Source organism: Lygodium microphyllum, chromosome 8, assembly GCF_053477565.2.
Source record: "Lygodium microphyllum isolate KBCC chromosome 8, Lygodium_microphyllum_v1.1.10, whole genome shotgun sequence".
Lineage (NCBI taxonomy): Eukaryota > Viridiplantae > Streptophyta > Polypodiopsida > Schizaeales > Lygodiaceae > Lygodium > Lygodium microphyllum.
The window spans coordinates 67,952,245-68,024,333 of NC_141142.1; the positions used below are offsets into that span (position 1 = coordinate 67,952,245).

Genomic DNA, 72,089 nt, shown 5'->3' on the forward strand with positions numbered 1-72,089 from the left:
CCATGCGTGAACCCAAGAGAGGCGCCCAAGCCTATCAACCCACGCGACAGCCACCGTCAAAAGAGGCATCACCAGCCAGAGTCGATCCGACTTTCACAATCCATCCCGAAAGCAGCAGGCCGTCACTCGAGGTTGCTGCTAACCCAGCCATAGTGCCAGCAACCCAATCGCAAGCTCAAGAACACTCACAACCGCAACTTTTCGTTGCCAAAGGCTCGAGTCCTACCAAACCCCAACCACCCGCAGGTCTTAGACCCTCTTACGAGAGGAAATCGTTTCTCACACTAGCAGCTGATTTAGCTGAAGAAACAGGGGATGACGTGGTGGATTGCATTAAGCGACTGGATGCCGCTTTTGTGTCGCTAGCTCTGAGCTACGATCGCCTAGACTTAGGCCTATTAGACGAATCCTTCGCAATCGAAGTTCAAATTATGCCTTGTTCTTGGAAAATGTTTGAATTCGCGTTTGCAAAAGCCACTACCTCCGCTGCTAAATTGCTCAGCACTGAGATCTCCACAGAGCAAGCAATCAAACAACGCCTCATCATGTCGTATGATTAGCGAACCACTTCTGCCATCATTGACCAAGAAGTTGCAGAGCTGTCAAGACTTGCTGAGACAGAATCCTAGTTCTTAAGGCATTGGTACACTCTTAGGTTGCAATGGGAAGTTGAAGGATGTCGAATAATGACCAACGCTGAGCAACACCGCGCTATCAAAACAGCAGAGTATGACCCCACGTATGTCGCACCAACCTCATATCGAGTATTAACCACTCTTCGGGGCCGTCCCATAGAAGAACACATCAAAGGGCACCCCTACCTCGACCACTTGTTGACCAAGGAGGAGTTACACATTGCTAGCTGGGTCAACTCTGGTGACTTTCTAACAGATGTTCTCACATACATCACACAAGTGGAGATTAAACCCTCTAATCTGGACCGCGACGCTCACATAGAGTACAACCCCCAATTCTATAATTGGCTCCTCCACAAGTAAATACTACGCCACCATGCCAAACGCCCTCACCTTTCTAACTCTAAATCCTAAGAAGGATTCTTCTTAAGTTGGAAGGGGAGGGGGAATTAATGAAATACATAAGCGTATATTATGAAGTAAAGGGTAGAAAGTCAAAGTCTGAAAAGGAGAACCTACATTGGATCTTAACGAATTCATTCAAAAGCATAGAGTTTTTCTTTTTCAGCAAATTGTTATGTCGCAAGCACATTGAATCTTAACAAATTCATTCAAAAGCATAGAGTTTTTCTTTTTCAGTAAATTATTATGTCGCAAGTACTAATGAAAATTACTATTTATGACAGGGACAAAGGATGTCGCAGCAAGACCGCGTGCACCGGCTCTCGTTCACAGACGAGGAAAGAGAGCAATATCGCATCCACTTAGAAAATCGTGCCTTTGGCCAGCTTAAGTTTCGAACCGTCCACAACATAGAAGTTGTGGTGGCTAGGGAGAAAGCGGCTAGGAGGGTGGCCGAGCAATGTAACCTCAGTAAGTACCTTGAAAAATTCTCACAGGAGCCGGACCACCTGAAGTGCATAGAGTTCCTCAAATCGTATGACCCAGACCAAGAATGCGGCACAGTGATGGTGGGTAGAGGAGAAAGTGCCAAGCAGGTGCAGGTCCGTCTAGAACCAGCCTTGGTAGAGAAGGCGTTGGGGTTGGAGCCAAAGACGGAGAGAAAACAGAAGAGGGATGTCTATGCGATGCTGAAAATGAAAAAGGAGGAGGTGCTCACCAACGATGACATCAGCATCCTAGACATCCCCGATGCAGAAGCTAGGTTGCAAGCAAAACTAGTATATGTCCTCTTCTCCAACCAACGCTACAACTCCCTGATGCATCGAATCAGCATACCCGTGCTGGAGAACATAGCGGCCCACACTCTAGATGAAATTGACTGGAATGGGTATGTATGAAAAACTATCGACCAGGCAGCCAAAGCATTAGCTTTAGGAAGTGTGCCAGCAAGTGGAGGGTCTCCAGCCTCCAAGGTTACAGAGAGGAAGAAAGCTTCATCCAAGGCCTCTTACATTCGGTATGGAGGTGTCTTAACGGCGCTTATCCAGGAGACCGTGAAGGAGGCGCAGGAGGCAGAAGAGGGGGAGGGGGAAACACCTGATAGATCACCTCCTCATCAACACCAGGAGAGGTCCAGTGATAGGACTGAGACCGAGGAAGAAGGAGAAGAGCAGAAAAGCAAAAAGCAAGTCAAGGAGACCAAGAAAAAGGCAGTGCAAAAGAAAAAGAAAAAAGATGACGAGGGCCGCAGGAAAGAGAAAGAAGACTTAGAGAAGGCCAAGAGAGAGTCCCTTACGGAGGCCAAAGAGAGGGAGAAGAAGAAAAAATAGGAAGAAGAAAAGGAGAGGGAGCAATTACAGAAGGCTAACAAGGCATCGAAGCAGGAGGCGGAGGAGAGAAAAAGAAAGGAAAAGGAAGAAAGAGAGAAGAAGAAGGAAGAGCAGAGAAAAGCAGAAGAGGAAAGGCGAAGAAAGGCCGATGAAGAAGAGGAAGAACTAAGAAGAAAGGAGGAAGAGGACCAAGCGGAAGCTACACGCCGGTCCATAGAACAACAATGCAGAGCTGATGAACTGGGGAGTTTGAGCCCACATAGAGAAGAAAGGCCTGGGTCAAGCACACAGGTGCCAGAGATTGTGCCGTCCACCGTCACTGAGGGCAAGGGCAAGGCCCCGATCCACCCAATTCCTACTCTATTGGTGCCTCCCACCGAGCCAACCACTATCACTCCTAGCATCCCCACCAGTACAGACGTATCAAATCTTGTGGCATGGATGCAGTATTTCATTAACAAGGAGATAGCCCAGGGGACGAGCACTAAAACCACGGCTACAGGACAAAAGCGGCCGGCCACAGACGCAGAGTCTAGGCAAGATCCCAAGCGACAAAAGGTGGAGGCCTCAACAACACCCATCCAAACAATGATGACGCCGCCAGCTAATTACGACGAATATGTCGCCGAGCTACTCTCGCAGTTGGAGAGAGCTAAGGAGGAACGAAAGGTAGCGGTGGCTGAGTTGGCAGGCTGAGAAGGAATCAATAGCCACCTTCCAGCTTGACAAAACAAGGATGATAGCCATGCAACAAAGGGAGATCGCAGATCTCAAGCAGGAAATAAAGGCTAAGGATGACAAAGAATAGCACTGGAGGCAGCAACTCGAGAATGAAACACAAGAGCTGGTAAAGATGCAAAGAGAGCATAAGCTCCTGATAATGCAATATCAAGAGCTCTTCGCAAAAACTGCTAAAGTTGGAGAGCTCGTGGCTGAGCTCAACGCCAGGGAGGAGAAAAGGAAGTAGGACATGGAGGAGCAGTAAGAAGAGATTGAGCGCCTAACCGGTCAGTTGAATGCGAAAAAAGAAGAACAGGAGAGGCTGATCAGAGAATTGGAGGACCAAGAGCAAAGGCTCATGATACTGACCCTGAAGCAAGGGGAGAGCATGGAGGACATGAACAAGAAGGTAGAGGAGTGGGCGGTGCATAATGAAAAAAGGGTGAAGACACCAGCGCGACATCTGGCTCTGGTAGAAAAGGAAAAGATCATTGTAGAGAGCAAGGCAGAAGCCGTCCAAGTGGCCTTCAATGCCCAACAAAAAGCCTTCCTCGACACCATCAGGGATACTACCCTCTCAGAGGAGGGAGAGCCATTGGAGATGGCACAAAGGAAGCTTAGCATTGCACACAGAGCTCTACATGCAGGACTGCAAATGCCACCCCAACCTGCGAAGGTTAGGCTGAGCCTGGACGAGCAACGGAAGTACCTACTGCTAGCCGGCCTAACCCCCCAGGAAGCGGATGCCCTAGGATTTGAAGAAAGAGCACCACAGGGAAACCGGCAGGGGGAGGAAGCCGAACTCGAAGTCGATGTGAACAAATTCGCAGAAGATGTGATCCCACAACCCCCCTCGCCGCACATTCAGGAACATCAACCACTTGACCCGCCCTTGGATAGACAAGCCACGCTCAAGGAACGACGGAAAAAAATGGTGGAAGAAGCAAGGAAAAGGCTGCAAGCCAAGCCAGTCGTGCGGCCATCCGCATCCCTCCCACCATGCCCTGATGACCTCCCAACGCAATTCCACGCAGAGCTGGTGGTCTGGGAACGACAGGAAATCGAAAAGGACCCTTTCTCTTTCAGCTTCCTTATGCCTAACAGCCTGAGAAGGGTCCTGTCGATCAAAGTAATGGAGGAGGTGATCACGGCTGGCAGCCGACTAGGCCAAAAATGGCTGGATGACAGGGCAAAGACCCCCACTCTATGGGGCACGGAGGAAGCTGAATTTTGGCAAGACAAAGTGTACGAAGTGCCACACACTGTAAGGGGCTACGATTGCCAACCCCTCTGGAGAAGGCGAATATGCAATACTAACATGCTCTCCTAGATGGCATTTTGCAACACCCTACCCTACGAGAGGAACGACCCCCACATTCATGGCGTATCCTCGTAGGGTAGGCGTGGATTTTGTCGTCACCCTCCATGGGAGGCATGACTTCCCCGTCATCTACAATTCCAATGCCACCTCCTTCGAGGATGCTCTACTTTTTAATTTAGGAAGCCTAACCGACTCCATGACGCGCTTCCTCGCGGAATTCTCCTCCTGTCCCCCGATCCCGCTTTCATAACTACGTGTAATTACCTTAGGCTTCTTAAGCTCCTACTCAAGCAAGATCCGGCACCGCAGGAAAATGGCTTGCCTCCCCTCTTTTTTGATCCCAATGCTATTGATAGCTGCGCTATGGCCCGCTTAATGATGAGAGCTAGCCTACTACCTTCCTTTTGCCTAGCTCTCCTAGAGGATATGAGTGACAGCCAATTCACTAGATGTAATCACCCCTTCCTTTCCACCACCTCTCTCCACGTCCACATGAACCTGAAAGAGTACATGCAAAGCCACCAATTTTTGCACAAATCCATTCGTCCTCCTTCCCCCCCTCATTCAAACGATGAGAATTAGACTTGGCTGTCATACTCCTGATGTAATACTATCCCTAAATGTACCCGAAGAAGAAGAAGAAGAAGAAGAAGAAGAAGAAGAAGAAGAAGAAGAAGAAGAAGAAGAAGAAGAAGAAGAAGAAGAAGAAAAAAAAGAAAAAGAAAAAGAAAAAGAACAGAAGAAAAGAAAAGCACAAACGCCATTCCACACTGAAGGGACGGAAAAACTCACTTGCAGAACCACTTAGCACCACAAAAGCACGATCACTGCACCTAGGGGTCCTTAAGTTAGGCGTGTCTGGTGACTTCGGTCGGTCGGCTCCACTCCCAACCTCCTAGCCCTTTTTCCTCCCCCACTCCACGCTTAGGGCATATCAAGGGAAGGACACATCTAGGGAGGTAACACTCACCTATGGTTAGACCTGTCACCTTAAGCCACTGGCACCAGACCCCCTTGGCACAAATGGGGTCCTCAAGTGTGGGACATCACCCAGGCTTGCCTGTGGTTAGACACACCTCCCCATTCCACTAGCATGAGCACAATGCACCAACACGCTGAGGAAGCACCCCCCTTAGGTAGAGCACCGCACCTTCTCCTTCAGGCACTCCAAAAGTGCCCAACCACCAACTTCGGAGGCCCTCGTCAACCCATGACATCCAGTTGGCTACTCCGACAAACATCATTCTTAAGTTTCCACAAGCATCTGAATTTACATATGGCCCTCACCCTTACACCAACCCAATGCCGAAGTGCCATAGGACTGGCACCCGTCTAGGAGGGGGGTAATGTTAACCCCAAGTCAAGACAATGGAAAAATAACGAAAAATAAAGGGAAAAGCAAAAGGAAGGTGGAAAAAGAGCAAAGACACGCATGCGGCCTCTAAAGATGAACCGGGGCAAAAAGCGCAACTTTAAATGAAAAGGCGCCTCAAAAAACTCGGAAAACTCTTGTAAAAGAGCACCACGCTCCCTCCTATGCCAATTGTAAAATATTAGATGGGTGTAGGCTAGAGGCACAAGGCTAGAAGAGGGAAATGGAAAAAGGACCTTGCCACAATGGCCGGTCATGTTAAAAAGGGATGGGTGCCCATGGAATTTTAGGGTTTGTATATGTAAAGTTCAAAAAGTGAATAAGAGATCATTCTTTGGTGTGTGGCAACAAGAGTCTTCTTCTCCTCCTCTCCTTCTCATCTTCTTGCTTGTGTGTGCTCTTGAGAGAGGGAGTGTGAGAGTGTGAGGGAGTGAGTGTGTGAGAGTGAGGGATCAAGAGGGTGAAGCTCTTCACCATCTCCTCTTCTCTTCTTCTCTTCTCTTCTCTCTTCTTGTGCGCGCGGCTATGGAGGATGGAGCTTAGAGGTGGAGGAGGCTTGAGGATGCTTGAGCTTGCATCTAGGATCGTGGAGCTACCAGTGTGTGTGAGAGAGGAGGCAACTCATATCGGCACTAAGGTAAGCTCACTACACTCGTAGGATCGACGGCGCGTCGGCTAGGTGAGAGATAGCCATTAAAGCTCGCTTGGAATGCTTGAAACAATAAGTGGTCCGTGGGTCTTGGCGGTTGAGTGAAAGCTCCCACAGATGGTTTTTCTCAAACTAAAGATGATGATGAAGATGCTAAAAATATTAATGCTCTAATCACACTAGTGAATGCACATTCGATTCTCCCACATTAGTCTTCCAAAGGGAAAGAGAAGTACATGCCTACCCAATTTACTCAGTTTTCTCTCTCTTCTTCTAAGCATTCAAGAGGCAAAAGCAAAGCAAGAAAATCTAGTTCTAATGAAGAAACTCGCCATTAAACAATTAGCAAAAGCTCAAGTTCCAAGACAAAATCCTTGATAAGAAAAAAGAAAGGCAATAACAAAGTTAGAAAAGAATTCTTTGGCAATCCTCATGACATACCCAAACAAGGTGTGCTTGGTGTTGATGCTCTAAAGAAAGCTAATTTGTTTGTTCCACACAAATGAGATCAAATCCATACTTCTAGGAGAGTCACTCAATTTGTTAATGATCTGTCTAAAGTTTTTGATGATGTGTCTCAGTCAAGTCAAGAAATGGTTCAAGCATTTCAACTGATGCAAATTGAATTGCATTCCTTATATAAAGTGCTTAGGAGAACTTTGAGAGCCTAGAAGCAAATTGCTCTCAGTACCCACAGAAGTACTCAACTTATTCTTTACAATCTCCAAAGGAATGCCAAAAACAATTAATCAAATCCATCTTTCTCTTTCTCCTAGGCATAAGGTAAATGCACTCAAGAATGGTGGACCGATCCCAACTATCTGTGTAGAACTCAAGAATACATGCAAGTTCAATTTCCTTTTGGATACTCTCATTAACATAGGTTCAAGCCTGACCATTGCCCCATATGAACTATTTGCTTCTGAGTATGTATCGTCAAGTAGCCCTATTGTTGTGGAATTATCAAAACAACAAGCGCATCACATTGACTCATATTACACTGACATACTTGCATGTTGGTCAAATAAAAGTGCCCATTGAGATTCAATTGATGAAGCAAATGTGCTATGATTTACTGCTTGGTACTAATGTATTGCAACATTTGGTCCCTTATACCTTTGGGTCAGATCATTTCACTATTTCTTATATTGGTGAAAAGACTGACATTCCTTTGTTGGATAGAGTTGGTCGCAATGTCTATTCTTTGTCTGAATTACCCCCAAACGAGAGAATTTAGGAAATAAAACATTGGCTTCAACAAGAAATGTCTCATCCTACCAAAGAAATAGAGGAAGTGAAAGCTACACTCCAATAGTGTATACATGAAGACCCATCGATGTTCAAAGAGAAAAGAAAACACTTTGCTATTGGTTTTCCTTTGAAAGGTATTCACAAAATGTATGAAAGAAGAAGATTTGGAACTTTGAAAATAGGAAATACACACACTGCTGGAAAAAGGATTGATTGATCCCACAATCTCTCCATGATCATGTCACATGTTTTATGTCGACAAACATTTAGAGCAACTATAAACCTCTAAATAAATACATTCTTGGTGTGAAACAAAAACACAGAATAGAAGTGAAACACAAAAGCCCAAATAGAAATACACAAGTAGACAGAATGTGTGGTGCTTGTGTAGATTACAAGGAGGAGCATACCATATTTTACTTCTTTCTAAATGAGCTCTCGTCATAGGTATTTATAGAATTACATGCCCAAAGGGGTTGACTGGAATGAATAATTGGACTAAATGGGCATGGAATAACTTTTGGGAGTGCATGAGTGTACATTTGGTACAATGGTTGAGTGCACATCTTATTGTACAAAATGGCTACAATGCAATAGTGGCTATAGTACAATAGTGGCTACAGTGCTCAAGGAGGCCTACAGGAAAGTAGGTCAACAAGAACATTCTCCTTTCCAGAAATATGTTTGAAGGCGGTGTCCAACTCATTAAAGAAGAGGGACCACCATAAGAGCCTTTTGTTACCAATCTCACTTGGGGCTTTTTTAGTGAGGTAACCTTTTACATGCTAGAGATCTGTTCGAACTGTGAAGGGAACAATTTCCACAAAAATGTGAAATGCCTTGATTGCTTTAATGATGACTAAAATCTCGCATTGGTAAGATGGATAATTTTGTTGAGTATTGGAAAAAACACTAGAAGCAAATCTACAAATTTGAAGTGTATTTCCTTTTCCTTTTTCTTCACACAAGAGGGCTCCCCATCCAGTGTCCTATGCATTAGTGAGTAGGACCAAGGTAATCCTATTGGAAAGTGTAACTATCGTAAATGCTGAACCAGTTTTTTAATCTATTGCAAAGCCAAAGTGTGTATGGGCTTCCATTGGAATTAACCTTATTGAAGAAGAGGATACAAGTCCTATGTATACAATGCCAAATTTGGCGTTGAAGGATTTTTTGAGTTTAAACAGCCTAGTAGCTATTGCAGCATTTTAACAAAAGTGAGGTCAAATGGAAAATCTAAATCTTTTTCAATACATGATCTTGCAGCTCAACCATGCCATGATGAATCTTCAAACCTAGAAATTCCACATCAAAAGAAATATGCTTCAAATGTGTAGATATGCTTCTATGTTTTTTCCCATACTCAAAAAAATTATCCATCTTACCAATGTGAGATTTTAGCTATCATTAAAGCAATCAAGGCATTTTGCATTTTTGTGGAATTTGTTCCCTTCAGTCTGAATGGATCTCCAACATGTAAAAGGTTACCTTACTAAAGAGCCCCAAGTTGGATCAGTTACAGGCTCTTACAGTGGCCCCTCTTCTTTGATGAGATGGACATCACCTTTGAATGTATTCCTAGAAAGAAGAATGTTCTTGCTAACCTACTTTCTTGTAAGCCTCCTTGAGCACTATAGCCACTATTGTACTATACCCACTATTGTAATGTAGCCACTAATGACACTATAGCCATTCTGAACAATGAGATGTGCACTCAAGCATTGTACCAAATGTGCACTCATGCACTCCCAAAAGTTATTCCATGCCCATTTACTCCAATTATTCATTCCACTCAACCCCTTTCGGTCTATAATTCTATAAATACCTATGACGAGAGCTCATTTAGAAAAGAAACAAAATATGGTATGCTCCTCCTTGTAATCTACACAAGCACCACATCTTTTGTATCCTGTTTTCTCAAGCAATCTAGTTTTTGCTTCAAGCATTTCTTTGAATTTTGCCCACATATTATGTCTACTTGTGTGTTTTTGTTTCACCTTTTGCATTTTGTCGTTGTGTGTTTCTGTTTCACCTTCTGTGTTTTGCCACCAAGAAGGTATTTATTTAGAGGTTTATAGTTGACTACAAGTCACTTTTTACCTCTTTTTTGCTCTGAATGTTTGTTGGCAACATGTGACATGACCATGGAGAGATCGTGGGCTCAATCAATCTTTTTCCAGCAAAGTGTGTACTTCCTGTTTTCCAGTAATGTGTGTATTCCCTATTTTCAAAGTTTCAAATCTTCTTCTTTTATACCTTTGGTGAACAACTTTTGTGGGCTTTGCATCTTCTTTTAGAGGAAGACCAATAGCAAAGTGTTTTCTTTTCTCTTTGAACATCGATGGGTCTTCATGTATACACTATTGGAGTGTAGCTTTCACTTCCTCTATTTCTTTGGTATGACGAGATATTTCTTTTTGAAGCCAATGTTTTATTTCCTAAATTCTCTCTTTTGGGGGTAATTCAGACAAAGAATAGACATTGCAACCAACTCTATCCAACAAGGGAATGTCAACCTTTTCACCAAGATAAGAAATAGTGAAATGATTTGACCCAAAGGTATAAGGGGCCAAATGTTGCAATACATCAATACCAAGCAATAAATCATAGCACATTTGCTTCATCAATTGAATCTCAATGGGCACTTTTATTTGACCAACATGCAAGTATGCCAGTGTAATATAAGTCAATGTGATGTGCTTGTTGTTTGATAATTCAACAGCAATAGGGCTACTTGACTATACATACTCAAAAGCAAATAGTTCATATGGGGCAATGGTCAGGCTTGAACCTATGTCAATGAGAGTATCCAAAAGGAAATTAAACTTGCATGTATTCTTGAGTTCTACACAGATAGTTGGGATCGGTCCACCATTCTTGAGTGCATTTACCTTATGCCTAGGAGAAAGAGAAAGATGGATTTGATTAATTGGTTTTGGCATTCCTTTGGAGATCGTAAAGAATAAGTTAATTCAGTGAGTACTTCTGTGGGTATTGAGAGCAATTTGCTTCTAGGCTCTCAAAGTTCTCCTGAGCACTTTATATAAGGAATGCAATTCAATTTGCATCAGTTGAAATGCTTGAACCATTTCTTGACTTGACTGAGATACATCATCAAAAACTTTAGATAGATCATTAACAAATTGAGTGACTCTCCTAGAAGTATGGATTTGATCTCGTTTGTGTGGAACAAACAGATTAGCTTTCTTTAGAGCATCAACACCAAGCACACCTTGTTTGGGTAGGTCACGAGGATTGTTGAAGAATTCTTTTCTAACTTTGTTCTTGCCTTTCTTTTTTCTTGTCAAGGATTTTGTCTTGGAACTTGAGCTTTTGCTAGTTGTATGATGGCGAGTTTCTTCATTAGAACTAGATTTTCTTGCTTTGCTTTTGCCTCTTGAATGCTTAGAAGAAGAGGGGGAAAACTGAGTAAACTGGGTAGGCATGTTCTTCTCTTCCCTTTGGAAGACTAATGTGGGAGAATTGAATGTGCATTCACTAGTGTGATTAGAGCATTAGTATTTTTAGCATCTTCATCATCATCTTCAGTTTGAGAAAAACCATCGTTGCCAAAACTTTGATCATCAGATGTATAGGATTGGTCCCATTCAGATAAGGGATCGTTATTGTCACTGTTAGATGAACTAGAACCAAAAGTAGTAGAGATAGACTTAGAAGTATATATAGTGTAAGCAACTTTAGAAACTTCAGAAGTAGAATCATATGAGTCATAAGAGGAAAAAGAAGAAGAAATTTCACTCTCAGTATCAAAAGTAGAGAGAATATAGTGAGCATTGGTTTTTGGCTTAGTATTTACATTTGTATTGTCTTTACCATTCTCCTCGGATTTCTTGGGACACTTATTTGCTAATTGACTAGGACTGCCACAAATATAGCATTTATGTACTCTTTGTGCTTACCATCAAAGCTGTTGTTGGGTTTCTCATGATACTTGTTCCTAGGTCTTCTGTTGTCTTCTTGATCTTTTGTGATCTCTTTCAGAAAATCCATGGTAAGATAAATGAGAAGAATGATGAGATCTTCTTCACTTGGGCCAAGAAGGGGTACAACCACTGGAGGCCCACCATTGTCGCAATCCTCCAACAAAACCATGGGTCATTGCATTGAGGACATTCGGACGATTGGCGATTGGCTTTTCCAATAGTTTCTATCCCACGTATGCATACATCATGTAGATCAATAGCTTGACCTCTTTTGGGGGCTTTCCATTTATTGACCATATTGGTGTTATAGATAGATAGATATATTATATTAATGTCTCTAAAGAGGCTAAGGTGGCCTATGAGACCCAATAGATACAATGTTATGATTCCAATACAAACATCACTACACAAAAGAAAAGAAAGTTGCCTAAGCTAAAGCTAAAATGCTACAACTAAAAGAAGCATGCTACACTAATCTAAATTTGTACACATGTATATAACTCATGAGAGAGCAAAACAATGCCAAGGGGGAGCAAGAATTGAGAGAGAGAGAGACAGAGAGAGAGAGAGAGAGAGAGAGAGAGAGAGAGAGAGAGAGAGAGAGAGAGAGAGAGAGAGAGAGAGAGAGAGAGAGAGAGAGAGAGAGAGAGCATGTGTGGTGTGTATATGTGCATGTGTGTGCATGTGTCCATGAGTGTGGGGTGAGAGTTCTTTGAGTGGAAGGAAGTAGGGATGTTCAAGGTGGCACACGGTTGACGCGATTTGAGTACATGTATGGGTGCCACATGTAGGTATCTTTAAATCATTTATATGCATTGTGTATCTATGTCTCACATGTTTTAAATACGAAAATAATAGCTTAAATTTTATTAAGAATAGTTACAACACCTTGACATGGAAAAAGAATTAGGACATTACCTCATCCCTTTGAAGTTTTTGGTAGAGCAGCTTATGGGCAACCTTATAACCATGGCCAGAATTATGCAAGGCCTCAAATAAAGCTAGATATCTAAGATATATGACCTAGACATAGTAGTTATAGATAACTTGGGGTTTTTCTTTTTGAAATGTGTTGCCATATGGCTTTTTTTGTAGGACGTCACTCGAAGACTTCGAAGGGCACCATCCTGAGGGATAGCAAGTGCCGTAGAGCCATGTAGCAATCAGGAGGAATTGATCCTTGGACTGGTTGAAGTACACATGCACGTGTGTGCGTGTGTCCGTGAGTGTGGGGTGATAGTTCTTTGAGTGGAGTCAAGTAGGAATGTTCAAGGGGCTACAATGTGGCACACAGTTGAAGTGTTTTGAGTACATGTATGGGTGCCATATAGGTATCTTTAAATAATTTATATGCATCGTGTATCTACGTCTTGCCTTTTTAAATGTGAAATAATCACTCAAATTATATTAAGAATAGTTACAACACCTAGACATGGAAAAAGGGTTAGAATACTACCTTATCCCTTCAAGATTTTTGATACAGGAGCTTGTGGGCAACCTTATATTCATGCTAAGAATTATGCAAGGCCTCGAATAAAGCTAGAATATTAGAGATATATGACCTAGACATAATAGTTTTAGATAACTTGGGGTTTTCCTTTTTGGAATGGATTGCCATATGGCTTTTATTGCAGGACATCGCTCGGAGACCTCGAAGGGCACAATCTCGAGGAATGGCAAGTGTTGCAGAGCCACGCAGCGATTGGGAGGAATTGATCCTTGGACTAGTTGAAACACACACGTCCCCACCTCTGCCAAAAATGAGCTACGGCACCTTAACTTGGGGTTTTTCTGAATAAGGACCTAAAAGATTACAATTTACGATGTGTCGTGCCTTTTTGGGAGGACAAAAAAGATAAATAAGACATACTAGCAAAGCGTCTGTGGACTTGGAAAGCTAAGCTCGCGAGGCTGCGTATTTAGAGCTTAATCAGATTGCTCTAAGATTCAATTGCGTTAAGATTGCACGTTAATCATTGCAACACGCCGTTCATGATCGAGGCTTGCAACAAGTTAACGCAGAAGAGCCGCGCGAAGACAAGCTGTTAACGTTAACTCCGGGCTGCTGCCTGCAGGATCTATGGAGTCATTCTTACAGCGAGAGCCTTAATCCCGACAGGGGCATCGATTTTTAGACTCCTGGCACCCTCAAGGTCGAGAACATGGATAGGCACTCTCTTATGATGGCCACTCAGGAAGGAAGCCTCTCTCTGGTAAGGCTGAGACATCCTCAGAAGATCAAAAGACTCTTGCCTTGAAAAAAATCTCATGTCGGTGTTTGTTGTTCATGATCAGACTGGCAATAAGAGGGAGAAATGCGGCATTTGCTGTACCCCATTCTTGTCAAGAGGAGTTCTTGATTGCTGTAGCCACATGTGCATTATATATTCTCTTTTCCCCTTTCACTATTTGCCTCAGACAGCATGTTTAGCTAGATTGGGACCTGAATCAGTCTTGGATGTTGCAGATTTTGTTACAGTTGTATCGACACCTGGTCAGCATTCACAAGTCTCTGCCCTCTTTGCAAACGGCAGTTCAAATCCATCACTTTGGTTTCAGTAAGCATCAGTATTTTGTTACCCTGTGCACAGATTGACAGCTTCTTCGTTGTGTTTTGGCTAATTGAATTACCTTCAGAGATAGTGCTTGCAAGTCTTTGAGATGCAGTGGACATTGCTCTGTTTAATGGCTCTAAGTGTCGGTGAAGTGTACCTGTAAAGCTCTCTTGCGTCACCTCTATGCGCTACAAACATAGTGGTCAGGAGGTGGTTCCTAATGCCTCAGTCTAACGATAAATCTATCTAGCTGCTCACTCCCTCTCTCAGCAATCTCCTTCACAGGCATCAATATGGTGACTGCATTCCTGAAGTCCTTAATATAAACCTTAAAGGAGTTAATAATTCCAGTTCAGCTTAGAGTTAAGAACCCCGGTTCAGGTTATGTTGTTTCTTCGTAACTCACTGTTCTTCAAAGATAAGAATTCTGGACAAACATGCCTTTTTCCTTTAATAGCAATCCTTATGACGATTCCAAACTTGCTTGATATAAGACTAAATCACAAAATCCTCAATATATAGCCCTATTATGATAATGGATCAAAGGGCAGTAATATGCAATGCTGAATAATGTCCATAGACTCTAGTCTCTATTACAAGTCAGAAAACAAATGGAGCAATCTGTCTAGCAGTGTATTTGTAGGAGATTAGACCGAGCAGGCAGGGGTTGTATGACATATTAAAAATTTTAAATCACAATCAATGACATACAACAAGGCAGTAAGGTTGAAAAGGCCCACCCTTGACATGAAAGAGACAAACTTAAATCAAACTCAGATTGACGGCATGCATTGTTTGGTCACCTCAACTATGGTCAGTTGGTGCATGAATTGCCAAAGATTGGGGTGAGCCACCTGCCATGTGTATCTTGCATTTGTGGCAAGTAGCATCTAGATGCTATTCCTAGCAAGGCTTCACGTAGAGCTAAGGAACACTTGGAACTTGTTTTGACGGATCAAGGAGGATGGAGTTCCTTAAGTTGAGCTTATTCTTTATGCTAATTGTTGTTGATTTGAATAGGATGACTTGGGTGTATTTCTTGGAGCTGAAGCCAAAAGCATTCTCACAGTTTAAGGACTAGTTGATTTTCGAAGAGAACAGGTCTGGTAAGAAACTCAAGTCCTTGTGTTCCGACATGGGAAGTGGAGTTTGTCTCCCATGAGCTAGCTCGGTTTTGTGCAAATTGTAGCATACACTAGGAGTTTGCAAACATGAATACACCATAGGAGAATGGCATAGTGTAGCGGAAGAATTGCAGTGTGATTGAGATGGTGCGGACTATGATGGAGCATTGGCAAACATCTCAATGTCTATGGGCCAAAGCAATGGCTACCACTGTCCACATTCTTAATCGGTCCCCTATATCCGCCGTGATTTGTATGACACCTTGTGAGGCTTATTTTGGATGTGTCTTATTTTAGGGTGTTCGGGTGTGATGCTTATATTCACATCACGAAGTAAAAGAGGAATAAGTTTGAGCCGGCTTCCAAAAGATAGGTATTCATGGGTTATAGCTCGCAGTCCCAGGGATACAGGCTTTATGATTCCATTTTATGAGAGGTACACATGAGTTGAGATGTTTGATTCGTGGAGTTTCTAGCTGCAGAGGGGGGTGCTAGGCATCTTGTACTCGAAGTTCCAGGTGACAATTGGGTACTTGCTCCAGTGTCTTGGGAGCCTTTGCCTCTTGAGATTCCACCCTTAGTAGAGGAGGAAATTGCTTCATCAACGGAATCATCCATTTCGCCAGTATTGGTGGACATTTCAAAGACTTTGGCAGTGGAAGAGTGATGAAGGCACTTTTGGCCTCCTCCTCATTGGGCACATGATACACTTCGTGATCTAGGGATTGAGGGAGTTGTTGAGGAGTGGTAGCCGTAGGATGGCCCACGGTGCTCTGAGAGGAATCGGGCACACTCCATCAAGCTTGTTTGTACCAACGATTGTTGATGTCTTGTGGCATGCAGGATTGCGAGTCCATCTCCGTAAAGGAGGCTATATTGTCACAACATTGGAAGAAGGCTATGGAGCAAGAGTTGGATGTGATTGAGTGAAAGATACTTGGAATCTTGTGCCTTGGCCTGCTCATAGGAAGGTGATTACATTGGAAGAAGGCTATGGAGTAGGAGTTGGATGTGATTGAGCGGAATGGCACTTGGGATCTTGTGTCTCGGCCCAATCGTAGGAAGGTGATTGGAGTCAAATGGGTCTTTGAGACCAAGTATCATAGTGATGGCACTGTGGATAAGGACAAGGAGTGGCTCCTTGCAAAGGGCTTCGCACAATGGCCAGGGATGGATTTTCATGACACCTTTGCATCTATAACTCGGATGGCTACCATTAGGGCTGTTCTTGGCTTAGGTAGCTATAGGAGATGGCCGGTTTATTAACTTGATGTGAAGTCTGCTTTCCTTAATGGAGATTTGAAGAAGGAGATCTATGTTGAGTATCTTCTTGGGGTTTCCTCATTCAATGGCAAGGTGTATAGGTTGAAGAAGGCTCTTTATGGCCTCAAACATGCTCCACGCGCTTGGAACGAGAAGATCGACTCGTTCCTCCAAGGGAAATTAGGATATCGATGTTCCTCTTCCGATCTAGTTGTATGTCCGCATCTCCATTGGAGGGCATGCGCTTGTAATGTGTCCACCTGTTCCCTTTAGGACACGTCTTAGCAGTCCTTCGGAAAGGAGGTCTAGAAAGCTCCGCCCGGGACTCCCATGGAATGTCATGGGGTTCGCGATCTAGGACTTTCCGTGTCTGCCACGTAGCAGAAGTATTCTGGCTGTTTCCCACTTAGGACCGACCTGAATCAGGATTTTCCCTAATGGTCATTTCCTAAATGGCAACTAGCGTCGAACCCCGGGCGAACTACTTTACGTAGAAATGCCAGGGCCGAAGTGGATTCATGCTGCACTTGGTTCAAGGAGAATGGGAAACGAGAGGGATGCAAAGCTCAACCTCTCTGCCATAAGGCATAGCCCCATTCCGTTCCCCTAAAACAACGTAAATCGGGATTATTATAACTTAGACTCTAGGTCAGTGCCCTTGCTGTTCATGTCCTCTGAAACGATCTTCTCGCTGTCCATTATGATTGAGAAAAGTTCCCGGCCAACCGGGACCACCCATCCGTAGGACGGACCCATGGCCACATCCACCGCAGTTTCCTCAAGTTGTTTTAGTTGTCTAATTACCTACCACATTTAGTTGGACATGCATCAAACAGCTTCCTTAATTAGTCCGTTAGGCACCGGTTCCTTCACGTAATCATAGCACTTGACATAGAAAAGCAATGTCAAACAAGTTCCTTTTCAACAGCTTATCATATTTATCTTTGGAATACATTTATAAAGTCCAGCCCGTAGGCTTATCCATAATCCGCCCGAGGGCTATCCAGCAATCCATAGGGATTACTAATCCAAGATTCCGCCCGTAAACTAGTATGCGGGCCTCGAGATTCAATCCCGAGTCACGTTGGCCTCTTGTGCAGGGCTCGGAAGGCAAGGGATTTACGGCGAGAGCCCCCCCCCCCCCCCCCCCCCCCCCTGGTACCCAAGCGTTCTCCTGCTTCAAGTAGCGCTCAACGGAGAGACCTCACGCGGCAGGTTCGGTCCACCTTCCCGACGCGGTTAAACAACCCCCTTGGTTAGGGTGAGGCAGACAGTCGGGGGTAACTGAGGCTGCCTCTCCCTTCAGGCCTTCAACCTGAAGCATTAAATATCTTTTCATCCTTTAATTCCTTGAGCAAACAAAGCAAACAGTGCTCTTTAAACTGTTACAAGCACAATCATTTCCAGTGGTCGTTATTTGGCCAACTGCTAAGGAGTGAATCCTTCTCTCCGAATGCGTCCAGCACTCGATCCGGGATTAATTGCGACTTGGCAAGATCCCTAAGGGTTTGTTTGTTAACCCGTATGTCCTTGGGTTAGGGCCGTACCCTATTAACCCAACTTTAACCAATACCTTAAGTTCTATTAACAGTGAATATGTTGCTCCAAATTATTGATTGGTCCTTTGCTTCCAAGCAAATATCTAATTCCCTTATCTTGGTCACTTTTCCCAAGAAAGGTGCTATATCAGGATGACTACTCATCCTCTTGCAAGATAAACTTGCGCAAGAATCTGCCAATCTCATTCCGAGGAATTTGGCCATTCCCTTGTGATCAAATCACAAGATTATGCGACTCTGCAACATGTTGCACAAGTGTCGCATTTAATCCATGGGACTATTTTACCCATCCAACGGCATCTTCTAATCACGGAATCATGATTAGATAGGAAATAGGGTTAGGGTGTCTTCATAACAATCCGTTCCTGATTGCACTAGGCCGACATCGTCGGTCCTAGGATTTCAATTTAAACCGAGTTTCATCTTTTTAGCGAGCGATCCTTAGGGTAGAAACCCTAGATCGTTTCTCGCAAGTATGTCCTATTGTCCCTACATTCCGTGAATGTGGACATGTCTTTAGGGTATGAGAGTTTCAGCTTGGCAATAAGAGCGATTAGGTTACGTCCTCAATGTGCTAAACCCTAGTTAGCACTTTGGGATATGTTGCATCGATTTAACCCTTCCTAAGCGATTCCTTCTCGGTTTTAGGTGTTTAGGGTAAACCAATTTACTTGTCTATTCATGAAGATATTGTCTTGATCAAATAGAGAAAAAATTAGTTGCATTACGATACCATTTTCGTAAGCACACAATTTATTGCTTACGTATGATTAGATTTACAATCCCTAACTTTTCTGGTTAAGATCAAAGCGTATGTTAAGTTATGGCCTAATTCCTATTGATCCTTCTATAACATGCAATCAAGATTCATGCTACTAAGCTTTAGGGTTTTATGTTTAAAACGAACCATGCAGCCTTTTCCTAGTTTCATTTCTGAATGAATTATTCGCATGCTGAATTTACACAACCTTTTGTAACTAGTTACGTAATTGATTGAGATTTATGTCAATTTCCTAGAGATTAATCTACTTCATGCAGCCCTAGAATCATTTCCATGCCTTGCAAATTCCTATGGTTATTAGCAACCTTCTTTAATGAATCATTGCGAAGAAAAGATGTCTAATAATGCGACATGCGATTTATTCTTTCCATGCATAATCGAAGTGTACTACAATAATTTCGACTTGTAAAGATGGTCATTAATTGATCTAAATTCGTTACTTTACAATGCATAAAAACCACTTGCTAAGAATGCATAGAGATCTTATGCTCTTTTTTGACCGAATTCTTCAATCGTGAGCTATTTCCTTTAAATTAGCCAAAGTATTTCAATCGAAAAAGTGCATCCTAATTCCATATATGATCCATGCACAATTGTAATATTACGACGTAAATCAAAATTTAGGAAGAAAACTTGGACTTGTGGATTTGGTGAAATGTCCACATGAATGCTAGGAGATGATCCTCCTGTGGTTGCGCCTTATGCCTTTTTAGGAGCCATCGAGGCTTCGACCTTCTTGCCTTTGGCCGCAGACTTATGTTCTTGGCCCGTCTCCCTTGTACGCGAAAATCCCTTTGAGATTCGGCTTTCTTGACCGATTCACCGTCTTGTGGAATTGGGCTTTAGAAGACCTTATAGGCTTCCTCCTCGAAGCTTGGAGGAAAGAGAAGTTATCTTTAGGAGGGTTCAATGGGAAAGCCCTTAACCCCGGCAAGGATATTGGCCTTGTGACGGATGAAATGAAATAACCTGTAAATTCCGGGTTGCAATGGACTTTAATAGGGACACCACGGGTAGGAGTTTGCAATCGGAAAAATGACTTTTTGGGAGACTCAAGGGAAAGGGAACTTGAAAATTCCGGATATAAATGGCCTCCACGGGAAGGGATAAAATGGCTATAAGAGGACTTGTGTGGGAAGGATTTAAAAGGAAACCGGGGGTGTAAAAAGGCTTTGTGGAAATGCTAGGGAAAGGCCTTTAAAACCCCAGCTAGTGTGGCTCTTGTTTCTTGGGGGTGCAAGGGGAAAAAAGGTTTCATTTCCGGGGGATGCAAGGGAAAAGGGTGCTTAAGTCCCCGGTTTGAAAAAAGTGCTTTGTAGGGCCAATGGAAAAGGTTCTACGGGAAGGGGTTTAAAACCCGGGCTAATGTGAGCTTATGGGGGATGCAAGGGGGAAAAATCCACGGGAAGGGGGTTTAAGTTGACTTGGATGGAACCCCACGGAAAGGGGGCTTAAATCCCGGGGGGGGGGGGGGGGGGGGTTTATAAAAAACCACTTGAGAAGGGCTTATGAAAGCCCACAGGAAGGGGGGCTTTCTAAGGGGCCTTTAGAAGCTTCCTTAGAAGCTTCTGAGAAGCTTCTGGGGGTCGTGGAAAAACCACGTGGACGAAAATGAAGGCGGTAGCTGGCGGCGACTTTACGGCCTAGTTCCTCGAGCTCAGGCGGCGTCTTCCTCCTCCTCACAACTACCACACGGCGACGATGCTCTGCACTCTCTCTCGACACGGCCTGGCGACTGCTTCTTTCTCCTCACGCCTGATTGCTTTCAATCAGCCTCCCGATTCTATTTTCCTCCCTCCTTCACCCCTTAGAGAGGGGAGGTATTTATAGGAAGAGGGGGGGTAAGGGCTTCCTTCCATGTAATGCCTTGCTTGGCTATTCCCCCCCTTGCCACCTCTCTCCTTCCCATTTCAGTCATCCCCTTCCCTCAGCCACGCTTCGGCTGGGGGAAAGAAATAAAAAAAATTTGCACTAAATAACATTATCTCTTGACCTCCTCCCAAGAGGAGGTTCTTATGAAGATATGCGGGATTCTTAGTTCTTAGACTCGATTGGCCATTGGAAAGTGTACTACATAAAGATCGCACAGTCCGTATCTTCAATGCCGGGACTGTTATTTTCCCGAGACTCACACGGCCCCGTAATATTTTTCAGCAGAAATATTACATTCTCTCCCCCTTGGAGGAATCGAGATGTCCTCATCTCGAGATAAACTGGGGATATTGATGGTTGAGAGTGCTTTCATCTATCCAAGTGGCATCCTCCTCAGGATAATCTTTCCACTGGACGAGGCATTCTCTCAAGGTTCTGGATCTCAGTTGTCTCTCCCTAACATCTAAGATCCTGTCGGGCCGTAGTTCAAGGACTCCTTGACTAGGCATTACAACTTGTTGGTCATCAAGTACATGACTAGGATTTGGTACATATTTCTTCAATAGGCTGATATGGAATACATTATGAACCTTTAGGTTCTTAGAGAGTTGTAGTCTATAAGCATTAAGTCCTAGGCACTTGGATCTTGTATGGCCCACAATACCTTGGACTTAGCTTCTTGCAGTCTCCTAAGGATAGGGAACTCTTCTTTGGGCATATGCGAATGAAGACCATGTCTCCTTTCTCGAAGATTCTATCTTGACGCTTCAAATCCGCGTATGCCTTCTGTCTATCCTTGGCGATTTGGATGTCCTGTCTTATTGACTTTATTTGGTCATCCATCTCTTCCAACATCTGCCTTAAAGCTTCAACCCTCAAGGTTGAATCTGAGAAGTTTAGGAGACTTCGACAGTCATGACCATACAATGCTTGAAAAGGGGTCATCTGAATGCTTTGTTGGTAAGAAGCATTGTAGGCAAATTCAACCAAAGGCAAGTATTGAATCCACCTTTTTGGTTCACGACAGCAGTGTGCCCTTAGCATACCCTCGATAACTTGATTGACTCGCTCCATTTGGCCATCAGTTTGGGGATGGTAAGCTGTACTAAAACAGAGTTGAGTACCAATGGCTTCAAAGATAGCTCTCCAGAAGTGTGATGTGAAGAGAGAATCACGATCACTAATGATTCTTCTGGGTAAGCCATGTAGCTTGAATATCTCCTTGATAAACAACCTTGCAATGTTTGAGACTTTATAGTTTGTCTTTACTGGAATAAGGTGTGCAACCTTAGTAAGCATGTCAACCACAACCATGATAGAGTTGTATCCTCCTGAACTTGGGGTAGGCCAACGACAAAGTCCATACTAATGAATTCCCATTTCATTTGGGGAATGTCAAGTGGTTGCAACTTCCCTGGCATTTTGACATGTTCGGCTTTGATACATTGACAAGACAAACACTCAGTGATATATTTGAGAACGTCACCTTTAAGCCTTTCCCAATAGTAGCTTTTTCTAACTGCATTGAGAGTCTTGGCATAGCCAGGATGTCCCGAGAAAGGGGAATCATGAGCTTCCCACAATATCTTCTGCTTAAGTGACTGGCTTGCCGGTATACATACTCTCGTTCTATAGTAGACAAGTCCACTATTGATAGAGAATTCATGATACTTAGCCTGTAGCTTTTGGTCCTGGTCCTTGATAGAGATTTCCCTTAGCATCTTTTGACAGGATGGATCATGGCATGCTTCTCCTCTAGCTAGCTCAAGTATTGGGTTGTTTGGCATGGATACCTTTGTGGCTAGAGATCTAGCTGTTGATGGATTTTGCAAGATTAGAGAATTAAGAAATGCCTTGCGACTAAGTGCATCGGCAACTACATTCTCCTTTCCAGGTCGGTATTTGATTTCAAAATCATACTCCTCCAGCACTTCAATCCACCGACATTGCCTCATGTTAAGCTTGTTCTGGGTAAAGATCCACTTGAGACTTTTATGATCAGTCACACCAGAGTAAACTTGTTACCCAACAGGTAGTGCCTCCAAACTTTAGAGCATGGATGACAGCTAACAGTTCTAGATCATGGGTAGCATAATTCTTCTCATGGCTTTTCAGTTTCCTTAAAGAGTATGCTACAGGATGACCTTCCTGCATGAGCACACATCCTAAGGCAAGCGTGCTAGCATCAGTTACTACCTCGAACTCCTTACTGAGGTCTGGAAGTTTTAGGATAGGTGCTGATACCAAACTTTGCTTCAATCTATCAAAGTTGGTTTGTTCGGCAGTTGACCATGCAATAGATGTTTGCTTCTTCAGTAAGTCCGTCAGAGGTGCTGCAATCAAGGCATAATTTTTTATTAAGACCCTATACCATCCTGTCAATCCAAGAAAACTGCGTATTTCTTTGACAGTTGTTGGTATTGGCCATTCTAGAACATCTTTGACTTTGGCCGGATCCACTGAGATTCCTTTCGCTGATACGATGAATCCCAGATATTCAATCTGACGTTTGAAGAATGCACACTTCTTCATCTTAGCATAGAGCTTATGTGCTCTCATTGTCTCAAGGACAATCCGAAGTTGGGGTTCATGATCTTCTTCCTGTTTAGAATAGACTAAAGTGTCGTCGAAGAAGACGAGCACGAAGTCATCAAGATATGGCCTAAAGATATCCTGCATTAACCTGTTGAAGGTGGCAGGCGCATTCGTAAGCCCGAATGACATAACTAGGAACTCAAAGTGTCCATATCTTGTGTTGAAGGCTGTCTTTGGGATATCTTCTTCCTTGATTCTTATCTGATAGTAACCAGACTTGAGATCAATCTTGGAGAAGATCTTCGCACCCTGAAGACGATCAAGAAGCTCATCTATTCTAGGAATAGGGTACTTGTTCTTAACAGTTGATTGATTCAACCCTCTGTAATCAATAAACAGTCGAAGCGTTCCATCTTTCTTTTTCTGGAACAGTATTGGAGCTCCCCATGGTGAACTGCTAGGATGAATGTAGCCCTGATCTAGCAGTTGCTTAAGTTGTTCCTTCAGCTCAATTGCTTCCGAGATGGACATTCTATAAGGTCTCTTTGCAATTGGCGCAGCTCCTGGCACTAGCTTGATCTCATGATCCACTTCTCTTTGGGGCGGGAGTTCTGTTAACTCTTCAGGAAATACGTCCGTGTATTCCTTTAGCCATGAAGGTTCTTCACTAGACTCCTCCTTCTGATCTAACTTATTGAGCTTAATCAAGTAGACAGGTAGTCCCTTTCCAACTCCCTTTATAATCCGAGATGCTTTGGCCAATTGAATTTTTGGCTTTCTAGCCTCACCTTGAGTTGTAACCAATTCCCCTTTAGAGTTCCGAAAGGAAATTTGGCCCTTTCCACAATGAATGTAGGTGTCATTAGGTTTAAGCCAATCCATTCCGAGTACCCATTTGCTAATTCCACAAGCAAGGTAGGTGCTTCTACTGTGGCTATTCCTAATCTTCTGGCACAAGCTGGTGAGATAAAGGAATGTGTGCTGCCACAATCAATCAAGGTCTTAAAACCTTTACCTTCATAGTCCGACGGTGTCTGAATCACCGAGAATTGGCGATTCGAGCCTTTCTTGTGTAGAGCGGCATGGACTGTCGCCCTTTCAAACTCTGCTTCCATGGTTGGATCTTCTTCTTCGCACATTTCCCTGTTGGCAACGCAGACGGTTCTTCCTCTGCCTCGGGTAGCGGCTCCCTGGCCACGGCCAGTTCCTTGGAAAGGTTTCGTTGCAGTGGAAACAACGGAGGTTTCGGCCATTGCCTTGAGTAGAGACAAAGTTGTTGACATTATTAGTCATTGCTTTCTTTCTTTATCCCAGATTCTGACCTTGAACTCTCTTCATTTGAGGCCTATATACACCTCTGTTCAGGTCATTATAAGACCAAGTTTTGTTACCTCTTGGTCTAGCCTGCACCTCCTGAATTATAGGCGCAGCTCGAATGAGTGCGTCCTGAAGATCTGATGGGCGCATAGATTCGAGACGGGTATTCACTGGTGGGTTTAAACCAGCACAAAATTTTGACACCTGCTGTGTCATGTTCATCTGAGGCGCAAGCGTCAAGAGTGAGTCCCAGCTGTTTCAGCTCGTAGAACTCATTCATTTTCTGCGTGCGATACGCAGGTGGTAAGTATCTTCCTTGCACGGCTTTCTTCAGCTTCTTCCAGGTAATGGATCCTTCTGCGATCCCTTGATCTCTGCACCATTGCTTCTATCAAAGCCTGGCTTCATCGGTAAGCTTCAGCTTGACGAGCATAGCCTGGTTGGCGGGTGTAGTACCGGCTGCTTCAAAGTAATCCTCTATAGACTCTATCTAAATTTCAGCATCTGCTTGGACAGACCTATCTTTTCCATCAAATTCAGGCGGCTTAATCTACTTGAGAAGAAACTTCTTCTCCTGGATATTGGCAGTACTTGATGTAGGAGGCGAACTGGGAATCTGTACCTGGGGTTGTGCCTGGATAAAGGATTCTTAACGTTATAGCTCGCTAATCGTTATGATTTATATTTCATACCCAATTCAGCTATTAACCAAGAATCCTAGCCACTTAACTTTTTTATCAATTCTCATGGACAAAACAGACATTGATAAAAAGAAGTCTTATTGCATTTATATGGGTCTAGCCCTTTCGGAGTACAATATTTCTTGATATGATAGAGCAATCGTTACATTTAGTTTGGGGAGAATAATATTGTATTACATTTATCTACGGGAACTGGATAATAGTATGGTTTTGGGTCATGGATCTTCAGGAATCGGTAAGTCATCGGAAGATTAGGGTATCCTTTCCTTTGGAACCTATTCTTCTCATAGCGCCCCAACACCTTGATCCTGTCGGTGGGAATACACGGGTCACTTCCTCATATACATATGAGTTCAACTCAACCCTCCGACCTCGAATATGTAAAGTTGAGTTTACGTGAGCCTCCACAAAAATGAACAGCTTTACGATCTTCAGGTCTTCCAACCACTTGATCCTCTTTAGGTTGGTTTGAAGGTATCCAAACCGGTGGGCAGCTATATAGTAGATTCCTGAGTCACCCGTCCATCTTCGTTCCACGTACAAAGGCGATGGATTATAGATACGATCTAGGATGTTCATCATCTCAACCTTTTGTCGATAATCCAGAGAATGCATCGCTATCATAAACATGACTCGGAACACTAAGAACGTGTTCCATACTTCATAATTCTGCAAGACAGCATCGAAAGTAAGGAAATGTTCGAAACAATAACATTTGCTTTACTTTTTTTAATTAAAATTTCGTAATAACAAATCCTTTGTTGGTTCGCTCTGATACCAACTGTAACGTGTCCACCTGTTCCCTTCAGGACACGTCTTAGCAATCCATCGGAAAGGAGGTCTAGAAAGCTCCGCCCGGCACTCCCATTGAATGTCATGAGGTTCGCGATCTCGGACTTTCCGTGTCTGCCACGTAGCGGAAGTATTCTGGCCGTTTCCCACTTAGGACCGACCTGAATCAGGGTTTTCCCTAATGGCCATTTCCTAAACGGCAACTAGTGTCGAACCCCGGGCGAACTACTTTACGCAAAAATGCCAGGGCCGAAGCGGATTCACGCTGCACTTGGTTCAAGGAGAATGGGAAACGAGAGGGATGCAAAGCTCAACTTCTCTGCCATAAGGCATAGCCCCATTCCGTTCCCCTAAAACAACGTAAATTGGGATTATTATAACTTAGACTCTAGGTCAGCGCCCTTGCTGTTCATGTCCTCTGAAACAATCTTCTTGCTGTCCATTATGATTGAGAAAAGTTCCCTGCCAACCGGGACCACCCATCCGTAGGACGGACCCATGGCCACATCCACCGCAGTTTCCTCAGGTGGTTTTAGTTGTCTAATTACCTACCAGTTGGACATGCATCAAACAGCTTCCTTAATTAGTCCGTTAGGCACCGGTTCCTTCACGTAATCATAGCACTTGACATAGAAAAGCAATGTCAAACAAGTTCCTTTTTAACAGCTTATCATATTTATCTTTGGAATACATTTATAAAGTCCAGCCCGTTATCCATAATCCGCCCGAAGGCTATCCAGCAATCCACAGGGATTACTAATCCAAGATTCCGCCCGTAGACTAGTATGCGGGCCTCGAGATCCAATCCCGAGTCACGTTGGCCTCTTTTGCAGGGCTCCGAAGGCAAGGGATTTACGGCCAGAGCTCCCCCTGGCATCCAAGCGTTCTCCTGCTCCAAGTAGCGCTCAACAGAGAGACCTCACGCGGCGGGTTCGGTCCACCTTCTCGGCACGGATAAACAACCCCCTTAGTTAGGGTCAGGCAGACAGTCGGGGGTAACTGAGGCTGCCTCTCTCTTCAAGCCTTCAACCTGAAGCATTAAATATCTTTTCATCCTTTAATTCCTTGAGCAAACAAAGCAAATAGTGCTCTTTAAACTGTTACAAGCACAATCATTTCCAGTGGTCGTTATTTGGCCAACTGCTAAGGAGTGAATCCTTCTCTCCGAATGCGTCCAGCACTCGATCCGGGATTAATTGCGACTTGGCAAGATCCCTAAGGGTTTGTTTGTTAACCCGTATGTCCTTGGGTTAGGGCCGTACCCTATTAACCCAACTTTAACCAATACCTTAAGTTCTATTAACAGTGAATATGTTGCTCCAAATTATTGATTGGTCCTTTGCTTCCAAGCAAATATCTAATTCCCTTATCTTGGTCACTTTTCCCAAGAAAGGTGCTATATCAGGATGACTACTCATCCTCTTGCAAGATAAACTTGCGCAAGAATCTGCCAATCTCATTCCGAGGAATTTGGCCATTCCCTTGTGATCAAATCACAAGATCATGCGACTCTGCAACATGTTGCACAAGTGTCGCATCTAATCCATGGGACTATTTTACCCATCCAACGGCATCTTCTAATCACGGAATCATGATTAGATAGGAAATAGGGTTAGGGTGTCTTCATAACAATCCGTTCCTGATTGCATTAGGCTGACATCGTCGGTCCTAGGATTTCAATTTAAACCGAGTTTCATCTTTTTAGTGAGTGATCCTTAGGGTAGAAACCCTAGATCGTTTCTCGCAAGTATGTCCTATTGTCCCTACATTTCGTGAATGTGGACATGTCTTTAGGATATGAGAGTTTCAGCTTGGCAATAAGAGCGATTAGGTTACGTCCTCAATGTGCTAAACCCTAGTTAGCACTTTGGGATATGTTGCATCGATTTAACCCTTCCTAAGCGATTCCTTCGCGGTTTTAGGTGTTTAGGGTAAACCAATTTACTTGTCTATTCATGAAGATATTGTCTTGATCAAATAGGGGAAAAATTAGTTGCATTACGATACCATTTTCATAAGCACACAATTTATTGCCTACGTATGATTAGATTTACAATCCCTAACTTTTTTGGTTAAGATCAAAGCGTATGTTAAGTTATGGCCTAATTCCTATTGATCCTTCTATAACATGCAATCAAGATTCATGCTACCAAGCTTTAGGATTTTATGTTTAAAACGAACCATGCAGCCTTTTCCTAGTTTCATTTTTGAATGAATTATTCGCATGCTGAATTTACACAACCTTTCGTAACTACTTACATAATTGATTGAGATTTATGTCAATTTCCTAGAGATTAATCTACTTCATGCAGCCCTAGAATCATTTCCATGCCTTGCAAATTCCTACGGTTATTAGCAACCTTCTTTAATGAGTCATTGCGAAGAAAAGATGTCTAATAATGCGACATGCGATTTATTCCTCCATGCATAATCGAAGTGTACTACAATAATTTCAACTTGTAAAGATGGTCATTAGTTGATCTAAATTCGTTACTTTACAATGCATAAAAACCACTTGCTAAGAATGCATAGAGATCTTATGCTCTTTTTTGTTTGTTTCATTGAAAAATACCAATGACCGAATTCTTCAATCGTGAGCTATTTCCTTTAAATTAGCCAAAGTATTTCAATCGAAAAAGTGCATCCTAATTCCATATATGATCCATGCACAATTGTAATATTACGACGTAAATCAAAATTTAGGAAGAAAACTTGGACTTGTGGATTTGGTGAAATGTCCACATGAATGCTAGGAGATGATCCTCCTGTGGTTGCGCCTTATGCCTTTTTAGGAGCCATCGAGGCTTCGACCTTCTTGCCTTTGGCCGCAGACTTATGTTCTTGGCCCGTCTCCCTTGTACGCGAAAATCCCTTTGAGATTCGGCTTTCTTGACCGATTCACCGTCTTGTGGAATTGGGCTTTAGAAGACCTTATAGGCTTCCTCCTCGAAGCTTGGAGGAAAGAGAAGTTATCTTTAGGAGGGTTCAATGGGAAAGCCCTTAACCCCGGCAAGGATATTGGCCTTGTGACGGATGAAATGAAATAACCTGTAAATTCCGGGTTGCAATGGACTTTAATAGGGACACCACGGGTAGGAGTTTACAATCGGAAAAATGACTTTTTGGGAGACTCAAGGGAAAGGGAACTTGAAAATTCCGGATATAAATGGCCTCCACGGGAAGGGATAAAATGGCTATAAGAGGACTTGTGTGGGAAGGATTTAAAAGGAAACCGGGGGTGTAAAAAGGCTTTGTGGAAATGCTAGGGAAAGGCCTTTAAAACCCCAGCTAGTGTGGCTTTTGTTTCTTGGGGGTGCAAGGGGAAAAAAGGTTTCATTTCCGGGGGATGCAAGGGAAAAGGGTGCTTAAGTCCCCGGTTTGAAAAAAGTGCTTTGTAGGGCCAATGGAAAAGGGTCTACGGGAAGGGGTTTAAAACCCGGGCTAATGTGAGCTTATGGGGGATGCAAGGGCGAAAAATCCACGGGAAGGGGGTTTAAGTTGACTTGGATGGAACCCCACGGGAAGGGGGCTTAAATCCCCGGGGGGGGGGGGAGGGGGTGTTATAAAGAACCACTTGAGAAGGGCTTATGAAAGCCCACAGGAAGGGGGGCTTTGTAAGGGGCCCTTAGAAGCTTCCCAAGAAGCTTCTGGGGGTCGTGGAAAAACCACGTGGACGAAAACGACTTCACGGCCCAGTTCCTCAAGCTCAGGCGGCGGCTTTCTCCTCCTTACGACTACCACACGACGACGATGCTCTCCACTCTCTCTCTCTCTAGACACGGCCTGGCGACTGCTTCTTCCTCCTCACGTCTGATTGCTTTCAATCAGCCTCTTGATTCTATTTTCCTCCCTCCTTCACCCCTTAGAGGGGGGAGGTATTTATAGGAAGAGGGGGGGGTAAGGGCTTCCTTCCACGTAATGCCTTGTGTGGCTATTCCCCCCTTGCCACCTCTCTCCTTCCCATTTCAGTCATCCCCTTCTCGCAGCCACGCTTCGGCTGGGGGAAGGAAATAAAAGAAATTTGCACTAAATTATAACATTATCTCTTGACCTCCTCCCAAGAGGAGGTTCTTATGAAGATATGTGGGATTCTTAGTCCTTAGACTCGATTGGCCAGTGGAGAGTGTACTACATAAAGATCGCACAGTCCGTATCTTCAATGCCTGGACTGTCATTTTCCTGAGACTCACACGGCCTCGTAATATTTTTCAGCAGAAATATTACAGCGCTCGTGCTTTGTGTGGATGATCTCATCTTGATATATAGTCATGCCGAGAAGGTCAAGTAGACAAAGAAGGCACTACACGAGATGTTCAAGGTGATGGATATGGGACTTCTCTACTTCTTTCTAGTTTATTAGATTTGGTAGGCTTCGAGGGGGATTTCCATCTCCCAACAACAGTATATGCAAGAGCTTTTGACTATGTTTGAGATGGAGATGTGTACGGCTATTTCTACTCCTATGGATCCGAACTCAAAGGCTATGGCCCATGCAGATTCATCGTTGGCAAATGCTACCTGCTATAGACAGTTGATTGGGTTGTTGATATGGCTCCCTAACACTCGGATTGATTTGTGTCTTCTCATAGGTTTGCTTGCAAGGTTCATGAGCAAACTCAAGTTGGTCCTTTGAAAGGTTGATATGAGGATTTTGCAGTTCTTGAGGGGGACTGCCGGTCTTGGTATTCATTATCTAGTAAGTGCTGGCAATTCGGCTTGGTTCTTAAAGGCTAGATGGATTCAGATTGGGCTGAAGATGTTGACCAACGGCAGTCAATCACATGATATTGCTTTACTTTGGGTGCAGGTGTTATCTTGTGGAGTAGCAAGAAGTAGCCCATAGTTGCCCTTTCTTCTACAGAGGTATAGAGCGGCGTGTTTTACCACATGAGACAATGTGGCTTTGGAGATTTTATTCGTTATTTATGAGTCGTTGGTTGTTTTCAGCAATCGGTCTCCAAATTTAGCTGGCCGACCTGGTAAATTTATGGCCTATTTTTGACTATTTATATCCAGGCCCTAGCTTGTCCACATTCACTTGTCTGTTTCAAGTGGTGAGAGAGATCATCTTGAGGAGATACTTTGACAGCCCGTTTGTACATCTAGCTTCTTCATTCCAGCATTCATTTACTTTAGATTTCTGTATTCTATTGTTTCTTTTCTCTCTCCCTCTTCTCTTGTGTTCATTGTCTTTGAGTCTTGTCCATATGTTTCTGCATTTGCTGCACTATGACAAGCCCAAGCTCCTTGCAACCTCTGAAGCCAAATGATCTCACAAGTGGTAGAGCAAGCTGCTCGGTACTTAGCCTATTTAGATGAAAGGGTAACTGCAAGTTTCTTCTTGTTGCTCCAAGAAATCACACCTATACCTAGAAGGAAGTAATAGCTTATAGTTGATCACGTGTGGCCAATGTTACCAGCCAGCCCAGTCTAAGTCTATCTAGCCTTGTGACACTTTAGTCGAAACACTTGCACTTGCTAGATAAAATAGGCCTAGATCAGGTCCTACTCAATAACTACAATATCCTCAAGGCAGCCCACCAATGAACTTTCTTAGTGTTGAGAAACCACTTCTTCAGTTTACGCACTTCATTTAGGGTTTTGCATTGACAGTGCCAAAAAGGACTTGTGTCCACATTTTGGTCACTTTTTCAGTGGGCACCCACATCATGGTATGCTAAACAGCTTATGCTTATAAATAGGTAGTCACTTCATTTATTCTTCACAACCGCCAACACCACCTCAGTCATTCTTCACCCCTCTTCCTCCATCACTCCCACACTCTTCCCTCTTCACTCCACTGGTGCCCATACCCCTATCGGAGGACATTGCAGTTTGTGGTCACCCTTCCTCCTTCAGGCGCCTTGTCCCATCACTTAGGTTGTGTGTTTGGAGGCTCCACCCAGTTGCCGTCATCATCAGATTGTTGGTGACAACATTCCTACCTTTGTGTCAGTCCTCCACACTCCCTTCAAGCTTCTCCAGATTTGCGTTTGGCTACTTGGGACCTCCTCCACATCTGGCATCACCTCCCCTAGCCTGACGTCAACATCTTCTTGCTTGGCGTCACCCCACATCTCACGTCAGTTTTTGCAATCCCAGAAATGTGTGTTTTTGGGTTAACAGATCTTCACAGGTTGCATTTACCCTCCTGATGGCTGTCCCTTCATTTGACGTCATCATTTGTCCCCTGGCGTCAACATCCGGGCTGCTCTCCTTGTGTTTGACAACTCCGACACACTCTAGGATTTGTGTTTTGCCGCCTAGGCGACTCCCCGGCATCTGAAGACTGCGGTTCGCTCCCTCGACAGTTGTTGATCATCATCTTCATCTTTGATGGCATCAAAGGACTGCGGTTGGCTCCCTCGACAACTGTCCTTCACCTTCCAGTGATTACTTCAATAGTCCATTGCTTAGAGGACTGTGTTTCACTCCCTTCACTGTGCAGATTCCCATAGGTGTTGGCATCTGATTCAGATGGGATAGTGCAATTATCTTTTGAGCTTCAACTTTGGTGTATTAGCTTTTCTTCATAGCATGATTCAGTGTATCAAATCACCATGTTCTTCTTGTGTTTCTAAGTTTTTCTTCTCTGTCCGTGTTTACTGTACACACTTTGTGTTTCTTCTTGCAAACCCTATTGTTTCTCTGATCTCTTTGTCATTTTTTGAAACTTGGGGTCACTGATGAACCCTACAAGCAAGCTGACTAGAAAGCGCAAGTCAATCTGAGTATTCAAAAGCCAAATCAACAACCCAATGATAAGTTGGAAGAGGACTCACATGACACCTCTCCCATGATGACACATACTGAAAATGCTAAATACGAAGAGGATCTTGACCCCGATCTGTTTTATGACTCACCGGATGGGTTCCCTTTTGACCCCGGTGGCTGCCCCATAGATGGCATGCTTGGGAATGACCCTTTGCACCCCACATTTACCACTATATCAGCTTGCTCAATCTCCATGGATGCATGGACCGGCTCTAGGAGCCCGAATACCCTACGGGTACATGGTAACATTGATGGCAAGAATGTATACATTCTTATAGATAGTGGCAGCGCACAGTTTTGTGAATAAATCGACTCTTGCCCGTTTGACATGTATTCCGACTGAATTACAGCAACCTCTTAAGGTTCAAGTGGCCAATGGAAGTGAGGAAATAAGCACCCATGTATGCGCACAAGTGCTTCTCAAGTTGGCTGAAAATTATGCAGCAAAGGTGGATTTAATTACCCTTGATATGGGCCCCGTGGATGTTGTTTTAGGTTGTGATTGGCTACAGCAGTTGGGAAAAATCTCTATGGACTTCTCTCAGCTGTATATGGAGTTTGTAATGCATGGGCAGCTTGTACATTTGGAAGGCATCAAAGAAATTGCAGATTTTCAGCTTATAACAGCAAGACAACTCAAAAAGGAATTCAAGAAATGCTCATAGATCTTTGTCTTGCATTTGCACAAGGATATTGATGACCAGTACACTTTAGGGAAGCAAAATGCAGCAGTAAAAGCACTTTTGGCTGAATATGAGGACCTATTTCAACCCCCCACCACTTTTCCACCTCAGAGATCAGTGGATCACCCGATTGACTTAGAGCCCCTTCCAAGCCCATCAATAAACCCCCATATTGTGAGCGAGAGGAAGTAGCTAAGCAAGTCAAGGAGCTCACTGAAATGGGATTCATAGAGCCTAGCTCTTCCCCTTATGCCTCCCTGGTTCTATTGGTTAAGAAGAAGGATGGATCCTTCCGATTGTGCATTGACTACCGTAATCTCAATAAGATCACCGTAAAAAATAGATACCCCATCTCTCGAATCGATGACTTGCTTGATGAGCTCAAGGGAGCACGCTACTTTACCAAGATTGATTTACGATCAGGCTACCACCAAATTAGACTGAGAGTGGGTGATGAAGTTAAGACAGCCTTCCGAACTGACCGTAGCTTGTACCATTTCCTTGTCATGCCGTTTGGGCTCACTAATGCCCCTGCCACGTTTCAAAGCCTAATGAACAAAATATTGCAGCCATGGATTTTCCAGTTTGTGTTGGTATTCTTTGATGATATACTCATTTACAGCAAGTCACTACATGAGCATTTGAAGCATGTCAGACAAATTTTTGATATACTAAGAGAGCACCGGTTATTTGCCAAGGAAAGCAAGTGTGTCTTCATGCAAACGGAGGTTGAGTGCTCGGGACACATTGTTAGTGAGAAAGGCATCCAAGCTGACCCTAAGAAAGTGTAGTGTGTTCGAGATTGGCCCACACCCACAACCACTACCTCCTTGCGTGGTTTTCTTGGCCTCTCCTCTTTTTATCGGAGATTTATTCGCCATTATGCCACAATTGCAGCACCATTAACTGACAGGCTGAAAAAAGAGGCCTTCTTTTGGGATACTTTGGCTGATCGCAGTTTTCAGCAGCTGAAAGAATTGCTCACTTCAGCCCCTATCCTCGTATGCCCCGACTTGTCAAAGGAATTTACCATTCAGTGTTATGCTAGTGGACGGGGTATTAGTGTAGTCTTGCTGCAAGAACATGGTGTAATAGCCTTTGAGAGCCGGAAATTGGATGATAAAGAGAGAGAGTTGCATGTCTATGATCAGGAGATGTTGGCAGTCATTCATGCTATCAAAAAGTGGCACCACTACTTGTATGGCAGTAAATTTAAGGTGAAAAGTAACCACTGTGTGCTCAAATACTTCTTGACTCAGCTCAACCTCACTCCCAAACAATGTAGATGGGTAGCTATCTTGCAGAACTATGACTTTGAGATCACCCATACCCGTGGTAAGGATAATATAGTGACTAATGCATTCTCTCGCATGTGGGCATGCAAGGTTTCATCTATCACTGAACTCCACCATGATTGGATTGAAGAGCTCCAAGAGGCTTACTTGCTTGATGCTAAATTCAGCCCTCTTTTTCAGAAATTACAGCAAGGTGTTATGGATGACAACTCTCAATATCAGCTCCACAATGGCCTCATTTGGATCCATGGCCGTATCGTGATTCCCCATGCCTCTCCTTTTACCCAAACGATACTTGAAGAGATGCATTCTTCACCGATTGCTGGCCACTTAGGGGTATTCAAAACATATGACCGCATTTCAAAAAGCTTTCATTGGAAAGGCCTATGGCGAGATGTTAAAGACTTCGTGTCTAGATGTGTGCCTTGTCAACAAAATAAGGATAGCACTCTTAAACCGGGTGGATTATTGCAGCCCTTGCTTATTCCCGAAGGCAAATGGACCCACATTACCATGGATTTCATCACCGGTTTACCTACAACCAAGAAGGGTTGAAATAGCGTCTATGTGGTAGTTGACCGGCTCACTAAAGCAGCCCATTTCATCCCTACAAAATCTCAGTTTACAGCATCTCAAGTTGCCACTCAGTTTATGGAGTATGTATTTAAGTTGCATGGCTTGCCCCGCGTCATAGTACATGATCGGGACACCAAATTTATGAGTCAGTTTTGGCAGACAGTTTTCAGCTCCATGGGGACCAAATTAGCTTTGTCTACAGCCTATCATCCCCAAACGGATGGGCAGATCGAGCGAGTCAACAAGTGGCTTGAGACTTATTTGCGACATTTTTGTCATGATGTGCAGAATTCTTGGGATGTATGGCTGCTTTTGGTTGAATTTTCTTACAACAACTCCACTCATTCGAGCATTGGAGTCTCCCCCTTCGAAGCATTGTATGGTTATCGAGTGCCCCTCCCGATCGTGATCTTCAATGAAAAGCTCAACCCCTTGGAAAAGAAGAGTTGGGCCGCATGCAAGCTTTACTTCAACAATGCAAGACAAATCTCAAAAGGGCTCAAGAGCACATGAAGCTCCATGCTGATGCAAAAAGGAGACCCCTTGACTTTCAAGAGGGTGAATTGGTACTCCTCAAGGTCCCCAAGTCCTGTTATGCTACACTCAAGGATGGTTCTTGCAACAAGTTGGCACACTGCTACTATGGGCTCTACACAATCATTAAGAAGGTTGGGGAATCGGCCTACCATCTCCAACTCTCTCCTACTACTAAGATCCATAATGTCTTCCATGTGAGCCAATTGAAACCCTTCATTGGCACTCCCAAAGATTATGTAGAGGAGCTACCTCCCATGGATGAGGAGGGCCTTATTCAGTATATTCCCGAAGCGGTCATTGGGCAGCGTGAAAAGCAACTCTGTACCAGTTCTATTCATGAATCCTTGATCAAATGGCAAGGCCTACCAATAGAGGAAGCTTCTTGGCGCCCGGCCTCTATCTTGGATGAGTTTCCACACCTCAAGGAGGCCGTATTGGCTGGAACTTAACCACACTTGACCCCTATTTTGAGCTGCAGTCTGCTTCTGGACAGCCAACTGTTTTGCATTAGTTTTGGTCCTGACACATTTTCAGCCCCACTTCCCATACATAGATTGAAAGTGCACCTCAAGGGCTATGCGACGACACCTCACTTGCCCTAATCGGAGTTTCCTAGAGGAAGTTATGGCTGTTTTTCTCCAGCCATCCTGTCTTGGACAGCACACTAGTTACTTCTGGACAGCCACCTGTTCTGCAAGAGTTTTGGTCCTGAATTATTTTCAGCCCCCCTTCACCCACATGGGCTGGAAGTACACCTCGTGGGCTCTGTAACGACACCTCACTTGTCCTGTTCGGAGTTTTTTACACAAAGTTATGGCTGATTTCCTACAGCAGACCCCTATGGGACAGCATGCTGTCCACCCAATCCAGGGTCTTGTCTATCATGAAATGGTGGATTATAATGCGGACGAGACCCTCCCATATGGTCTCCCATACCTCACGCCCCTGGCGCCCCATTTCTCTTCTCTGTCCAGCCGCCCTTGCTTATTGCCATTGTATCATGTGCAGAGTAGCACTTTGTAGCTCCCACTTTTTCTTTTCCGGTTCGTCCCTTGTTTTTGAGGACAAAAACTCTATGAGACGGGACGGTTTGTAACGAGCGGGGAACACGGGAACATGGCATGGGAACATACCAGTCACACTGACGGTATATAAGGTGTAAGAGGGTATTCTGAGGTATCAGGGAATTATCAAGAATCTCTCTTTTCACCTTCACAAGCTTTCATGCCTTTTTCTTCTTCTTTCTCTCTTTCCTCTCTTTCTCTCTCTTCTCCCTGTCTTTCTCTCTCCTCCCCCTCTTCTTTTGCAGTCTTTCTCTCTCTTCTCTCTCTTAGTTAGATTAGTTAGGTCTCTTTCATGACAGAATTTGTTTGAGATCTTTGGAGGGAAGCTATGAATTGGTTGACGAAATAGAGAGGAAGCTAGAGAGAGAAATTTTAGAGTTTATTGTCAAAATTGGCTGAAATTCAGTGTTGCCCTATTTTGGATGGTTGGTTGACTATAGCCCACCATCAACAACAGCCCCACATGCAATCATCTACCCTTACGGGCCCCAAATTTGCTATCACTTGCATGTAGATAACCTACACGGGATGTCACCTACCTCCAATAGCCTCATGATCGGCTAGGGGCAATCTTTGATAGCCTCCAATGGCTAGAAAATTGCAGTAGTAACTCTCTTTCTCTTCCTCTCCCAACCTCCACCATACTAAAATGAGGCTCCAATAGCATTTAATAGCCTTTCTCTCACTTGCATGGGCAAGTTTTGCCAAGTGGCAGCCTTCTAAATGCATTTTTGAGCAAATTTCAGGCTAATGAAATTAGATTTCAGAATCAAAAATTTGAAAATTAATTTAATTATTAATTCTTGCTTTAAAAAATAACTATACTAACCAACTTATTTGTCATCCAATTATTCTTAAGCATTTATTAGCCCTTGATCTTGCATTAATTAATTGATTAATGCCTCGTTCCTAATGAATTGACATTAATGGGTGATAAAATCTTCTAGGTCAAAATTTATCTCTAGGTACCATCTAGTACTTGTCAAGTAACTTATTGCCACTTTTGCCTTTGACACCCATTGATATCTTAGGTCCTTGGCCCATCATTGTGAAATAACTAATTGGCATATCACATGTGGACCTCACATTTGCACATTTGATTAACATTTAATCAAATGCTGATCAAAGTTTCAAAGTTTTACGTACTTTTGACAAAATCCCCCCCCCCCCCTCAAATCCTTGCAATCGCCCTTTATTGCACTACAATTTGTCAAAAGCATCCATTGCCACTAGTGGAAATACATGCTAGCATCATAGTCAAACAACATGCGCACCTATTCCTTAACCATGCTCATGCTCATGCTCTTTGTACGTTTGAAATTCAAGTCATTGATTATGATTCATATACATAAATCATAACTGTTGTCAAAACCATAAGGGATGCATCCACATGTGAAAACCCAACATTGTTTTGACTATTAAGGTATTATAATGCATAAACTTATCATAACTAACACCTCGTAGCAGTGATGTACCACATGATAGTTATGTGAAGCATACATCAGCTGCAAATCACATGTAACTTATTTAATTGTACTTCTCTTGTATCACTTGAAAATGTGCATTGTATACCATCCATGTATCCCATACATGCCTTGCAAATATACATCACATCCAAATGTATATTCCATGTATTCCATACATACTAGTAACCTTGCAAATGTATAGTTTTAGAGCCTAGTGCAAACCATACATATTTATATACCAACTCACAATGACTAGTACATTGAATAGTGATCCCAATGGCAGAAATATTGTCAGCATACAATACCTTGGATTCCATCCAAGATACTGTATGCCTTGCAAATGTACAACACATCCAAATGTACATTTCATGTATTCCATATATGCTAGCAATCTTACAAATGTATAGTTTTAGAGCCTAGTTGCAAATCATACACAATGGCATATCAACTCATAGTGACTAGTACATTGAATAGTGATCCCAATGGCAGAAATACTATCAACATACAATACCCTGGATACAAACCAAGTACATCTGAGATCCACTACATAACTAAAAGTTAAAACACATCAAGGTAAAGTGCATCACTGAGGATGATTTGCTAGGTCAATCTCCTCCATCCATTTGTATCTATCATAGGTGAAACAATACAAAGACTTCACTAAGAAGCACATGGAAACTTTACCTCTAATTTTACTTGCCTCAAAGCCTCCACAAGGTTCTAGACCTTTGTCTCTCTAGGCTACATAGATCCTTGGAAATTTCACATTGCTGCCCAAAATGGTAGATTGGTTGCATTTCCCTCATGGCAGCAATATACGGAGCATTTGTACGACAAGGATTAATACCATATGTCCCCAACATAGTAGGCTTTGTGTATCATGCATAGGTGGTTGCATACCAAATACATTTAATCTTTGCATCCCCATGACTAAATTGCTTGGAAAACCGAACCATCATCAAAGTATCCCAGGTAACCCACCTTAGCATGCATGCCTTGCTACCCATAACTGAATGGATTGACACTTCCAAGTTGGCCTTGCATAAGCATCAATTGCTCCACTTGCATCATTTGCTTGTGCTCATTACTCATATTTGGAACATCATGCTACTGTATTGGCTCTTCCTTTGATACACTTTCTATCGTGAAGCTCTTGAAGACAACTTTCTCTTCTTGCATTTGTTGCTTTCCTTTGAGTTCAAAAAGCGCATGAATTGAGGATCGGTTGCCAATTGCATAGACTTTTCAGGTGCTATCGTCAACTAATCTTTAATTTGTTCATCAAATTCCTCCTCTTGTTGGTCATCAACTTCAAGAGGCTAGAAAAACCCATCTCTTGTCCAATTCCCTTGTTATCAGCTTGCTGCCCATGCTACTCACCTTGTCCAAGTTCCAACATTGCATTTTTTCCAACACTTTGTGAATTTTCAGACAGAGAGGTATCATCCATGCTTAATCCCATCTTACCATTTGAAGACATGCTTGTTGAAGCACTCAGTCGATCACAATTTCAACACTAGGGCTATGCTTCTGACCTTCAATCAAGTGCCTCACATCTGCTAATCCAATAGCAATGAAACTATGAAACTAGCCTTCCTTCTCGGATAGGGTTGTAAATAACGTGATTAAGTACTAATTACAGCAAGTAATTAATTACATAAAATTGAAATGCACAATTTACTACTTTATCTTGGACAATGGACAGCATGTTGGTCCCAAAATTGGTGCCCCTTGCGGTATTTCTTTAACTTGTATTGCAATCTAGATGGAATACATTGAGATTCCTTGAATCTTTTCGCTCTCCAATTGCCTCTTGCTATAAAAAATGATCAGCAAGCCTTCAAACCAATTTGCCCTTAGTTTGCTTGGGGATTGGCCTTCAATTTGCTCCTTGGAAGAAAAATTTTACCCTAAACTTTCTATTGGCTGGCTCGGCTCTTGAAATTCTCTGAAGTGCCTAAATTTCAGTTACTGAAATTTCTAGTATTAGGCCCCAATTTCTGAGCATTCTTCCCAGGGTGGTTGGTAAACCCTAATTTCTGTTGTAAATTAGGGTTTAGCAGTAGAAATTCTTCAATTGCACCCTCTTGGGACTGAATTTGTCTGAGATCTCTTGAGCGAAGCTGTGAATTGGTTAAGGGAATAGAGAGGAAGCTAGAGAGGGAGAAATTTTAGGGTTTCATTTGCAAAATTGACTGAAATTTAATGCTTCCCGAGTGTGATTGGTTGATTGACTGCAACCCATCATCAACAACAGCCCCACATTACTCAATTTCATTGCTGAAATTAGCTGAAATTTAATGTTGCCCTACTATGAATGGCGGATTGACTGCAAGCCACCATCAACAACAGCCTCACATGCAGTCACTTGCCCTTGTGGGCCCCAAACTTGTCACTTGCTTGTAGAAAATCTACATAGATTGTCACCTCCCTCCAATGGCCTCTTGATCAGCTAGGTGCAGCTCTTTGACAGCCTCCAATGGTTGGGTTGATCACCACTAGCTAGAAAATTGCAGCAACACCCCGGCCTCCCCCAACACACACACACACAAGGAGGGGAAAAAAAAAACCTCCACCATGTTGGAACGAGGCTCCAACAGCCTTCAATAGTCTTTCCCCTCAGTTGTGTTTTACTAAATGCATTTTTAATCAATTCTCATCCTAATTCTGAAAATTAATTTAATTATCGATTCTTGCTCAAAAAATTAACTATGCCAACCAGCAATTAAATTGGCTAGGCCAATTTGTCATCCAAGTATTTCTAAGTATTTATTAGCCCTTGAACTCTCATTAATTAATTAATTAATTAATGCCTAGTTCCTAATGTTAGCGTTGACATTAATGGTTGGTAAATCTTCTAGGCCAAAATCTATTGTTAGTTACCACCTAGTATTTGTCAAGTACAACTTATTACAACTTTTGCCTTTTCCTTGGCTTGTCATTGTGAACTAACTAACACATCATATGTGCACCTCACATTTGCAGAGTTGATTAGCACTTAATCAAATGCTAAGCAAAGCATCAAAATATCACGTCTTTGTTACACTTTCACTCTATTCTATAGTGACTTTTTGGAGGATCATGTTTCGCTCCTCACACTTTTCCATTACAAGTTTGCCACACTGCTATTATGGCTTATTCCCCTCAGGTTCTGGCAAGATCGGTCATGCCACCTCAACTTTTCATCATGAAATGTTGCTCCCTAGCCTACCAGTAGTACATGCATCTTCCCAAAGGCATTGCTTGTGCCAACTTGCCATTCTGGGCCCCTAAGACAATAAAACCATGTGGGAGAAGACAGTTGCAGGGAGAGGGCAAGCAAGGGTGCTGGAGGCACAGGGGGAGGTGACAGGTACAGTTGCTTAGGTGAGGGGCGGTCCATGGAGGGTGCTGGCAGTGGGCAGAGTGGAGGAAGATGCAGCAGGTATTGAGCTTGGGACTGATGGGACAGGCTCAGCAGTCACTTTCTCACAAAAAATCTTTGTAAAACTTCATTTTAGATTATTGTCCATGAATGTTCGATCCTTTTCTTCTCATAGTGAGACTTGATGTTTCTTCAGAACCTGATTTTGAGGTGTATGAACCTCACTGATTGATGATGTTTCAGGAACTAGAGAATGAAGATTCAAGTGAGGTTGATACTGAAGGAGCTTTCTCTGACTTTCTTGGGGAAGAAAGGTTTGCATTGTGAATCATTTATTATTGTTATTTTTCCCAAAAGATGCTTCTTAAAGAATTCCAGAAAGAACCTTTTCTTCAAAGTCTAGATCTATGTTTTCTGTTCTGATCAATTATAACCCATATGGATGGAAAACACAGGGATGTGTGCTGGAATGATGTTAATGAGGAAGATGGGTTGCTATCCTTCCCATCTTACTTTATTGATGAAGATGTAAGCATTTCTTACTATCTAACCAATTCTAACAATCTGTTTTGAATAAACAATGTGGTTCTGCATAATAAAAATATTCAAGAGGTAACCTGATTCAAGATCCTAATTTTGGAGCTCTGTAGGCAGTCGTTTGCCTTGATGGTGATGGTTGTCGGGCACGTGCAGCCCACAGAAAAGAGGATGAAGAATCTGGTCTATGGGATACATCAGTGGCTTGTGACTCATGCGATTGCTGGTAATGGGACTTTTTGGTAGAGCCTTGAATTCCTTATTTGGGAGTCTAGTCATGGTAAAACTGCAGGCTTTCTTATCAGTTTCTTGTTCTCACTTGGGCAAACAGGTACCATGCCATATGTGTTGGGTTCAAGCCCGAATACCAAAACCAAGGATCTTGGATTTGCCCAAGGTCTGCTGAATATTTTAAGCTCAAATCTTACTGTGTATTTTGTGTTGTGTGTAAGGCTATAAGTGTGCTGTATTTGGTGCTTTAATGACTTAGGGAGTGCTTACCTAAGCATGGGGAATGATGAAGATGTAACTGATCCGCAACATTTTTCAAGCAATCAATGAATCACTGCATCTTAGACAAGACTGAGCTGTGGACACCTTTAGGGTTACATTTTGGGATACATTATGAAGACCTTTCGGCAAAGTAATAGGCTGCTTTAGAAGAACAATACAAGAAAGTACAATATTCTGAAGCTTTTTAGTTTAAATAGCTTACCTCACATGCATTTGGATTGACATGTATGTCACTTAATAAAGTTGCCTGTGTAGCTGACAAATGAACTGGGCAGTATAACCCCTTAAGTTTGTGTGCATTTACTTCTTGTGTCTCCCATGAAAGAAGATTTTACAGTTTTCACAAGTATAGATCACATGTTTTGAGCATGCTTCTGCTTCAGTTAAATAGTATGGAAGACCATACATTATGGGCTTGAATCTGCATCCTTGAAAGGAACTTGTTGACCGGTTGAACAGAATGTCCAAAGTGGGTTGTGCAAGTTCTTTAACATAACAGTATGGTACCCAAAATGATTATTGTTATTCTGAATAATGACAGCATATTAAATTTCTCAATGCAGATGTGCTGGTAATGCTGGACTGGACTTATCTGGATCTAATTTGGTCAAAAACTCTGCATCAATTCAGGGTTCAAATGAAAGTGTTATACTGGATGGAAAAGTTGCTGTAACAATTGTTGATCCAGGCGAAACTGCAGTTGTTGTCTCTATGCATTCCACAGGTCTCCAGTCTGAGTCTACCAGCAATAGTTCAGTTGATCCAAATTCTTCAACTACTCACGAACATATCAGAGCTCCAAATGAGAACATGTCATTGATTGAAAATGGTGTTGCAACTGCTGCCAGTGCAGAAGGTAGAGCTATCAAGGCCATGGAAAGCAAAGCTAATGCTGTGCTAGTAGCCAGTGCAGAAGACACAGGTATAGGTGTTATGGAGAGTGCGGGTGGATCTTCTGCTATGGCAGTTTCCTTTTTTAGTGCACATGGTACAACTGAGGCCAAGCATGATGGCTGTGAAGGTTGCAAAGAAAAGCTAGTCACAGAAGGAGAAAGTTCAGCCTCTTTGAACTGTACAGTGCAGCTGCCTCTTGATTCTGGTTTGAAGGAACTCTGTTCCATAGATCAAACAGAAAGTATGGAATGTTTAGAAGATGATAGTCTCAAGTGCATGGGTAAAAACAATGAAAATGAGGAATTATTACAATGTTCTGTCACAGATATAAGTTATATGGCAAAAGATAACAGAGTTTTGCTCTCTGAAGTGACAGATGTACCTACTGAAAACCCAGAATCCACATTAACAAATAAACAGGACACTAGCAGTGATAAAAGTTCGTCTGATCCAATTGATGTAGAATCCAAAATCATAACAAATGTGAAGTTTCACAATGTAACACTACAGGAACATAAAGCTGATAGGGGATCTGATAAACAAATTGTAAATAAATGCATGAGCCACGGGAAGGACATCGCAAAAGATAACAGATTTTTGACATCTGACGTGGAAGGTGTACATACTGCAGACCCTGAAGCTACAATGGCAAAGGAAGAGGATGCTGCCAGTGATGACAGTTTGTCTGATGCAATTGATGCAAAATCCAAATTTACAATGAATGTGGAGCTTAACAGTGTAATCTTGCAGGATCATAAAGCTGATATGGGATCTGACAAAAAAATAGTAAACAAACGTATGAGCCCTGGGAGTGTTTACATAAAAAGCTCTAAAAAGATTAAACTTGAGGACAGGTGGATATGCAAATTCTCTTGTAATATCTTTTATACCTCGCACCTACAATCTTTAATTCACCTTTATGCAGCCATTATGATAATAATCATGAAGTGAACAAATTCTGTTGGCTGATTTTCCAATGAAAAGTTGTAGAAATTTCCCTTTCCTAAACATGGATGTCTATTTACTTTAGCAGTCTAATTAGTTAATCATGATTGTAACGGTAAACTGCAATACTGTAGCTGCAATATCTATTGCACTCTTGAAAAAATAGTTCCTAGAATTTTCAGAAGTGTTTCTGTTAATGTCTGATTTTCTCTGCTGTGCATTTCTTGTGTCTGATTGATGTTACGGCGTGACTGCAGGGATATTCCACTGGCTAAGAATATAGAGTCCTCAGCAAAACATGAAGGGAGAAATGCAACTAGAGCAAATCAAAATAAAGATGTGCAGGCGCCTGTCAAAGTAGAAGAGCCATCAGAAGTATTGTCCATGCTTTCTGTTGCAAATGAAAATTTGTCAAATGCTCCTTTGGAGCTGCATACAGGTACAAGAAAGAGAAAGTCAAGCAACATGACCGTGGATGTTTTGAATGAATTAAAAGAAATGGTGCAGGGGCCCAATCCTAAAACACAGAAGAAAACAACTTCTCAGTCTGCAATTAAAAATGAAAAAGAATGCAAGGGGTCCCACAGTGGTGTGAGAACAAGAAAAATTGTTCATGGAGAAGGTGGGCTGGTTGAAAACACCCTTGTAATAGCAGAGAAATTGCTGCAGCATTTGAAGGCAGCAGCAGATCCTGGTGCTGTACCTTCTAGTGGTGGAAAGATGCCGGTAACAGATGAGAATTTTTTTGCTGCTTTCAGGGCTGCCATGATAAGCTCGCAAGCTAGCTTGAAACAGCAAGCACATGTAGTTCAGAGTAAGATGAGCCCTCAAAAAGGTCACCTGAGGAAAGATGGGGCTCGGCAGAGTTTAATAAAGAAACTCTATGGTGGCACTGGAAAACGACGTCAGGCATGGGACAGGGATTGGGATGTGACATTCTGGAAGAGTAGAGCAATGAGTGAAAAGAAAGAAAGAGATCAAGCAAACAAGGATTTGCTGATGCATCTAGCAAAAATCGAGAAAACAAGTAATGTGAAAGAAGCTAGGAAAGCAGAGGTTGACTCATTACGGAACAGAGTTTATCTTGCAGATACGTCTTTGTTACCTAGGCAAACTGATATACAGCCTCTATCTGTCCAGCTTGGTGGCCATAAAGAAAGTTTGAAATCTGTGCAAAAAACTGAAACTGTGTCCATTACAAAGACTGCAAAAGGAGTTTTAGGACATGCAAGTGTAGGGAAAAAACAGGGGCTAGAAAGGAAGGAAAAACTTCCAATTTCTTGCAATAACAAAACTCAGGATTCTGAAAGATCGAGTTCATCTGATACTGCCTTTGGGAATCGGGATGGAATGAGTGATAAACAGAGGTGGGCCTTAGAAGTACTTGCCAGAAAGACTGAGCAAACAAAGAAAGAAACAGTAATAAGAGGAAACGATGCTACACAGGAAGGATTGCCATTGCTGGTGAGTCCTGTTTGTTTGCAAATCATCTTTTGTTGAAACACGTTGAAAGGAACAAGTAAGCTTTTACTTTAGTGATAAGAAAATGTTTTTCTTGTTGTGGAAGCAAATATACAGCTTGAGAGGTATTGATAGTCTTCACACTGCTGTGTCATGACGTTTTAGACAGCATGACTTTTGCATTCTTACATCTAGGGTTTTGGGAATAATGGTTTGTGGCTTTTGTGACAAATGACTATCGCTTACAGATGGAGCTACCTGCACACTTGAGACCAATATTGGAATATGATCGCCGAAGCAAAGTTCCAACTGCAACTAGGCAGGTATTTACTCATAACATGAAAGTTCAATTGCTGAGAGGATCTTCAGAAACAACTTTTTACCCTCTATATAAAACGGAAGCTCTTGTATACACATTGTAGGTACACCTTGATCGTCTAGTTGAATGCTATCTTCAAAAATCAAATACAAGGGCCATGGGAGATAATGCAGAATGCAGAGCTGCCATTGCACAGGCTCTACAGAAAGAGAAAGAAATCTATACTAGAGCCAATACCAAAGGTGTTTACATGAATCTGTGTGTACAAGCACTTTCCTCCATATTGAGCCAGCAAAATGAAGCCAAAGGGAAGATTGAGGTTATTTTACCACAGGCAGCAGAGATGCTACCACTTGAAGCTGTGGACTATGAGGATGAGGCTGTTGTAAGGGCTTTAAAAGAAACTGGGCTTTTATCAGATTCTCCACCTGGAAGTCCTTCTAAACAAGAAATAGAAGATTCAACAAGCCTTTTGTGCAGCGAGAGAAATATCTCATATCCTGATAATGATGCTGTGCTGACTCATGATTGTAAAGAGGCAAGGGAAAATGATACACATATTCAAGAAACCCAACAGCCAGTGATTGACCTGCATACTGTTGCTGTGTCAGAAGTGCTACCTTCAGTTACAGCTGATGCTAACTCCTGCGAGTTCTCATCCTCAGATATCCTACTGAGTCATGAGCAGACAGGGCAAAAGGCTAGCCTTTTGGAGACGCCTTCAGCAGAACGCCACAGCTTTGTGGAAGTTGGAAATGTTCCTGCAAATGGTGAAATCCTGGCAGGAGCTAAAGATTTCAAAGAAGAAGGGGGAAGAGAGATTGTTGACAGACAGGAAAGTGAGGGGCCAAAGACCTCAAATGATGAGAGCCTGGCAGGGGTTAAAGACCTCAAAGAACAAGAGGGAAGAGAGATTGTTGACAGGCAGGAAATGAAGCACCAAACTCTTGCATTGGAAAGAGAAGCAGTTGGACAAGAAGAAGACCATTGCCTTTCTGTTGAACCAGAGACTGGAAAAAGGGGATCTATTTCAAAAATGATGGCTGGGGAGGCAACGTGTGAGGAAATGTCACAAGTGAATGTGATTACGGAAGCTATCTCTAAACAGGCAAGTTCACATTGGACGAATATTACTGTGTATTCTTGAATGTATATAGCACTATCTGATGTCTAACTTATGTTGTTTGCTATCCACTGAAAATCAAGGTAACCATAATAACTAGTGGCGCAACATCAGCAGCCTTTCACACACTTGAGGGTATGTCTGACTGGTCAGCTGGAGCTGTGATGGACCTTGGTCCTCAAGCCCATCTGGCCTCTGTTGAGAGTGCAAGAGATTCATGCTTGGTCCATATTCTTGAGTTGCTTGAACAGCCAGTTGGGACCCACTCCACTCTTTGTAGCCATCTGGTTTGGTGGATTGTCAATAGTGGTGCTAGTCAGCTTTGCCAGCTAGGATGAACCGTCTTTTTCACCAAAGACACTATTGAGCTCATTGATGAGTCTGCGAGATTGATTGTTGCTTGTGGCACTGCTCATTTGGATGGTGTCACAAGGACGTGAATTTTTAACTTAATGCTCTTTGGACACTTAAAAGTTGTGCACATGTGAGATTAAGTTGAATGTGTTTCGTAGTGGTAGAAAATCTTAGCCTAGGTAGTGGGGGGACATTGGTAGAGGTTGTGGTGCATAGATGGCATTGTGGTGCCTAAGTCACATCTTGGTTAGGGACATTGAACTTTTCCTTGGAAATGACTTTTGGTGTCTTGGGGGTTAGAGATTTAAATGATTTAATGATCTAAAGTTTCAACACTTCTAGGTTCAAAGAGGTTAGGAATTTAAAAATGAGATTGGGCACCATTTACTGTTATTTCAACGAGAGCAGGGCCAAATTGCTATGCGGCTCAAATTTACATATGGAGGTCCCAATGAAAATGGAAATTCTCCAAATATCAAGTTTGGGTCAATTTTAGGCTGCATGTTAAGTGTATCTTACATGTTGAGCTCTTTATTCTGGGCTGTCTAGGGGAGATCTAAGGTTGGAGAATTCAGTGTTGGGCCTAGAGAGATAACTGAGCCATTAGGGACAGCAAAGAGACATGATCTATAACATTTTATTAGGCTGGAATAGCAAGGCAATTGCTGCGCAAGTATCTCTCGCTGGAAAGTTAGAGAATATTCTCTTATTTTCTGATCATCTCTTTGTCTTAGCAGATCTTGATTTTCTCACCTCCAATCTGCTGCAAATCTAAATTCAACAGAAATCAGGCTTTATCGGCCTATCTCAAAAGGGTGCCATCAACTTGAATCTCAACTACTTAACAAGGTGATTTGCTGGAAATCTAAGAAATTACAGTTGGTTTGAGAAGGATTGCTCATCTACAACCAAGGTGACTCTTATGCAAGTGTAAAAGACCCAATTTGTACCCCATGTGCTCAAATCAAGGGGTAACTTTGGGGATGTTGATGCTGGTGGTTGTTTTAGGAACTCTCTCTCTCATATTTCTCTCCCATTTATGCTTGATACATGTGCCATTTAGTAAAGGAAATTGGATATTTGAGCCTTAGATTTGAACCTAATTGCATTGCGGCTGCTGGTTTGCTGATCTTAGTTAAAGGGTTAGGGTTTGCATGGCATCATTGGAATGCATATATGCATGCCTTTGTGAGATTGAGGAAGGTTGTTGATGCAAATTTGGTTAGTGGACAACAAAGTAGATGAGATTTTGAATCTACAGATGGGTGAATTTGCATGCAAAAGTAGAGGGGCAATTTGGGGCTTGATGTTATTGGACATTTGAGACTTGCATGCAAGTGTTTAGGACCCAATTTGTGCATGCATATGCTTGTCATCCAACAGCAATTTAGGGCTTGATGTGTTTTTTCATTGGAGACTTACATGCAAGTGTTCAAAGACCCAATGTGTGCCTGAATGTGCATTCGAGCAAAGTGTAAATTAAATTTAGTGGTTGCTGGTCATAGAGGACAATTGGACCGTCTCAATTTTCATTGGGGCATTCTAGTATAGATTGGTAAAAGTGTTCAATTTTGGTTTCATATTTACTTAATGAATTTATTGCTTGTTGCAAATCGTTATAAATCAATGGGGTTCCACTACCCTTATATAAAAAGGAAGGTTGGTTGCAAATGGCCTATACAAGGCCTAATAGCTACAAGAGAAAGGATCTAAGCTAATTTGAGGGAAAGAGGAGCCTAAAGAGACTAAGGAGACCACTAGAGAGATGGAATAAGATCTAGAGAAGGAAATGTGAGGATAGGATCAAAGCTTAAATTGCTAAAGGAATGAGGAAGAGAGCCTAAATACAAGCTTGAGAAAGGAGAGACGTGAAGGATTTGAGAATGAGTAGCATAATAACCGCGCTCTATAACAAAAGATAAACTTTGAGAAGTTGCATATATACTTTGAATTCTTTTGTATTTATATTGTCAATCATCATTGCTTAAAGACAATGATTGAAGAGAAAAATTAAGAGCCTTATTGGAAGTAGTGAGTGACTCTTCTAGGTCACTGTTAGATAATGAATGAGTAGCCACATAATGTATGTGTTGCTTATCCTATTGCTTGTCATTCTTTTTGTAGCATCGGTCAATTGTGTGACTAATACATTTTGGATGCATGAATTTGGGTCATTGGTTCTTGGTGTAGAAGGCTCTAGGGATTTGGCCTATATCTTTACTTTGCCATTGATCATCCAAGAGGATGGCAACCATCTCCTCGTACTTCATCTCCCAAGCCACTTTAAAGGTTATCATAGTTTCATTGAAATTTGCTTCCCTCAATAGGTTGCTAAGAAGGATAGCCTTCTTGTCGTCATCACCTATACAACTATTTAGTGTAGTTTTTTGTTGAAAAAGGAGGTTTAGATGATTAAGGTGTTACTTAAGAGTCTCCAAAGGATTATAGGAGATATTGAATAACTATATATTTACAAATAACTTTTGAATAAATAATATTATCCCCAAATGTAGTATGAAGGCAGTCGTCCCATACCTCTTTTTCTATTTTGTGATATCGAGGTGATGGAGGAGATTGTCGGAGAGGCCGAGTCCGATGATAGCTAGAGCACACTCGTCCTTCTTGAGCTAGTCTTGATGAAGTTGCGGGTTGCCTCAAACATGCTTTGTTTTTTCAATGGATACGACCTTCCACACACCTTTCTGCATATAGATCAACAAAACCTTCATCTTCAACATAGCGGGGCATGGCTTACGGGATACGCCTAAGATTCATAGTGTGGAATTGCAATGGAGCCCCGAAGACTGACATAGGCCTAATTTAGGAGACCTTCACAAAGAGGAATGCCATCTTGTACACAGAGAACCACCAAAGCCTAGGTGTTTGGCTACGAGAGGTGAGAGATTATTGATGGGAGACGACCTACTGTCCTCGAGCTCAATCACAAGGTGGGACTAGAGGGTTAGGAGAGGTAGTGGCTCTATACAGGGAGGAACTACAACACATTGTGCAGGTCATGAGGAGAGATGAGGATGCTTGCTTCGTGTGGATGTGGATACACACAGATCACCCACGTGACGTATACATTGCAGTACGCTACTTTGTCTTAGTAGGCTTTGTGTATGCTACACAAGGGGAGAAGTCACTGTACCTATCACCATATGAGGATATTGTGCGTTACTCCAGCATAGGGATTGTTCTATTAGCCAGGGATTTTAATGAATGCATGTCATAGAGACATGCACTGTTCTTTGAGAGCAAGGTTTCTATGTATAGATAGCATGCATTGGAGGAGATGGGACTTAGTAGAACATAACAAGATAGATAACAAGATACTGAGAGTGCATAGACTATGCAGAGTGCCTCTTGGCTCTAGAAGATGCACATGGATTGGCCATTCTTAATGGCCTCGCTAGATGGCCAGGATCAGATGCTCTCGCATGCTTTCCACATAGGCATGCATCTACAATGTACATGGCCGGGAGGAGGCTCCCCTACATAATCTACACAGAGGCTTGGAGTGAGCACAGTGGATCACCTATAAGGATTTTTACCTCTCAGACCAAATATTTAGTCTTTTACCATCTCACCAAATCCTATTGGAGTGGCTGCAGATCATGCCTACCTCCATTTCAGCATCACCTACCGAGATAATTCAGCCCCATCATGGAGATGTTCTCAGCTATTCCCAAAGTATCATTTACCAGAGAGATTGCAAGTGCTTATCTAGACCACCTATATTGGGCCCTGTAGGACATGGATCCATACATACCCATTCAAGGGTCCATGATGCAGCTCAATTACACACTCTGTACCTCAGCTACTATGTTTCTCTTACACTCACCCTCCTCAGCCCTCCAACAAGAAGTCCCACAAAATAGCTGCTGCTACAAGGAATACTGGGAAACTCGTGCTTGCCTCTAGTAGGAGGAAGTGTGAGAGACATATACACGTGGCCAGGCACACATGATCTTTCAATACCCAATGTGGAGGAAGAAAAGGGCATACTTGGCCAAGTTAGAGCATGGGTTTTATCAACTATTCTTGGGGCAAGACAGCAAGGTGGCATGGAAGGCATTTCAGGAGTCCACAGCCCATACCCCTATTACCTCTCCAAAGACAAGGCATGTGGACAGGCAGGGTTCAAGAGAGGGTATTCCACACTCAACCACATCCTCACACTTCAAGCTATCATTGAGGAGAGTAGAGCATAGAGGAGACAGATCTATTGTTGCTTTGTGGACTCCCTCAAACCTTTTGATATAGTGCCACGAGCCAAGCTCATGCAGAGACGATAGTTGTTGGGGTCCCTTGCTGAGGTGTAGGATGTCTCTTTATGACCCAACCATCTTTGTAAACTCTATGGACAGGCGATTTTCGTGTATGTCTGTGAACAGGTGATTTTCATGTACGTCAGAATTCGAGGCTCAAACTCATTGCCTGCATGCTGAAGTTCTTTGTATGCGAAATGGCTTTTTATCTCAGCTGTTGATTCCAATCCTGGTGTGATTTTACTGGTTACATAACATGAGTTAAATATGATAATCACAAACCTATGCTGCATCACTAGATATCCATTTGTGCTATCTCTGTATACTTCTCATTTTACTGGCTACATCACATGAATTTTATATGATAAATAATTAAGCTATGTGCTATCACTAGATTTGAATTCCTCCTTGCTGTTACACTCGTCAAAGTTGTTTTTTGACAACTAAAACAATTTCTGAAGATGAAATGTACAACTGATGTCATAAAGAAAAACAGACTTAAAGATCATTTATTTGCTTGATGTTTACTAGTGCTAGAAGAGTCTTTCTTAATGAGCTTCAATCATGATACTGTCTTGCTACTTGCCTTTTTTCATTTCTGGAAAACTTTTCAAGCTTGTTTAGCAACATTCTAATATTTATATTCAAGGCTGGCTGCCAAAAGCCTTTCTTTTTATATGATTCATTGAACTGGAATACAGGTTCAGAATTATGTCAAAGAGCATATTAGACCTCTGCACCGGAGCCACGTTATAACAACAGATCAGTATAGATGGGCAGTACTCAAGACAACAAAGAAAGTGATGCAGCATCATTCTAAAGCAAGGTCTGCTGACTTTCTCATCCCTGAAGGTGAGAAAGTGAAACGGCTTGCTGAGCAATATCTGGAGCTGTTCAAGCAGCAAAAGCCTCATGTCAAAAACTGATGTTCTTTTGTCTATCATGATGCTGGTCCTGTCCTTTCTGTGGGCTATCTGTATGCTCTTTGCTGCTTGTGTATGCTGTTTTTGGGGCACTTTTTATTGCCTCATAAGCACTGTTTAAATCAAATGCAATGTGTTTAGGTACATTTTTCTTGGAAGGTGTAAATTAGCTGAAAATTACAAGCTGGCTGCCCAATTATCTCTATCCACAATTTTTGCAGTAAGCATCCATCTTCACATGCTCTGAAAGAGAAATAGCCCACCAGTACAGGATCAAATGCTGTGTGAGGGGGTTCAGTCTTTTTGTTAAACTAGTTTAAATTGAAAATGCCATTACTTATTGGCAAGCAGAGGTGACACACCATGTGATGAGTTTGTTACACTTTACTCATCTTGTTGTTTTTGGTCTGTGCGGTAAACTGAAATGTTTTAGTTGATACTTCCAACAAGCTTGGAGACAAGTTCCAAGCTGTGATGTGTGTAGAAGCTTAGATGCTTGGATTTACATCACTTGTGTAAGCATACAAAATTTGTGTACTTATGAAATGCATGGTATTATTATTATTATTATTGGTGAAATGCTCAGTATTCTGTCTCCCCCTTTGAGTGCTGGGAACAATGGCAGAATCTTAGTCTCTTGTCACATTCTGGCATTTGCAGTTGCCCAAGCTATCTGGCTTAGGAGACCTAGACCATCACTCAAGCTTTAGACTTGTCTATTGGCATCCTTGATCCCTTGGCAAAAGTCTCAAAAAAACCTCAATCTCATGGAAGTGTTGTTGCAATTCTGTCCTAGAGAGTAGCACATTGTTGGCATATAAGACAAAAGCTTGCCAACTCTACTTTCTCTCTACTCTTCTGGGCCAATTAGTCTTTCGAGCTCATCAATGCATAGTCCAAGTAAAGTGTTGAGAATTCGATCTTTCTCCAAGTTTGCATGGTGGGGCCTTGCCAAAAGCTTTGGCATGGTCAACAAAGCAGCAATCTAGTATATCTAATAGCTCCATTCTGTGTTGTTGTGTAAGATGTGGTACATTGTGGATGCTGACAAGACAAGAAATGCATCAATTTGATGTGACATGTACCTTGCAAACACAACAGCCACACCAAAATTGCAGGCAGTAGTATTTTCTATCATAGCAAGAACGTGCTGAAAACAAGCAAATGTGCCCCTTTTTGTGCAACTCACTCCAGAGCCACTGGGTACATCCCATGGTCTCTAACTGTAGTGTATTGCCCATATACATCACTATACAACTTGCAATTTGTGGCGCCAACTCTCTCATCCTTAGGAAGCTGAATTTATACATGTTGCCTAGTTAATATATCTCATATGTGTCATGAATTCTTGTACTTCTAGTAAGTTATGTGTTGTATCATGCTTATGAACAAGCAAGGAATGCAATGATGATTTCAATCAAAGTACCAACAACCCATGCATTATAATGATGAATCTATCATAGGTGTTCGATTTGTACAATCTACTGCATAAAATGTCAATAGTGACAAAGATATTTGCATCTTGAATATCTAATTGGATGAATATCACATGATTGGTGGCAATGGTAGACATTAATACCAAATTTTCTTAGTACAAAATAGACATTTGATGAAGTCACAACACTAGAGTCATGACAACCAAAGGGAAGACATCTCACATTTAGAATGAGCGGAATAATATTATGTTGCAATGACAAGGTAATAAATACATGTGCTTATGTTTACCATCTCATTGGGGAGACATCTCACATTTCGAATGGGGAATAATATTATGTTGTAAATTTTCTGTTATTAAGTACAAAATAGACATTTGATGAAGTCACTACACTCCACTAATGACAATCAAAGGGGAGACCTCACATTTTGAATAGGTGGAATAATATTATGCTACAATGACAAGGCAATAAGTACATGTGCTTATGTTTACCATCCCAATGTCAACAAGGGACGGAGGAAATGAAGGTAAGGAATTCCAATGTGTCTCTAGCATTAGTCACATTCTTTGAGCCTATATCTTTCTCTCTCTTTTTCTCTTTGACCTCAATCTCCATATACTTGGGGAAACTCACTCTCTTAATCCACTAATCATTGACTTGAGTGTCACAATGACAATTTGGAGAAAAATAAGCATAGAGAACCAATGTTTACAACTAGTTGTCTGATTGTGAGCTATCCCATCACTATTGCTTGCTTACCTTAATGCAAAGTTGCCCTCTACCCTCTTATCTCCTTCTTTGGTTAACTTGACGTGTAGCCCCATGCTACCTTGGCAAGTGCTTGAGATGCCCTTATCTTGGCTTGATATGTTGATCATTAATACAATCATTCAAGTTCAACACTTAGATTAAGAGTAGATAGCAAAAATGCAAATGAAGCTGGTTTTCTTCTACACAATTGCAAAATTCATCTCAACACCAATACTAGGCTAGACCAAATAACATTGTGTCCCTTGGAATATTACTTTTTCTTTATTCAGTGAACATTAAGTACATCAAATAAGATGGAAGCCTTCAACATACATTGACACTAATGCATCTATACTCTTACATTAGTGATCTTCAATTCTCACCTGATTTAACCTTCCAATTTTTAAAGATGCCTCAAATAAAAATATTTTAAAATTAAAACCCCACTCCCTTAATTGAAATTTAAAATAAAGTGTTATGCCACATTAGTCTTACTAGATCATCATGCCATGTCTTCGTGACAAAACATGCTCATGTTTATAGCCAAATGCTTCACCTCAAAACCCTCTTTTCGATAGTAGAGATGCTATGCATACATTCCATCTCCAACAAAGTCTTAATTCTTGATATATCCGTTGTCCATGATTTACAATTACACCCACCATGCATTCATATATCTCTAATCATTGTTATGCATTAGGGTATACCTTGATATTTTTAAGATTAGGGGTTTTACACAAGATAATGTGTAGTCATAATTTGCCAAATTACTTGGTTGTAACATGTCTTGCTCTTGAAATTTTGCAAAGAGCCTCAGTTGCATGCTTGTGGGATAGGTAGAAATACAACAAAAATAAGTGTCACATGTCCTTGATTGTTTATTGATATCAACTAGATAATTCCATAAAAAAGATTGATACAATCTGAATGACAAATTATTGTATAGATAGCCTTTCAATCATTCTCACATATCTCTTAGAATATGCCATGTTTGAAACCTCTCCAAGTTACAAAGTGCATGAAAGCTTTTCCAAAATATATCGACGACAAAAAACTAGCCCAATTGTGAGGAAGCAATACCAATGGTGGAGCAATCCAAAAGTACTATATATTCACATGTCTAGAAGACATTATAGAAGTGCCAATAGTAGATATGTTGGTAGCCCATAGTACCTTGGGGGAGATTATGATGATCCCCAAGTGGCTTTTAGACTCATAGAGCATGTTTATGACTAGACAATGGGAAATCGCCTCTTGAGTATCACTTGTTACTCTACTACACGTGGATAAGAACTTCCAATGGCAGGATCCAATTGAAAGGCTACAAGTGAAAGTTGCAAAATGGCATGAAATCTACCTTTGGCCTTTCTTTTTTTTATGCAAGTATCTACTTTAGAAGAAGAACTCCAATTTCTTCCACATGCTACTTATATGCTTTAGAAGAACTCTGTTAAGTTTGACCACCTATGGGTGATGCTCATTAGATACCTCATTGGAAAAGTGAACCTTAAAAATATCTAAGCAAACCCACATGAAATCTATTTTGAATCTTCTATCATCAAGTGGCCCCTTAGTACCTGTTATAAGCTCCATGATTGATTTATTGCGATATTTGTAAATGTCCACAAAATCCCATGCTCAACTTAGTGTACAAGCTCTTCTTTGATTTTCATGAGCCTTGCCTTCTCAAACCTCAAGAATACCCAATCACCAAGCCCAAATACCAATGAGTGTCAGTGATGATATGGCACAAAGCCTAAATTTGATGACTATCATGCCTACTTTTGGTTATTTTGCCCATCAAAGCAAGTAAAAATTTAATGTGTTTGTCAAATGATATGTCTTGCTAAAAACATTGTTTGCTATTTTTCATCGACATTATGTAGACCACAAGTAAATAGATTTTCCTAATGTAGAACATACCTAGATTTTAATATAGTCTTAATGTAGATAAATGGAAGGTACTTCAAGAAACTTAGCTATCACATAAAATATTGGACATCTTGTCAAATTTAATCGTAATATGGGGCTTTTTTTTTGCTTCTCTTGAGTTTTTTGGAGCATGAAGTTGACTTTTTCATAAGCTCCATTGAAATTCTCCAGAGATCTATTAGTCTCAAATGCCTTATGGTTTGGATGCAATATAGGTCACCTTTTTTTTCCCTCTTTCCACAATTGCAAAATGTGTTTTACTAGTTGAGGTGCAAAGTGTGTTGTTATAAGCAAACTCCACCAATGGAAGATAGTGTTTCCACTTTTTCTTATTATCAACATCACTTGAGAAGATGCAACACTATCGAAAGTTTAATATCTGATTTCCCATTTGTGGATGAGAAGTTGATGAAATGTTCACTTTCATGTTCACATTTTTAAACAATTTTCTCCACAGCAAATCATTCACAAATCTTCATCACTCACAATAGATAAGGGCTTTCCATGGTTCTTGATGATGTTCATCAAGAGTAAATTCATTTTTTATGCAATGATATTTTCTCATAGGAGTGAAGTGAGCCTGCTTACTGGACCTATTCATGATAGTCCTCCAAATGCTATCATTCCCACTAAGTCCCATGAAGATTATAAAAAATTTTATAGCAAGGCTCTCTTACCATTTATCTAAAAGTGGTAAAGAGTAAAGTAATCTTTAGGGTTTTCTTTATTGGGGGTAAAGGCGCATGTGCCTAGCCAACTGTGTATTACTACACTGACAATACCGACACACCTGCACACACTGCAAGTGGTGGGCGCCCATCACTGTCACTTCATTCTTTATTATTTTAGTGTCATTTGAATAAAAGGGAAGGTCAGTCGCACATTACGACTATTGGAGTTCCCACATCTTGTGTGTGTCTTTCTCTCTCTTACTCTTGCTTCTTTCACCATAGCTCTTGCTTTCGCTCACATACTTTCACTTCTCTAGGATCACTCCCTTCAACTGGTATCAAATCCATATTCCCCAAGAGCTCAAGCTCGAGCCTAACCTAATGTTGCTTTATCTTCCATTTGAATACCTGCAATAGTCATTTCAGGGTAGCCATGGTTCCTTCACTCCAAGATATGCATTGAGCTCTACCTTCTATTCGACTTCTCCCATCACTTGAGGCTTGTTCTAGGGCTTCCCTAGGACCTACTAGAGCTTCACTAGTGCTACGTTCAACACAAAAATGGTAGTAGGAGTGGCCAATAGTTTAGTGTGAATTGCGCTAGTTTGCTAGCCTCTATCTTTGATCAGTTTGCTCCTCATCTTGAGCTCCTAAGCTCCTGAGCACTCTTGGGTATTCACTTGGCATTGTGTTTAGCACTTTGGAAATAAGTTAGGCATCATTTGAAGCTCTCGGGAATCAGCCATTGGCTCAAAGTTTATGATTGTTTTCTATAACATAATTTTAGAATAGCACTTACCTTATTTTTTGGAGGTTACTTATGCTTCATAGAATGTCTATTTGATGCCAAATCACTTGGGGATGCTATGTCAATGTTTTGAGATGCTATTGGGCTGTTTTGAGCACACGTTTGGCTCAATTTTCTTAGAGATTTCCTTGTTGTAATAATAGGACTGAATGTTATTTATCTGGGAAAGCATATGCCTCTTATCATTTGATGCTTTCGGGGCTTGGTAGTATTGATGCTCGAATGTTAGTTTGATACTTGTGGATGCCTGACACATGTCTTAGAATGCTTTTGGGCTTCGATTGAGCTCAGATTCACTCAATTTTTGACTATCGTATCCCTACTATCCATAGTGGACAACAAGTAGTTGTTTAATAAAGATTATGCTCGTTATGCTTTGAAGCTACTCGTGAAACATATATTGGAAGTACTGACACTTTGCTTGTCATGTATGCCTATGGATATTTTTATAACATGCTCCTAAGTTGAGATTGGAGCTTGGATGCTTTGACATTGGCTATCATTCCTATCCTTGGATGCTACAATTAGAGTCTTGTTGACTACTTGGGCTCAATGCTTCTGAATGTATGCTCTATGGATCTTGGATATTTGGATGTCATCACCATGATGTTCTGAGCTTTGCTTGCTCATTTGGCATTTGACTTTTACTTTAGCAGGAGCTATTTGGCTTTATAAATTGAGCCACTTTGACACTTAGATATACTATAGAGCATTTGGTTTATGTAGCTAAGCTTGAGCTTATCACAGTGAGACAATGGGACTCAATTGTAGCATGTATATGCTCTCTTAATATTTATTTGATGTAGTTACCCTATCGTGGGCTAATTTGATCTCTTGGCTTGGACCTGGTACTTATCTCTATCAAGGGGTTGTCAGTGGTATTTATATGCTTCTAGGTCATGTATTGAGCTTTTTCTTAATGTGTTATGCTTCTAGAAGTTCTCTTCATTTACCCTTGAGATCCACCCCATGCATGATGTCTATGCCTATTGCATATATGGTTTCTGAGACATTGCAATTGTGACAATATTCGGTGCTGGTTGTTCTTGACTTCTTCCCTTTGGTTGCTCATAGTTGGTTGTTGGCATATTGCTATGGTTTGTTACAACAACCTGTCATTTTAGTTTTATGGATTCTATTTTGAGGATAGTCACTTGGACTTGACAGTCTGTTGCTTACATGTAGTGGATAGCTCATTACTTTGACAATATCTCCTATCTTCCTCTCGATTTAGTAGTGGTTTTGGGGCTGATTTGTTGAATATTACAACATCCCAATTTGCTCTTCTATGAGCTTGCTTAGTTTCATTATAGCTATTGATTCTTGTGATAGTACTCTTTAATATTGAGAAACTGAATGGGACGAATTACAGCTATTGTAAGACCTAGATATGGCATATTTTAGTGTAGAAATTGTAAGTTAGACAATTCAAAAATGGAATACCGAACTCAAAAACATTGCAGCCAAGGATTGGGATGAACTAGATGAGCAATCATTTTATCACTCTCTAAGTAGGTTCACTACAATATTGTAATTGGAAATCAAATTGCATATGAGCTTTGGACACATATTAAAAATCTTTACGACAAGCAGAGTCCTGCATCTCAAATGTATTGGTTGAAGCTGTTGATGCACCTTCACATGAAGGAAGGGACTTCTATGTTTGTGGTGCACAGATCAGTCGTCGTATGCGCACGTAGTGAGCGTCAGAAGGTCCCCAAGAACAAAAGAACTCTACTTTTTACACAAAAACCAATGAAGAAAGCTTGCACGACATGAACAAGAGACCAATTGGGTGCAATCTCCCCCCATGCCTTGTGTGAGCGCTCCACAAAGCATGTATTTTATATATTATTCATCTTCAAGCTCAAATAATAGCCCAATTTACAGAATAGCTTGCTTTAGCTTTTGAGTTTGCTTTTGTGCCAATAAAGGATTAAAGCTAATGGGCGCCCAAGAAGTCAGGCGGTACCCAAATACAATGTCCAATATAAGTATTTACATCGTGCGTCCATGCGCATACAAAAATAATAAATAAATATCAAGCGCTTTAATAAATAAGCGCGACAAATATAGGTGCCATGCCTAAGATACACGCCCATCAAAACTTGATGATAATTTGAATACACGCTATCCTCCAATGCTTCCCACTGCCACCGCTGCTTGCTCTACACATCAACTGAAGCATTCACAATTGTTAGAAAAATAATACAATTAAACCGACAAAAGTGAATACCTAGCAGTCTTCAGCTACATAAATAAATTGTTAGAACTCAATCCTAACCTTAATTTATTATGAGTGTGCACTCTAAACTCATAAACGTTTATTAATTTAAATATGTATTTTGCGGAATCACCCATGTACACATAAAATTAACAAAACGCCCGAAAAGGATAGGCGTCCCCATCGACTTCTCACACAAAGAATCCACTTTGTGTATGAGTCCCGGTAATAATAAAATTTTACGAAATCCACTGCAAAACCTCACAGAATCCACCCTGGCACGGAATCCACCATGGAATATGCCTCATGGCATCAGTCTGCACACTTGAATGCGTTTCACTTCGTCATAAGCCATTTCGCTTCGTAGGAGATTGAGTTCAAGGATACTTTGCATACTTTATTTCTACTTGGTACTCTACTTGAGTTGTGGGACATTTTCTGTATGGCTCTCTATGCTAAGGATGGGTTGGAATTGTAGGATGTTGAGAGTGCCCTCTTGACAAAAGAGATGAACATAAAGAATGTGGATACTTCCCGTATGTCAAATGCATCAACTATGAGAGTTCGACAGGATGGAAATAGCCATGGTAGAGACTCTAACAGGTCTCAGTCTATCACACATGGACAGTCTTGCAGTAAGTCCAGTGGCCGTAAGACTTGTAGTAAGTCCTGTGGTAGAGACTCTAATAGGTGTTAGTCTATCATGCGTGGATAGTCCTTGCAGTAAGTCCCATGGCCATAAGTCTGGTCTTGTCATTATTTCACCCCTCCCTAGAATGGTATTATTGAACGCATGAACATGACGATTCAGGAGAGTCTGTAGTATTCTTAGCCAATGTATTACTACACTAATAATACCCAAACACTTGTATACATGTGGTGGGCACCCATCACTGTCACTTCATTCTTTATTCTTGTAGTGACATTTGAATAAAAGGAAGACTAGTCACACATTGTGACTATTGGAGTTCCCACATCTTGTGTGCGTGTGTGTGTGTACGTGTCTCTCTCTCTCTTGCTCTTGCTTCTTTCACCACAGCTCTTGCTTCCACTTGTGTGCTTCCACTCTCAGGGCTCACTTCCTTCATTCTTCGTATCATACTTCACCTTTTTGACAAAATGATGCATTCTTGCACAAAGGAATCAACATTCTTTCTCAAGGTAGACCAACAAAAGGAAGTCTCCAATACTTTCACCATTATTGCATTGCCCTTAGATTGTCATGAAGTGGCATCATACACACTATCCCTACACAAATGTGCCTCATGCCTTGTAAGCCCAAAATATATAAGTCCCTAGTTACATAGAGTTAGACACCTTTTGTGCATTCCATACCTTTATGGCTATAGAGATTTTGTTTTCTTTATCATTTGATGTGGAAAGAGTGGAACTTCCAACTGAATGGAATTAACACTTGACCGAGATAACACATATCACATCCAGGAATGACATGGCCGTGAACCATATTCAAATGCAACATATGGCACAAGGAAACCATATCTAGAAATAAAAGAGAAATACAAGACAATGTTTACAGCATGATACACACCTCATGTAATGAAAACTTACCCTCAATGGTGGTGGTGGTAGGTGTAATCTCGAGAGCTCCAAGATGGAGATGTTCAAAGATTGTATACAATGGAAATCTCTTGCCATTATATGAAACCCTAACTCTCTAAGATTCACAATACAAAGGCTAGGGCAAATTTTCTTTATTATAGACTATCCTTGCCCAAAGAAGTTTTGTCCTCAAAACTTGAGAATTGCAATAGTAAAAATATGAGAATTGCAAGAAGTTTTGTCCTCAAAACTTGAGAATTGCAAGAAGTTTTGTCCTCAAAACTTGAGAATTGCAAGAGTAAAAATACGAGTCATATTGAAGAGCTCAATCATGAAGGATTGTTGTTGAATTTTCTCCATGAAACAATAAATAATTCCTACATGGAAAGAAAGCACCACCATTGATCCAAAACTATGAGAATCTTGAATGTTGTCATGAACACGGCTATTATAGTAAAAGCCCATGACTTTGGGTAGAAGCCTTCGATTGAGACAAATAATATACAGAAATATAGTAGGCATTCTATCTATTTGTGACATAGAAGTTAAATTTTGATTAGGTTGGGATAATTAATTTTACTACAGAAATAGGCAAGTAGACTCCTCCATAGACAAACTATGGTTTTATGATTCCTTAGAACCTTTTCACGCTTACCACTAATATTTTTGGGTTCATACATGATTAAATTTTCCTCATCAATGGGTGGTAAGTCTTCATGTACTTGAATATCACATCCCACATATTTCTTGAGTTGAGACACATGAAATACATCATGTATGTATGTAAAAGAAGGTAATTAAAGTCAATAAGCAAGAGTACCAATCTTTCTGTGATTTGGTATGGGCTATAAAATCTATGAGCCAATTTATTATGTAGATTTCGAAACCATTAAGAATACCCAATCTCTAACTTCAAACTCTAGATGCCTTCTTCTTTCATTAGCATATGACTTCATAGTGTATTGAGCCTTACAAATATTTTCCTTGCACTTCTTTATTAGTGCCTCCATCCTCTCTAACTCCTTTCTATCTTGATGATTCACATCGTTGTGGAATGAAGCTAAGGGTACTTGGAATTTCTAACCATAAAGAGCCTCAATTGGTGACATCCCAATGCTTATATGGTAGGTATTGTTGTAGCAAAATTTTGCAAGATGAAGCCATTGCTCCTAAGAAGATTGGGTGTCAAGGCAAAGGTGCCTCAAACACACTTCCGATCATCAAGTGACTTTGTCGGTTTGACCATCCATTTGAGGCTTATATGCAATACTTGGAGTCAAAACAATGCACATACAAGTGAATAAACTTCTTCAAACTTTGTATCTCGATAAAAAACAATCTTCATATGCATATTGTGAAGCTTGAAGACTCCTTCCATGAATTGCTCTGCAACTTGCTTGGTTGAATATTGAGCTTTGGTAGGGATAAAATGAGTTGATTTAGCCAACCAATCAATAACAACAAAGATACCATTCCACCCATGCTTAGTGGTCATAAGTCTATTTGCCATGTAGAATAGGCAAAGCCTATAATAGACCACTGGGTAGACAGAAGAATCCTTGTTTTGCTAACATGGTAGGCATTGAGACACCTAATCTTTCACATTTTTCCAAAGCCCCCTCTAATTAAAACTCTTTTGGACTTTGTCAAGTGTCTTGGAAAACAAACTTGAATGTCTCACTAATGGAAATGAATGCAGAGGAGAAGAAGCCATGGAAGCTTAGAGAAGGTGAAGAGACTAGTTGTTTGATAATTTCTAGATGCCTTGAGACTAAGTCCCTTTACACCATTTATACCTTGTCAGTGTGACTGAGTATTTTCACATGGTTCCTATGTGATCTCACTCTTTACACTCCATCCTAACCCTAAATGTTTTTCCTCTATAAAACAAAACAAAAGAGAGGGACTTGTTGCGGTTGTTTAGGATTGGGGCCATAGAGTATTACTCTAATCAGCATTACAATGAGAGAAATTTTGGAGGGGGGAGCTCATATCCATGTGAAATTGGGGTGTATAGGTATATATGAATGATATACATGGAATAGGTATCGGTACATGGGAGACTCAGTCCACCAATTCATGACAAATGGGGTCTTGAAGACTATGGATAACATGCTGTCCACCAAGAGTGAGATCACATGATAACCACAAGAACTTAGTTAGGGCATCTAGAAATTACTTCAAGCGATTGGCAAGAGGAGCCACATAATTCCTAATGAAGCACCTATTGAAAGAAGAAACATCGAGGAAGTAAGTAGAATTTGTTGGAGTAGGCCAATCTTTGACACATTGTACCGTTTAAGGATCCATTGTGATTTCTCTTTCACTTATTATATGACCCAAGTATTCCACTTCATTTTCCATACATATGTACTTGGATTGCTTTCTAAAAAACTTGTGCTTTCTCAATGTCTCAAAGACTTCCTTCACATGCCAAAGATGGTCTTCCTTTTCTTACTATATATTAAAATATCATGAAAGTACACTAAGATTGTTTTGAAGATAAATGGTTGTAATATTTTGTTCATGATAACTTGAAAGGTTGCAAGCACATTGGATAGCCCAAATCGTACCACTATGAAGTGGTAGAGATCCCTTTTCATTTGAATTTCTGTTTTGAATTCATCCCCTTATTTCATCTATTTGATGATAGCACAATGTTAAATCAATCTTAGTGAGCACCTTGTCATCCTTGAGCTCATCTAAAAGGTTGTCTACCCTAGGGGTAGGATATCAATTCTTGATAGTACATTTGTTGAGGTCTCTATAATGGACACTCGTGCGAATTTGCCCATCCTTATTCTTGAAAAGAAGTACTATAGAGAAGGAAAAAGTAACTGACTTGGCTAAATAAAATTTTCTAGGAACTACTTCACTTGTTTTTTCACCTCTTCATGCTCATATTTTGACAATCTATAGAATGGCAGGTTTAATTTCAGGTACCAAATCTATCGAATAATCTACTTTGCACTTTGGTGGTAAAGAATGAGGCTGAAATATATATTTACACTCTTTTAATAATTTATAAAGAATCGGATCAATTTCTTTCAAAGAAGAAGATAGCTAAGTTTCATCCATTTTTTATAGAAGAAGAGTAAAGATATGTGAGAGGGCATTGATTTCTTTCTTAAATTTCTTTGGGCTGATTTGTTACTCTTGATAGACCTCCAACTTCCAAAGTTTAATTGGCATGCTAATTTGATTGTCTTGATGTACAATATTAAATGTTGAAGGAATTGGATGATTTGTATTCCTCTTTTTCAATGCATCATTAAAGGTTTGGGTATGTGGTTCATTGGAAAGGTGTGAGTTTGGCTATTTACTTCCCAAATTGTTGATGGCTACAATTAATTTATTAGAATCCATGTAGGTGATCATATATCTAAACTTGGTGTCCATAGTGTTGTTAACCTAGAAAATCCCCTCATTCGTATGCTTGACATTGTAAGAAAGTTGGACACACTCATTAGAATCATGAGAAGTACCCCTCTTAGCCATTGGTTCATTGAAATTTGGGTTAGTGAAACAGAATTTGTCCCCATTTGTCATACTATTTCTAACGGTATTTTGACCATCAATAGAGGAATTATCTTCAACATAGCATGCATATAAGTCTTCATTTGTATTATCAACCACAACTAAAGGAGTGGAGCTGCTATTTAAATGGAGTTAACACTTAAACAAAAAAATACATGTCACATCTAGGAATATCATAGCTATGAATCGTATTCATATGTTGCATATGGCACAATAAATCCATAGCTAGAAATAAAAGAGAAATACAAGAAAATGTTTAAAAGATGATACACACCTCATGCAATGGTGGCCATAAGAACTCACCCTCTATGGTGGTGAGAGGTATAATCTCAAGAGCTCCAAGATAGAGATGTCCAAAGATTATGTACAACAAAAACCTCTTACCTTTTATATGAAAGCCTAACTCTATAAGATTAATACAAAGGCTAACAAAGCCATGACCAAATTTTCTTTACTATAGATATTTTCAAGGTCTAGTGCTTGGGATAAGTTCCAAGTTAGTCGGTCAACCCCAAGATTCATTACACAATGATTCCTTTCTTCCTTCTTAGCTTCAATTTGAACCTAACATTGATATGATTTTAAGTGGCAATACCTCTTTTCTTTCACTTTCAATTTCCCAGTTTGTTCTACTCAACTCCATATTCGAAGCTTGTAGGTAAAGCATGGTTTGGTGGTACAAAAAAATGACCAATTTTGTTTTTACCTATTGTTGCTTCCACTATTTCTTAATTTGGCATTTGGAGGGAATTCCTTTTATGAGGACCACGGGTAGACATAGGGACTCCCTCCTTCATGCGAAGGCCCACAAGCTTCTTTAATCAATACAACTAAGATGGAGGACTCTACTTATAATTAAGATCACATATATTCTTCCATAAATCATATGCACCACTAGATATGCCGTCAAAATAATATTGAAACGCACCTTCTTAGACAAAAAGAGTATGATAATAGACTTGCATAACTCATCAAGTTTATCCCAATCATCTCTATCCCAATTTTCAAGCTTGATATCCTTGGTTTTCAATAGCCTAATCTACTTCTTTTGCACTAATACCTACCATATCGGCATCTTCCAGTATTGGAAGTTTTTATCATCCAACTTTTCCATGTTGGAAATAACACAATTATTTGATGCATTGGAAGTACCTTCCATTATGTCTACAAATGACTCTAAAGTACAAGAGTATGGGATATTGCAATTATAGCAAACAACCCAAATGAGCTAAGAGGGAGGGCAAGAGGTAGGAAATAAAAGAGTATAAAGATATCCACATATAGTAGGCATTAAAGTGCTCAAATCACACATATGTACTCAAAGAAACTGCTCATAAATTGTATTCAGGATTGCCACCTATACAATTGCAATAAATGGCCATACATATGTAGGCAAATGTCCTATAAAGTACTACTAGGAATATGTAGGAAGCAATTGGGATATAGAGAATGCAACTAGTAGTGTACTAAGAACTATCAAAGTATACAAGTGTCAGATATATAGATGCATACAACTAATGCATGTCAAGAATCCACCACACTGACAACCCATTGACAATGATAGGTATAGGGTATCCAAGTGCTCAAAAGCAAATCAACCCACAAGAGTTAGTATCTGCAAGAATAGTGTATGCGTAGATCTACTAAGTATGTACATAAGCAAGCGACTCCCATTGTCTCTAAAGAAGTAAGCTTTGCAAGAAAAGTACAAGCATCTCCCACCTGAAGTGAATCTAGGATGTCTAAGAGCCAAGCAAATCCCATTACATAATTCTCATAACATCCAAGCAACCAAGATACATGATAAGTATATTTAGAGCATATATATTCAATATGTCTTCAATTCGCAAGTGAAGAATCACTAAAGAAAATATACAATGCCCAATACATTCAACAAAGCTCAGATACAAAGCTCGATATTCATCATAAGCATATCCAAACACATACATTAATGCCAAGCATCCATATAAGCATGTAGAATCCCTAACGCAGTTGTAGGCATAGCATAAGGCTTCACTGTTGTATACTTGCTATCCAAATTATATTATAAGAATAAACCATACTAAAACTTAGCTAAATGAGCTCTATCCAATCCAAGTAGCATCTCAAAGCATTATCATAACATCCAGGCATTGAGATAGTATCCTAGAAGCAATGCATAGGCATTATGGAACTCAATGGGCAATGTCCACCATAGTATACCTCCCCATTTGATCAAATATTCAATGATGGAACGAGATCGAATCTTCTTCTCACGCTGACCTATGACAGCCTCTAGGATGTACTAAATAAGACCTTCTTCATCAATAGGTGGGAGCTCATCCATTGTATCAAACTGGATCACCATAGAAAGGCTTGAGCTGACTAAAATGGAAAACATTATGAATCTTTGTGGAAGAGGGTAGCTCCAATCTGTATGCCAAGTCTCCAATTCACTTTAGGATCCAATAGGGGCCATAAAATCTATGAGCAAGCTTGTTAGTAGATCCATCGTTTTGTGTATAGGAGAGGCATTGTGGGTGTCACTTAGGGAGACAGATTTAACCATAGGAAAAACCATTGGCAAGCACAAACTCCCTAGGTGTGTCCTGCCCTTGATGTGCCCTAAGTGTGAAGTGGGGAGATAGGAAGGACTAGGAGGTTAGGCACAGAGCTGACTGACCAAGGCCACCATACATGCCTAACTTGAGGACCCCTAGATGTAGTGTTTGTGGCACTTTGATATACATGGAAAAGCTCATTGTTTCTTTCCTTTTACTTTGTGTGGGTCTTTTGTTTGTTTTCTCTTTTCTTTTTCTCTCTTTTTTTTTGTTTTGGAGATGCATTGGGAGGGGTCATGCTAGACATCATCTTGATGCTCTACAATAGTTACATTTCTAGTCCTAGCTAAGTCCATTCCTTGAACGGTAGTCAATACTCGCAAGAAAGTTGGTGCCACATAGGTCGGGTCTCTTTGAGACCGCCATTTGGCCAGTCACTCCTCTGAGACTATCATAACCTAGGCTCCAAGTTTGGCCACTGTAGCACAATTTTCAAACCAACGTTTTTCAAATTGACTTTGACCCTCTGATTGTCACTTTAGTTGCTCTATGTCTAAGAGATTTGGTTGGCAAAGTGCTTCATTGAATGTCACAGTTGTGTAGTTTGTCGGCTTCCTCGTCAGAGATGAGTTGCATGCGTTCATGTAGGAGCTTGTCATAGTGCTTGTTAAGATGTTCTTGTTGTTCCTAGGATAGCGGATATGACAAATATTCCTCAAGCTGCTCCCTAGGGAATGTGCCCATGTTTGCAAGGACATAGGCACGTGAGAATAATTTGAGTTTAGTGTCCAATTCAGTCAAGCACTTTGTGACACCTCTATGTTCTATGAGGGCTTGCTTGGTTGCTATCTCATGAAAGGTTCTAGGAGTTTCCCTAGGCTTTAGCATAGCTGGGAGCTTAGGCCTAGATGAGAAAGATTGGTCAATGCTAGGATTGCTTATGTCCTTGGCGTTTTCATGTTTCTCCTAAGGCTTTGCTGCTATTATGTCATGGTTCTTCTCGGATGTGACTGGTATAGTTTTATCAACTTGTTGTGACAGTGTTGTATCCACTCTTGATTGGTCAATGTAAGTTTTGATGTCAGTGGATTGAGCATTGCAAGCAACCATTGATGGTAATGGTTGCTTTGATTTATCAAAATGCACGGATGTGTTTGAGGTTTCATCTTTGTTAGGAGAGATGGCAATGGGTTCCATTCATGGATAGGCTCGATGCTTTATTCCTCAGCTCTTCAGTACTCTTGGTTTTAATCTTCTTGGTGTCTACAGCCACTCTCAGCTGCCATTGTTATTGTTTTCTCCTCTTTTTCTTGGGAAATCGAGGTGTACCCTTTAAAGGTTTAGGACCTTGAACTAGGTCAGCCATTGATGTGCTTGGTTGGGGCCTCAGCCTTCTCTTTCTCTGGTATGTCCTTATGGGATATAGCAATAGCTTGTTGAATAGCCTCGTGAGGTTGTGAGGGTACAACTGCCTCTCTTTTTGGAGAGTCTCGCTCTTGAGCTGATTCCCCTCCATTTAGCCCCTCATCCAATTGCATTGGCAGTTTCTCCTGGTTGGTGGGTGTTCGCTCTAAACTCTTGTCCTTACCCATTGGAACATGCCTCCATTGCTTCTTATTAGAGCGGGTGTTGTGTTTAGAGCTGTTTTCCTCTTCCTCTAGAGGTTCGGGTGACTCTAGTATAGAACCAATAGACGGTTTAGGGTTCCTATCACGTAGGCTTGGATAAAACCAGCTGAAGAAGTTAAGGTTATATTGATGGAAAGCATAGAGATCTAGGATTGCAGGGTCTTGAGTGAGGTAGAAGATTTATGCACTAACATCAAGTACCATGCTCCCTACTCCTAGCCTACTAGCCACATGTAGACCTTCTTCTAGAAGTAGTTTATTGTACAAAGGATATTTTTGGACATTGGCAAAAAGCTGGACCTCATGGACTATTGCCAACACTCTTAATGAAGTCAAGGCAACGTACATAGGATCATGTATTGATGTCCAAAGGGCTTTCCTTTGCTCAACGACTGTCATTAGTCAGTGGCCAATTTTTGTTGCCAAGAGTACCATTTCTACACAAAGTTACCTTGTCCTTTCCCTTTTTTGATTGCTTTGAGCTTCTCCTTGTTTGTCTCACATTGAACAATATAGAGTGAGAATATCAAGCACAATTCTCTAGCTGTGGCTTTTGGGATGTACTTTATGACTTCTTTAGCGACAGCTAAATGACGGGAGTAAACATGTTGTTGCTCATCCCAAGTTAGGGGTTTGGCTATGAGCTTTGTGTGCTCTGGTGTTGGCCTTTCGATGTCCACATAGACGTATACACATGTGATGGCTGACAGCTTGTGATCAAGCTTCATCATGTAGTTCATCTCTAGTTCATTGGACAACTATGCTATCTCTTTGGCTAAACCTTCGAGAGATTTCTCCTCAAGCCTAGTCTTTAGGTGCTTCGAAAGTACTGGAGGTGTCAAGGATGTTGGTTGCAACATCTCTTCCGTAGGTGAATTGATAAGGATGTGTTCCACAAGGGGCGTCATCACTCACAGCCACGGCCAAAGGCTACGAATATTATGATTCTTGATTGGAAGTAGTAGCGGCTAGTTCAGTGGACTGGCTACTATTGGTAGACTACGGTGTCAAGTCCTTAGGCAGATCAAAAGTGGTCATGTCTTTTGTTGCCCTTTATGCATTCACTTGTGCATATCGACCATCACTTGAGCTAGTCATGGTGGATTGCACATGCATATCCTTAGGCTGAGAATTAGGGGTAGTGTCATGTCCTGCATCTTGGACATTTGGAAGCTCAAATGGAGATAGAATTGGGATTGAGCAGCTGCACTTGATGACTACTGTCATGCTTCGTGTGTCCGTTTAGGAAAAGAGAGTGTAGGAGATTTGGGACTCCTAGGTGGACTTGGCACTGGCTAGAAGATTTGCTCATGGCTACTAGACGATTCTGCCATTTGCTTTGTTGAGCAATCAGCCTTATCATGAGCAGCATTGTGCCTGTGGTGCTCATTATCCTCTTGGGAGATCAAAGGCTCCTTGGGCACTAGTGGTCTTTGTGCATGCTCAATGGTTACATATGACATCTGCTTGTTAAGCATGCTAGGCTGACGATCTACCTTTTGAATAGTCATGTTTGGTTTCTTGATTTCAATCGTGAGGGGCTCAATCATTCCAATCTTGTTGACTCGAGACTTGGATTTTCGTTTAGATTTCCTCCTATGTTCTTTGCTTTTGATACGATGATCTAGCCTTTAGCTAACAGAGGTGGTTTAGCAGGGGGTTTTGGTGCCCAAATCCATTCGTTACATGTGTAATACCCTTGAGCACGTAGCAACACTTTGGATATCCATTGCAGCATTGTGCTAGCTCTCCATCGATACCTTTGTCTATAAGGCTTGGG

At 41.5% G+C, this 72,089-nt stretch overlaps 1 protein-coding gene across 1 annotated transcript; it reads left to right on the forward strand.

Annotated features, from left to right (window-relative positions):
* The first annotated feature begins 13,481 nt into the window (after nucleotides 1-13,481).
* LOC148032413 (RING/U-box protein) lies at nucleotides 13,482-53,726 on the forward strand. Its single transcript, XM_087683065.1, has 12 exons — nucleotides 13,482-13,838; nucleotides 13,921-14,000; nucleotides 14,093-14,183; nucleotides 42,127-42,197; nucleotides 42,339-42,411; nucleotides 42,534-42,646; nucleotides 42,752-42,817; nucleotides 43,497-44,681; nucleotides 45,030-46,236; nucleotides 46,482-46,556; nucleotides 46,656-47,660; nucleotides 53,002-53,726. The coding sequence occupies exons 1-12, from the start codon at nucleotides 13,788-13,790 to the stop codon at nucleotides 53,224-53,226; spliced, it is 4,242 nt and encodes a 1,413-aa protein (XP_087539191.1). The 5' UTR covers nucleotides 13,482-13,787; the 3' UTR covers nucleotides 53,227-53,726.
* The last annotated feature ends 18,363 nt before the right edge of the window (nucleotides 53,727-72,089 follow it).

Coding starts and splice junctions, on each gene's coding strand:
- LOC148032413 (XM_087683065.1), top strand. CDS start 13,788: ATGGATAGGCACTCTCTTATGATGGCCACTCAGGAAGGAAGCCTCTCT. Junction 42,198..42,338: donor GACTTTCTTGGGGAAGAAAG/GTTTGCATTGTG, acceptor TGGAAAACACAG/GGATGTGTGCTGGAATGATG. Junction 44,682..45,029: donor AAGATTAAACTTGAGGACAG/GTGGATATGCAA, acceptor GCGTGACTGCAG/GGATATTCCACTGGCTAAGA.